The sequence below is a fragment of the Thermobia domestica genome, chromosome 1, assembly GCF_964235325.1.
Source record: "Thermobia domestica chromosome 1, izTheDome1.hap1.1, whole genome shotgun sequence".
Classification (NCBI taxonomy): Eukaryota; Metazoa; Arthropoda; class Insecta; order Zygentoma; family Lepismatidae; genus Thermobia; species Thermobia domestica.
Window position 1 is genome coordinate 198,217,541 of NC_137454.1, and position 72,089 is coordinate 198,289,629.

Below are 72,089 nucleotides of genomic sequence, written 5' to 3' on the forward strand. Positions count from 1 at the left end.
TACATTGTGCTGTCAAGGCAAAAAATGAAAACATCCCAGGTCCGAACCTTATCTATATTGAATGTTTGATTGTTATCAGTCGGATTGTTCAAGAGTTATTAAGTTTTATTTATTTTCATATATTTACCCTCCCCTCCTCTTCCGCAAGTTCTTATATCAAAATGAAATAACAAAAAGCTTCCCAGGTTCGAATTTCATCTAAGTTCAAAATGTGATTGAGAATGATCGGGTAGTTCAAGAGTTATTCACCACCAAACATTGTCACTTTTATTTTTATATTTATAGCTGTTATGTATCTTCCCCCTCCTCTCCATCCTCTACGTTATTCCGTCAAAGTGAAATGGTAAAATCCATCCCTCGCGTTAATCGAGACGGGGACATATAGCCTCATTGCTGACGTCCCCATTAATCCACCTACTCATACCCTTTAGTGTACCCCTTAGTGTGTTTAAGTTAGTTTAAGTTAGTTTTTTTTGTCTTCAGTTGCAAATTTCTAAGTTATTTTTCTTTGTTTCAAAATTCTCGCATTTCTTGTATGATAATACAAGTTAATAATCTTTGACTTGTTTTATATTAATAATCTGAGTTGTTCTTAAACCTTTGGTTTCCAATTTTGTTTTGTCTCTACACCAAACTACAGATATGACAAATTTAATTCTCATACTTTACATTTGATTTCAAAGCGGTCGCCATGAACTGCTTAAAAGCACTTTTTCCGTCACGAAACACCCAGCGGAGGGCGTACGATGTCTACAGCAATGAGAGGAAACTCCGCCTTGTTACGTGACGTCACATGAAGCACGTTCCGTTCAAACATCTAAGCAAAGCTATCATTTTGCTTCTGGTGTGAAAATGGCTCACTACGAAGCTTCTGTTAAAAGCAGCGTAATTGCTTTAATTGAGCATGCGGGCATGAACTATAGCGAGGCAGGCGCGAGATAAGGCGTTAACCGTGCTACAGCACGGAGGTGGTGGAGGAGATATGAGGAAACAGAAGATGTAAGACGTAAAAGAGGAAGTGGGCGACAAAGAGTTTCCTCTGCCAAAGAAGACCAGAGTGTAATTGCCCAATGCCGTGAGCACCCTTTCATGTCTGCCCGACAGTTACGAGAGGAAACCAATTTCCCAGGCGATGTTGCGACTGTCCGTCGTAGACTCAAATCCTTTGGTTTGAGATCATACAGGGCAGCTGTTAAGGAGCGACTAACAGAAGACCACATGGTTGACCGTCTGGCGTTTGCACAGTTAAATATTGCACGTGTGTGGGACGAGGTCGTTTTCACAGACGAAAAAATATTTTCCAGTGCAAACTTCGGGCCGAAGCGTGTTTACCGCCCCCCTGGAAAAAGGTATGCCTCTGAATACGTTTCCCGTTCTGGTCGAATGGAACATGTAACTGTCCACTGTTGGGCAGAATATGTAAGGCTGCAAATTTCGGAGGAATCTACAGGATTCCTGGTCGCCTAAACGCCCACAAGTATGTGGAACATCTGGATGAAACGCTTCCGGAAATAAAAGCTCATGTAGGTGACGACATATATTTGCAACATGTCGATACATAATTCAAATGTGGTTCAGACATGGTTGCAGAGGCAACCTGATGTCGAAATAGTTGACTGGGTTCCTCATGGAGCAAATCTGAACCCTATTGAAAATATGTGGGCCTCTGTTGCAAGAACATTGCGGGAAACCTGGTCGAACAATCCTCCACGAACATCTAATGATCTTTGGGAGCGTGTTGAAGATGCGTGGTCGATCTGTTGCACCCAACGCTATATCTCTTGCCTGGTGGATTCAATGTCACGGTGTATGGTAGCTGTAATCGAGTCCCAAGGTGACTATGCACACTATTAATAAATGCTCGCCCACAACACCATCAGCCCTCTCGAGGGCTACCTAATTCGACCCACTTATTAACAAAATTTTATGAAATACATTACGCGACACCAGTGAATGTAAGTGTCTCAGTATGTTCTGCATTAATAAAGAGGCTAACGTGCGAGACTTGGTGGCCGAGTGGTATTATGCTTGCTATGTAAACCAAAACCGCCTGTAACAGTGGTTCGAATCTAGTGAAGAAGACCCCTACTTTTTATCACCAGGGATATTTGCAATACGCCTTCTGCTATGTCCGCCTTCGTACGGTCTATTATGACACATAATGTGGACCGCACTAAGTTTTTATTTAGTAAACAATTTATAAATATATGAACAAATACCTAGGTATATTAGAGTAACAATGGAATATAGTACTTTCGTCCGACTGACGTCGCTCTGCAAATGTTCATTGTATTACACCGGAAGATGAATTAAATAAAGACTGGAAAATTTGATATAAAAATTGATACGTAATAAGGTAAAGACAAAATATGTAATTATAATCTCATATTTGAAACTAATTTCGACTACAATTAATTCTCTACCTGCTTTCATAAATAATCCAAACCAAACTTCGAGGTTTGGAATGCACAAACTAAGTGTAGCTAAGATAAAAAAGTAACAAGAAGAGCAGAGATTCGAACCCACGACCACCAGCGTAAGAATTCCTTTTACTAACCCTTCATCTATCAAACCATGACGTGAACATGACTTTTGTAAGTTATAAATTTGTATCCAAGAAACACCATTAAGCATGTGCAACTACTGCTTTGCTCTTTTTCTCTTCAAAAGCGTAACATGTTTAGGACGATTCGTTTCGTTTTCCATTAGAGTTTCGAAAGAGATTATTTGTGTTTGAGTGTAGGATCTTTAGTTTCCTTTAACCGACACTTCTAGCAAATACAACTTAATTCACACAGCAGTTAAAAAAAAACTCGTACTGCCTTAGAAAGTATTCCTAAAAGCAGAAGCTGCATCAAGCATCCTGAACAGTGACGTAACTAACAGCAGTGCGTTGAGGGAGCCCAGTGTAAAACGGGGCCCATTGAAAATTCGTAATTCCACTATTTTTCCTCGATGTCTAAAATGAGACTACTTTAGCCTTACATGAAAAAGAAGCTGTGGAGGGGACTGCGAAGTCTACTGAAAAGATTTATCACGTCCTTGCAGCAACAACTTTAAGTTTTCGAACAGTAATGAAGAACAAGATTGATTGAAATTTTAACTTAGAATGAAATAACTAAAAATCTAATCTTATATAACTCTCATTGATAGTAGCGTTCCGTATTTGTTTAGACGCCTATTCTTTTATAACTTTACCTATGATGCCTGGGGTCCTTGGTTCGATCCCAGCTCACGCCGAATGAACTTTATTATGGACAAAAACCGTGTGCATGAATGTCCTTGGGTTTCTCCCACTTTTTTCATTAAACAATTTCATTTATTTTTCACCATTACTCTCTCCATTAGCATAGTCGGCATAACGTGGGACGTAAAAATTTTTCTTTTATAACTGTATATCGCTTTTTCTGTGACGAGAGCAACATCTAAGCGAGTATTCAGTAAATTAAACCACTAAAACCTATATTCATTGCACAATAGAGCAGATGAAGTTTATCCCTTTGGCAATCTTCAGTATGGACAGCAAAAAAAGCCAATACATTGATATTGAAACAGTAGTTAACGAATTCCTCTGCGAAAAAGATCACCCGTACTGTTGTGTTTCAGATGATAATTTATAATTATACTTAGTTGGTTGAAATTTCTCCATAGTTGTGGGGGCGAGATACTGAAATAATCCCTACCAATAGGTGAAGGCGACATGTAAAAGTAGTCAAATACGAACGAAATTAGTGTCGAATTCATATGCAAAGATGAAAAGTGACACTGTGGATGCTGCGTAAGTCCAAAATAAGCGTTGGTTGGCTTCGAGTTGACAATGGGAGGGTGACAGGAATAAAGAATCGAAAATATCCTATATTTGTGTCGAATGGATAGTTTTCGGGATCACTGATATAAAAGGTGATATTTCAGATGTGTATATGTCCAAGGTTGGCCATATTGAAATGGGGTCATAGGGAGAACCAGTAAATACTTCAGAACAGTTCCTTTTTGGTGCGTTTCAAGACACTGAGAGTGAAAAGTGATAATGCACAAATCACATTCTGAATTATCGGAGATATGACTTCTGGGGAAGTGTCGTTGCTCCAGGGAGGCATTACTAACTGATCACTCCCTAAAATCGTCACTGTTTTGCAGGGCCGTAGACAGAAATTTATTTCAGCGATCGAAAGCTTGACAGGAATTTATTTCAGCGATTGAGGGCATATTTTACTAAAATGTCTATCATCCAGGGGCGGATCCAGAATGATTGTTTGGGAAGGGCGGTCGTTCGAAGTCAAATCAAGGTAAGAGCGGATTGCAAAAGAAAAAAAAGAAAGAAAAGAAAAAAGCAAATTTAGAAAAGGAGAAGTAGCTCTTCTGCAGAATTAACTTTCTTAAGAAAGTAAGGCCTATCTACTTTAGGTTTTAATTTACGTTTATAATACAAAGATGAAAAATACTTAGGATATGTTTTATTTTTAAAATAAAAAGTATAAAAAAGATCCCTATTCTGGGGGATGCGATCACCCCAAACACACTCCCCTGGATCCGCCCCTGCTATCACCATCTATAAAATTAGATATATATACAAACAAAAAAGTAGTGATTTCGTGGGGGCAAAAGATCTGGATTGCAAAGGCCTGCATCCTGTGTATGTCCCTGCTGCTCTGAATTGTCAAAAGCTCCTCTTCAAAGGTAAGACATAAAATGTAAATAATAAACGTGTAACATAGAATACAATATAAATAGAAAATATGTTATAATTAAGAAATAGAAAATAATTATAAAATAAATTTGAAGGACAATTAAAAAAAATCAATAATACTTGAAAGTAAAATATACTTTTAAAACAATTTTGCATTTATGCAGGGCTACAAACAAGTTAGGAGTGCCATGTAAATTTAGTAACAAATATAATATTGGAAAATTATTTCGAATTAAACTAGCTGTGACTACATTACTTCAAACTTGAACTTGTGGAATATACAGTATGAGCGTAGCTCAAATCAAATAATCAATAAGAATGGTCTTGATTGGAAGCTCGGACCATCCACGTAAAAGTAACTTAAATTAACCATTCACCTAACAGACAATGACGCACAGGGCTTGGCACTACTTTATCAGATGGTTCTATCAAATGTAACTTAATTAAAACAATAGTAACAAATTTTAAACCTTTAAAAAGTGTCCTGAAGAAGAGGAAGTTCATTTTGCACATTGTAACTAAGTTACAAGAGGTTTACGTCCTAACTGAACGGCGCATCTACCGAGTCAACTTTTGGAATATCCCCTTAAGGTAGCTTTCAACGCAGCTAAGGGAAACGTATGTGAACGAGTAATAGAATTCTCCGTAGCAGAATGGATAAAGTCGTGGTTCGATGACCACAAGGTTCGTGGTTCGAAACCCGTCGCCGAAACCAGATTTTTTAAAATCTTAATTCCTCAGTTCTGAAGATCTTTCTCTCCTTTCGTAATCATCTGATGCTCTAAAAAGAGTTCTCCACATTCATTCGACAACTGCCTAATGTGGTCCTCGCAGTTCGAAAACTTCCATTCTTATCTTTCACAAAATCAGAATTTTCGTCATAATACGAATGCTGTCCGATCATTTTTCCCCAATTCTAAATCTGTGTATACAAATCATCCCTCTCTGTCTCCATACTTGAATTCCTCTCTCTCTATCTCTCTCTCAATGTCACCCAGGAAGTCATATGGCTTGAGATCAAACCTTCGACTCTTGAAACCAAATGTAAGCTCTTTAGCAATGTGCTATCGTAGCTCTATAGGTTTGTTGTTAAAACCAGTCTGTTTTAGACTTTATTCGGGGGGGGGGGGGGGGGAGATATTCTCCGGCGACATAAGATTTTCACTTTTTATTAGTGTATTACTATACATTTGATCAAAAAATACGTATTTATGAAGCTCAAGAGAGGGGGAATTACACCCTCCTGTCCTGCCCAAATGAAGCCCCTGAAACATTTGCTTGCACTTACTGAAAAGAAATTCAATGAATCATTGAATAAAACTCGTTTCTGTCCGTAGATATTTTAGAGCTCTTGGCAATTTCCATAGATTTCTTAGGGAGCATCTTACTAGCTTGCAGTCTTTAAAGAAAGAAAAGAATGAAACTAAAGATATTTATGAAGCTCTGGGAAGATTGTGTGACTTTCCTTTAATTTAGGCTCTTAAAAATATTTCAGAACAAACGAATGGAAAAGACTGTTTTAAAGCTATAACGTTGTAAACTTGATTCCTGTTTCTTTTTCAGCTGAATGGAAAGAGTGTACTACGTCACACACACTGCTTTAGACAAGGAGAGGTGAAGGACGGGGAGGAGTAGGAATAAATACTAGAAGCAACTAATCGATTGATACATGTATTGCGGGAATGCATAAGAAAACTGGGCAAGTGTTTGTTATTCATTTGGACTTAGAATTTTTGTAACAAATTTTATGCCGCGGACTGTACCTACTTTTTTTTTTGTCGTACCCTGTTGTGTTTCGTAATTGCCGATTTCTGTACAGTAATTAATTTTAAATACCAAGATATATAAGACCTCGAAGCAACTGATGCAGTTTTGTGAAGCGTGGACGTAATTGAACAAGATTATTCTAGTAAGAGTGTTTCTCCATTTATTACATTGATTGAGGAAAGCAACAAGCAGATTGCTGAAGTCATTTCAACATTGAACTTCATGAAAATATTGTTAATATGTTCTATATGTTTATCTCCAACAACACATTTGATTTTTCAGTATTCAAAAGTTTAGTTGAAATTGAAATAATTCACTAAAATACTACACAGTATTTTAGGAGTCACGCAATCCTGAATTTCGTAGCATATAACTCAGGAATTACATGGGATGATAACCCCTCTTCCTTGTATTATAAAGTTTGGCAACGTTAAGAAGTAAATCATACAATTGTTAGAAATGTTTCCAGTATTAAAAAACAGAAAGCAAAGTGAATAAATTTTCGTTCAGAACGAGACTTATACCAATAATCATCAGTATCACAGAACAGCCAGTGTGGCCGCTCTTACAAGGGACCTTCTGGTGTCACACGAAATGTGGAACGAGACTATGTTCAATCGATTTGTGTTAGTGAACAAGACAATTCATAAGATCCCTCGATCGCAACCGTTCCGTACTTACGAGGGGGGAGTAGGGGCACTGGCAACACAACACGTTGTGGATAGAGACGAAATATAGAAAGGGTTTGTTGAAAATATGCATAAAAGCGCAGTTAAACATATACTATAATGTGACATTATATTTGACAATACTCTGACAAGTGAGGGGAGAGGCGTAGCACGTAGCGAGGGAGCGGCTAAGCGCAAGTAAAAATGGCCATATAATTGAGGAAAACAGAGAAGCAAGGCGTCAGGGGAATGGTACAGGAATAATACATGGTCAAGTAATCAATCGCATACTATAGACAGCCTGTAGACGGCACCGTGAAGCAGAAATGGAAGAAAGAGCTGTGGAGAGGAGTATCTGTAGGGTCCCGGACCCCTTCTCGTAAAATCCGATGTGTATAGGTTTATTGTATACATGTAGGCATTCCTTTTACAACCATCTATCGTGGGCAGTCCATTATGTTCCACTACATTTCTTTGTACCCTATATTTTTACTCATACTTCTCTATCATTCTTATTCATGTTCAACGTATACTTCCAACCAGACACATAGCAAGTCATAACTTTATGGTGGGAGGGAAGATCCTAGCAATGTTGAGGGGATACACAGACAGTATCACGTGCGAGAAACATGAAAATGAATGTCTATAGTGACCGACGTCTTGCTTCTCCGGTTTCCTCAATTATATACCATTTTTACTTGCGCTTACCCACTCCCTTCTCTGTCGTTAGGTGCAACACTGCCCATACTTGTCAAGAGTATTGTCAAATGTAATGTCACATTGTAGTATATGTTTAACCCTTTAATTGGCAAGCATTGATAGCATTACCATTAACATATTTAGTTTGCTTTTATGGTTGAACCATGTTTTCCTGATCATAATTCGTAATTTTAAAAGTAATTTTGTACTTTGGTTACAATATACAGGGTGTTTATTTCAAAGCAACATTGCCATAAAATAGGTCTTATGTGTAGCTATTGAGCAACATTGCCCTATTATGGTAAAATATCGTAAGAATACTCTAAGGAATTACCAACAGTTTCGTTGAAATATTATCCCACATAGCAAGAAACAAAACAAAACAAAACAAAACAAAACAAAACAAAACAAAAAAAAAAAAAAAGCGGAATGTAGGACAAAGCTTCTACAATACTAAATTTGACTGTCCCCTGTTGAAGATTAGGGGTATCTAAAGAAGCGACCTGCAAATCATGTATGAATATTGTATGAAAGCAATAATGCCAACTAAATGATTACTGAAGTTATAATTCGTGCGGATAACGCAATAGAATGCGATGTTGCTTGAGAGCATCACTGCCCAATAAAGGGTTAACTACGCTTCTATGCATATTTTCATCGAATTTTCTCCATACTTCGTCTCATCCGCACCGTGTTGTGTTGCCAGTGCCCCTACTCTCCCCTATAAGTACGGAACAGTTGCGATCGAGAGTTTTTCCCGCCGACAGATTTTCTCGTTCACTAGCACAAATCGATTGACCATAGTCTCGTTCCACATTTCGTGTAACACCGGAAGAAGGTCCCTTGTTAGAATAATAAAACCACTCATGGAAAGCTTTAGAAAAATGGTACACTTCCGGTCACAAAAGCTTAGATTACCTTCTAGGTTCAAAGTCCAAGAAACGACCATAGATCTTTTACATTCTCTTAGGTTTGACTCATTTTCCTTGCATTTTTATCACAATCAAGATTGGAATTTCAACGATAGTATTTCTGTATGAATACCATAGCGTGTAATGTGTGTTCCTGTCATCACGGCATGGCGCGTCCTCAGGTTGCGGATCGAGAAGACCTCTAGATATAGAGGTTAGCTGCGAATATACAGAGGTTGTTCAGCCTACGTTTGGCCGATTTCGTTCCTTCCCCCTCCCGGGCAGAATGGGCTCACCCGACCTGGCTCGTGGCTTCCTGGGAACGGAGTTGTTTTTCCGCGGTGTTTCAAAGCAACACCGACAAATTATGGGAGGTGCTTCCTGATACCAAGATAAGACAAAAAGCATAGACAGCCTGGGTGTACAAATGCTTCCTTTCAGAGTTATAGGCTACTGAAAACATGAAAAAATGAACTTTAAAAGTCCATAACTCCAAAACTATGGGATCTACCGTAGTCGGGTTAAGACTTCACTTAGGAACTAATATGTGCGCTATCTAAATATTCATCTTTCAGAATTATAGGTACTCACGCAACAATTTTATAGAGGTAGTTGGCGAGTACTTCAAATTATATGTCCTTAGGAAAACTCCCTCTATAAACATTGATGCGTGAGTACCTCAGGATTCTGAAACATGTATTTTTGTATAGCGCACATATTAGTTCCTAAGTGAAGTCTTGACCCGACTACGGTAGGTCCCATAGTATTGGACCTATAGACATCTAAAGATTATTTTTTTCATGTTTTCGGCAGCCTATAACTCCGAAAGGAAGCATTTGTGCACCCAGGTTGGTCTATACTTTTTGTCTTACCTTGGTGTCAGGAATCACCTGCCAAACGTTGTCGGTGTTGTTTTGAAACACCCTGTATAATCAATATTGAAAAAGTGCAGTAAAAAGAAAGTGTTATACTGAAACCAACAAATATGACAATTTATTTCCTAAATATTTGTAATGAGGAAGTATATATGTATATGTAAGATACTTGACGCATAGTATTACAATCCCAAAGAACTGAGAGTATAGTATAGATATAGTAACCTTATAGTATAGTATAGATATTACTGCATGAAGTGACATATATATGGCATGATCCATTCCCTACACACTTTTAGGAAAGTTTACCTTACTGTATAGTGTTCCATATATGGCACGTACTTATTTCTCGTTGGAATTAAGTGGAAAATCTAAAATTCAAGTTTTAATTCATAGGATTTTCAATACTCATTATTTTTTTTTCGCTGAAAGAAAAAAATCATGCGGAAAGGGGTTAACTGGAAGACCAATCGGAAAACGACCATTAGGAAGACCTAGGCGCAGGTGGGAAGACAAGATAGATATCATAGAAATAGAAATACAAAGTAGAAACTGGATCCAGTTGGCTAAGGATCAAATCCAGGACAATTGTACCAAATTCAGTCATTTTTGTCATTCATCGGCCCGTTGGTACCACGCCGGCATTTTCAGCCTCTTCTGTGAAAAAGTTGGTACAATTTTACTCAATTCAGCCCCAGTTTAAATAATATTTGTCACATTTTCAAAAGTGTCAGTAAGACTTTTCCTATATCTCATGTTACTCATAGTGTGTGTTGGACTCTTGAAAAATGTTTATTATCCTCATTCGGTTGTGAAATAAGCGAAAGGTGCAATAATTTATATTTTAATATTTTATTATAACTTACTGTTTGCACACGAACTCGGAGATGATTGATTTGTTCCTCGTTTCATATATTTTTTCATATATGGCATACAGGGTCAGTCCTTAAAGTACCGTAGTAGGACTGAGTCAATTAATAATAAGATATTGACAGAAATAACACTTACGCTTAATATTCTTCGAAATATGATCCTCCTACATCCATACACCGCTGCCAGCGGGATTTCCAGTTTTCATACGCTTCCTGGAAGGCGGAAATTGGCATGCTGTTCAGCTGCCTCGTCACGGCCTGTTGTAATGCTTCCACCGAGCCGTGATGATGCCCTTTCAGGGTGATTTTGAGGCGGGGGAAGAGGAGAAAGTCTGGTGGGGCAAGGTCGGGACTGTAGGGTGGCTGAGGCAAGGTTGCAATGTTATGTTGGGCCAGATACGCCACCACTCGGAAGGCTATGTGGCTCGGCGCTTGTCATGATGCAGTCGCCAGGAGTTGGCGATGGCTGAGCGGACGCGGACGGTGCGTTTCCTCAGCCGTTCCAGGACCTGGAGATAAAAAACTGCATTGACAGTCTGTCCGTGTGGAACAAATTTCCTGTGGATCTCTCCTTGTGAGTCGAAAAAGCAAATGAGCACGCTTTTCACTTTTGATTTCGTCATGCGCGCCTTTTTGGGGCGTGGGGAATTTCGGGTGTGCCCTTCCGCGCTTTGACGTTTGGTCGCAGGGTCATACTCAAACGTCCACGTCTCGTCCCCAGTCACCACATTGCCTAACAAGTTTGGATTTTCATTCACTTCTTTGAGAAGGTCCTGGCAGATCCGTTTGCGAACGTCCTTTTGCTCGCCTGTCAGCACTCGCGGCACCAACTTTGCACAAATTTTCCTCATTTGCAATTGTTCGTGCACAATTTCGTGCACTTGGGTTTTAGCAATGCCAAGTTCATCGGCAATCATGTGAACAGTTAATCTTCGGTCACTGTCCAGCAAATTCTTCACTCTTGCAACATTTTCCTTCGTTTTGGAACTCGAAGGTCGTCCTGACCGTGCAGCGTCTTCAACTTTTTCTCTCCCCTCCCTAAACAACTTGTGCCACTCAAACACACTCGATCTTCCAATGGCGTTATCATCGTACGCCTCTTGATCATTTCATGAGTCTCTTTCCCGGTTTTACCGAGCTTCACGCAAAATTTGATGGCGTAACGCTGTTCCAAAAGATTGGCCATGACGCAGCGTGACGAGGGTCACTCACAGAGGTTACGATGACGAGCGATCCTGGCTGGCAGCCTGCTATGGCTATGGCAGCCGACTGGCGCTGCTTCCTGTCTTTCCTTAGAGCCACCTCAACCAACAACAAGTGGAGTAACCGCCGTCAGTCTGTAAAAAGAAAAGAAAAAAAATCAGTCCTACTACTTTAAGGACTGACCCTGTAATGTCGTTTTGGTTTATTGGTAACTTTGAAACAGAGGCGCGTTTGGTTTCCATACAATACATACCGTGATAAGTATTTTCCCTTTTTGATTTGCGGCCTCGGTTATATTTCCTACGTACGAGAAAAGTTTCATCTACTTCCACGGTTGTTCGGGGTCCTTCTATTTGGATGTTTTTAAAAAGAGGGGGAGTGATTTGGACTTTTGTAAAGGGGGGGGGGTGTTCTAGAACTTTACCTCTTTTAGTCTCGTGTTATAGAGCCATGTATTACACTGGTATAAACTAATGAATTCAGCCCATTTTGTTTCAATTTGGTACTTTTTTCAGCCCTCTCCAGAGCTAGGAATGTGGCAACACTGCTAAGGATAGAAGTCAGTGGAGAGCTTTTGTGAACGCAGCATTGAACCTCCGGGTTCCAAAGGCCATAGAGTTATTTAGTTAGTTAGTATGAATACCGTAATTTGGTTGACTGTACGGTGTACGATAGAAACATGGTTACTATACAGGAAAATACTATGATTGTAAATCGGAGATTTGATACATGCTGTATTTCAAATCTAGAACGATTTAATAAAAATAGATCAAAATAGTGGTAATATCATAACTACAAATAGACTATGACGACTAACCACATGTTATGCGTGTTTTGTTGTTTCACTGTCAATTCGAGTGTTCTCACACCACCTTGTCTAATGAGCTTCCTTAGAACCAAAACCAAAGAGTACTTTATCAAAAGCTTATCGAAATCAGCACGGTCCAAGCAATATTATTTTAAAATATTCTGCTCTTCCTTGGAAATATGTGACTCATCCTATCCATCTATTGCATAGGAGAAATCGATCTTCGTTTCCAAAAGAGTTGAAGATCTCAAGAAACAGAGGTAAAATAACATTTAATGTGAAGTTTGCATTGTACTTGAGATTCATTGTTACGAGGAGACATATTAGCAACTGTTGCTGCTGTTACATGTCGCTTACAGGTGCAGTTAGGTAGTCCGAAATTAAACGCATCTGTGTGATATCTAACAACAACAGTGTTATTATATGTTTCCTGTTATGGAAAAAAGGATGGACTTTTGCAAATTTCTATTTATACCACCAAAACAATTTTTATGAGGATTTGCCTGGAAAGAATATTTTTTCGTTGTCTATAGTTGGACATCGTTATTAGCAGTATTGAGAAATGTTGATATCACTTACATAAATATATGCTGTATAAAATAAGCTCACTTTACAAATTTTGTTTTTAAAATTTCTTACATTCTCAGTATTGCCACAAAATACGTGTTTTAAAACAAATACGCTATTGACTCACTAGTATTGAACATGGAACACGTAGATTTCGTGTTTAGGGTAACCCGAAATACGAAATACTTTTACCTCAGAGGAAGAACGTAATTTATAGGAAATATTCAGTGAAATATAATTTATAGGAAAGCTTTTATTATTTTGTTTTAATTCCAGCATCTACAGTAGCACAGATGACTTACATTTGCCACAATATTGCCGAGCTGTTGTGGTTGAGGAAGATGCAAAGCTATTTTTAACTTTTTCACCCAAGTATGATACTTTGGAAATTATTATAAAAGAATTGTCCGAATGAGAATATGGCAGGAAACGAGAGAACCTTAAGAAAACCTACGGACGTGACGTTCAGCACAACTTCATTTCGTCAATCCTGACGTTTTGTGTATCGCTGTGCGTAGTGTTTCCCAATTTAGCTTGCCAGAAATAGGTTTAATGAGTAAGATGACAGTGTATTGGATACTTCACTAAGCATATAACAATAAAAGATAAAAGATTTATTCAAGCGCTAAAGAATAGAAGAAATACTATATAAATTCATTTGTATTTATCAAATTATCTGTATTTATTCAAGATCTCACTTTTAGATACCTAAAATGAGGTGTTACTTATTACAGATCTCATTTGCGATTTACACTTTGCTTTTCTTTAGGACTCTTTTCTTGGATCCCTTTAATGAGCTTTCACTGTTAATCACTTTGACTTCAGATCTTCGCTTTTTAATAGAGTTTTGCTCTATGGACGTATTGTGTGCTTTGAGTTTTCTTTTCTTATCTTGCATGCTAGAGGAAGAACTTCCCCTCGAGCGTTTGGGTCTTGGAGATGATTCTGTAGTGCCATCATTGCTATCTTCACTCGTCTCCGGTTCATTGCCATCGTCAGAGGATTGCAAGTAATGAGGTCTCTTTGAATGAAGCTGTTCCTTCGTGTTTGATGGCTGAGAGTTCCTCTCTTCTAGAGGAATGTCCATAAAATACGGCAAACGAGAAGACAGATCTGCAGAAACAGTTGACTTAGAATTATTTTATATTTTTTTCAGAACAAAGAAAAAATAAAATTTTCTGCTATTATTATTATTATTATTATTATTATTATTATTATTATTATTATTATTATTATTATTATTATTATTATTATTATGTACTCAAAAAATTTGTCTAATTTGAACGTGGTGAGACTACGTGCTCCTTACATCTTTCGAGGTAAAGTAAAAAAAGAAGCAAATCTGTTTATGATAGTGTCCTCTTGAAGACTGCTGGTTGTAGTCACGACAGTTGAACAAGGATATCAGGGTCATCATGTTAAAATAGGAACCCCAAATATTATTGTAGAGCCTGCTTATTTTATGGCTTTAAACTGGGAAACAAACGCTACTGAAACGGGAAGATAGAGATGAGTCTCCGTTTACAGTGAACAGATTAATTTGATATGAACTAGAGAAGACAGTATTCAGTAGTTGTTTTTCAGATGATATAACTACCGTTGCGGAATGTGAATCAAAAATTAACATAATATCAAAGAAGATAAACAAAAACTGAAAATAATTTGAGATTAAAACAAATATGAAAATGATTAAAGCAATTATTGAGGCTGTGACAAGAAGATGAAGTCCGAGGTAAAGAAAGTAGAACAGGTGGCTAGTTTTCTATACTTTAGTAGTTAATATTATTTAAAACAGGTATGAAATCTAAACGATAAATAAAAAGAAATGTGCTAGATGGTGAAATAGCTTCAAGATGATTGTGGTGATGTGAAGATATGTGTGAAACTATCTATTTCTATTATTATCTCTCTGTACAACTACATATAAGCCGTACAGCTAATGTTGCTCGTAACCTTCATATACAACGCTTTTTTAGTATTGATTTGTCCTCTAGTAATAAATAGGGTTGCCAACTGGCCGTTTTTCACCGGCCTGTCCGGAAATATTGCTGTTATTCTGATTAAAGCCGGTGACCAGTATAAACTTCTTACCAACCCCTTTACGACCGGTTTTTCAAATTTGTATCTAGTTCGAAGCAATTTCACCTAGTTCGAAGTTCACCATCTATCGACAATTAATATATTTTGTTCATCTGTTTACGGCTGCAGAAGAGAACAGACGTGTCTTGGATTAGCTCTGAGTGATCAGTGTTTCCATCCTAATGGGAATTACAATTCAGCAGTGGTGTGCTGCTATAGGCAGATTTAGGGCAGCATTCGAAATGAATGTTTCGAAGGAATAACTTGTAACAACGGAGAAATATAGAAGTGGGAAGGCGATCTGCCTAACAATTGTGCTGATAGCGTTGTTGATAGGTAACATTGAAACAAATCCAGGGCCAATGGGCAAAGCTCTGGAACAAAAAAATATAGAAGACATCCTTCAAAACTTAAATAGCATGGAACTGAACGTGAACAGGATTGAATTAATCGATACAAAAATAGACAATTTACAGTCGAAGTTTGATGACCTTACAAAGGAAGTGAAAGATCTAGAAGCAAAAGTGGCTCACTTGCAGGGCGAGAACAGGGATTTGCGACAGAAAATTGATGAACTTGAAATGAAGTGCAACTATAACGAAAATCAAAGCATGAGTAACAATCTTATCTTCCGAAATGTGTAAGTCAAAAGTGAAGGCATACGAGCATCATGGAAAGATTGTGAGGCGGCTATGAAAGATATTATAGAAAAAAAGTTGGGGATTAACATAGAACATGATGACATAGAACGTGCACATTTCTTAGGTAGGAGGTACAACCAGTCGGATATAGTCGTGAAATTTCTGTGATACAAAAAGAAGGCAGAAATTTTGGTGGCGAAATCCAAGTTGCAGAGATCCCGTGTGTACATCCATGAACAGAAAAAGTGCTTGCAGAAAGACGACTATTGTATGAAAACCTACAAGAGGCAAGGACGGAAGGACGGTACGCAGTGTAAGTGTTTAATAAATTGAAGGGAATATCTATCGTGCTGACACAACAAGTAACACAGTGTTTAAAATTTTCCGCGAAAGTCGTAGCAGTGATGAAAATAAGTCAATTTAGTGCTAGTGCTTGTAATACTTCTGCAGTGTGTAACAGAAACAAAGATAAAGACGAGAATATGGATAGAGAAAAAGTGCGTGTGGTTAGCAACACTGAAGATAGCTTGCAAGAGAAAGCCAAGGGTGGCAAACACGGAAGGTGGATGACCCCTCGGGCACAAAGGGAAGGCAGCGTAATGCAGGGCAGAGAAATAACAGGACCCTCGCACTAGGGATGCAGCTCAAGCGCTAAAATAAATGGCCGGGAAAACCGCATCCAGCGTTGCCAGGTCTACAGATTTATCTGTAGATCTACAGATTTTTCGTAGCAATACGGAAAATAAGAATTTTTGGTATAATCTACAGATTTTCTTTTGGGTTCATGAGAACATCGTTCAGCTCAATACATGTGTTAAAATTCCAATGCTGAAATGAGGTACAAGCTGAAAGACAACTTTTTTTTTTTTTTTAATGTCAATGAACTTTTATTGAGGCGTCGGTTGCAAGAAAAAAATGCCTGGACTTTGGGTTACAAAACTGTTTTCCGCTCTGCCTTTCTCTTTCCTTCCCTCTCCCGCTTTGTCACTACTGGCTCATCCTCAAGACATTCTCAGGTTTCTGGGCACCCTATCCTTGTTTTGTAGAATGAGTTGTAAAAGAGAAAAGGCTCATTGATAGAAAAAAAATCAACCGTACAAAGAGCCTTGCCGACATACGTATATGGTCTAGCATGTTGACCTTGGAGATTGGGGTTGGTTCGTGAAACGCAGAAGCTTATAAGTTACTGAAATGGCAAATAAGTCACACCATTGTTCATCGGCGAAAAATCTAGAAAAATATACTCATTTTTCTCTCTTTTATTTTTCCGTGTTCCTTTTTAAGTACATTTGGTACCGGACCGGATGGACATTTACTACCCCTTCAACAGTCAATATCCAGTAACGCTATTTGAAAAAGATTTTCTCCAGTATATGAAAGAGGCGCCACAGACCTAACTCAAGAAACATCCCGACGAAAGGGGAATTTTTATAACAGCAAGTGTTTCTCTGTGTTTATGTGTGTCCTAGGTCTCTTAAAAAAAAGAAAAAGAAAAAAAGAAAGAAAGAAAGGAAGAATCCATTGTTTCTTTTATCTTGATTGTTGAATCTGCCGCTGTGGTAAAATTCTTAACTTGCCGAACTTGACAAATAAAGCGAGTGAGGGATGAAAAAAAAAAAGTATATCCTAAACTTCCTCTATTTCCTTTCCCAGTAACTGGTATCTTTCGAATCAGAAATCATTTTCACTTTTAGTTTACATGTGACTTGTGTTACAGGATGCTGTGTTCATCTCGACGCTCCGTGTGTGTGTAATCGTGTGAAAGTGTTGTGCTGCGGGTTCGAATTTCTCAGCATGAGTTCTTCGGAAAGTATTGGTGAAAGTACAAGTACTACGCAACCATTAAGAAAGAAAGCACGATACAGCCAAAAATACAATGAGGGGTGGGAGAACGATCCATGTTTCAAAGGGTGGTTGAAACGAAGCAGCAAGGGGCCATTCTTTGCTTATTGCCGCGCATGTGACTGCCATTTATCATTAACGTCTGGAAAAGCGGATTTAAGAAAGCATGTTAATGTAAAAAAACACATTAAAAATTCAAATTCAATGGCTAAGCAGCGCACTATCTTCGAAATGACACCAAACGTGTCAAAATCGAAAATAGACGATAATGTGAAATCTGCAGAGATACGTATTGCAAGTTTCATTTGTGAACACGATTTACCACTAAAAGCGGTGGAACATATCCCTAAACTTATACAGGCGGTATGTCCGGATTCTGAAATCGCGAAAAAGATAGAATGCGGTAGAACTAAAGCAACCGCAATTTTAAAAAATGTAACTGGGCATGAAAGCTTTAAGAACTTAATTGAGACTCTAAAGGAAAACAAATTTTCTCTCATTGTAGACGAATCTACAGATAAGGGATGTGTAAAACATTTGTGTATGGTGGCACGAGTAGCTGTGAATAGTGAAATTATAGATGCGTTTCTTGGTCTTCTCCCAGTTAAGGATGCAACAAGTGACGCTTTGTATGCGAGTATTGTGAGTTTTTTTGAACGATTTAACATACCCTACCGGGAAAATATGATAGGCTTTGCTGCTGACGGTGCCAATTCAATGCTAGGGGCAAATCATTCATTATCTACTTTGTTAAAACAGGATATCCCTCATCTGTTTGTAATGAAGTGCATCTGTCACTCGTTTGCATTGTGTGCATCGTATGCGTGTCTCAAACTCCCGCGAGGCATTGAAGATCTTGCGAGAGATGTATATAATTTTTTTCAATGTAGCCCGAAACGTTTAGGGCAACTTGCAGAATTTCAGGCTTTCGTTAACGTAAAGCCACACAAATTGCTACATGTGAGTCAAACACGCTGGCTTTCCCTATCTGCAGTTGTTCATAGGCTTCTGGAGCAATATGAGGCATTGCGGTTATATTTTACGAATGCTGTTCTCAGTGAACGGCTTCTAGCATGTGAAAATATTTTGGCTAAGTTGAACGACCCTGTGACAAAATTATACTTACTCTTTTTAGAGTTCATCTTGCCGTTATTTAATAAGCTTAATTTACAAATGCAGTCAGAATCGCCACAAATACATGTACTCTACTCGGAGGTTGAATCGACACTAAAAACTATTCTAGATTGTTACATTCAGAATGATCATTTGTCGATTACGCCTCTGAAAGACATTCAATACAAAAATCCAAATAAATTCAAACCACTGGATGAAGTATACTTGGGTGCAAAAGTGGAAATGACTATTTCAAAAAGTGACCAGATAAATCCGGCCCACATCAAAGATTTCAAATTAAGATGTTTGGAATTTCTGATTGAAAGTGCAAACCAAATTTACAGACGTTTTCCATTCAAAGACGATACAATGAAAAACCTTGCAGCACTTAACCCAACAGCTGTAAAAAACAAATCATTTGCCTCAATTGCATCTCTCGCGTCCGCCTTTCCCTCTCTTATAGATGAATGCCAATTACAGGAATTAGACACTGAGTGGCGAATATTAAGAAACACTAATCTTGATGTAATAACTGATGCATCTCCAAAGGACTTTTGGCTGTCAGTAGGAAATTTAAAAAAGGGAGATGGATCACAAATGTTTCCCAAAGTTTCAAGTTTTATGATGCAACTTTTGTGCCTGCCACATTCGTCGGCTAGTGTAGAAAGGGTTTTCTCGCAAATTAATAGAATGAAGACGAAGCAAAGAAATCGGCTAGGTACGGACACTATGGTGGGATTGTTGCATTCTAAGAGACTTATGAAGAAATACTCGTGCTACGATTTCCCTATTTCGAAAACCTTGGTGCAGAAGGTAAATAACAAAATGTACAACGATGAATTATCCGACGATAATTAAAATGTCCCTTTTTCTTATTTGTATAAATTGTACAGCCTATATGTGTGTGTGTGTATATATAACTATATATTCGTATCCATATTGTATCGTTGTATGTCACGAACAGCCATATAAACTTAAATTCTCAAAAACTATATAAAAGGATTGATTTGTGTTAGTGAGTTTTGTGATGCTTTTCAATGCTACAAAAGGAACCTTTTCACTTGTTTCTATTGAATATTGTCTATTAAATAGGCCTACTGTGATGAAGAACTACTAGGAAACTGAGGTAAGTACAAAAATCATTACAGATATTCAGAAGTGCAGATAGTTTATATATACGGGCGTCTGGCGGGGGGAGACGTGCCCCCCCCCCCAATATTTTGAAGTAGAAAATATTCAATATTCTATTTTAATTTAGTTTATTTACTAACGACAATAACATATAAATAAAAATAATTATATTTATTTGGAATTTAATATTCAGGCTGTGAAAGAATTATAACAGTTCTTGATATGTCTCAGGGGGTCCGTAAAGGTAAGCAGAAAGGTAACAAATGGAATTGAAGATAATAAATAGATTGGGCTAGGTACTACAATTTAAATCACTTTCTTTGATGCCCCCCCCCCATTTTACATGCCAAAGACGCCAGTGTGCAGATATATATACAGCAAATCCCATCCCCTCTCACGTGTTACTGATGGCAATAATTTACGTTTTTTCTTCTGAACCTTGCATATACAATTCGTCTGAACTCGAAGTCTTGCACGAAATTCGAATGTATCGTATAGGAATCATAGTGAACATCCTCCACAATTTTTTCTTCCCTTCTAGACTGAATATCAAAAAACTATGAAAGACGCGTTTCATTATTTCAAGTGAAAAGTTCAAATGCCGAATTTCACATATCCAACTTTAAATAACTCCGAAACATGAGTATATTATTGTAATAATTGCTACTCCTATTCCTCCTTTCCACGTCGAATTAAAAAAAAAAAAAAAAAAAAAACTTTTTTAGTGGTATCTTACGTCACAAATCCTATGGTGCATTTAATCTATCAAGCAGTCAGTCAGGACTATTTCTTATTATATATGCATATACAGGCGCGGATTCAAGGGGGGCTATGGGGGCCATAGTCCCCCTTGACGCAAGATGACCAGAACTTTTACTTTCAAAAACGGGACGCATACGAATCGGCGACCAGGGGGGGGGTATTTATCTGACTTCCACATTGCATTTTGGGACTCAGCAGTGTTTTCAATTTACAAAATATACAAGTAAGAATAATAACACACCGTTTCCAACTTAAGTACAACCCAACAATACTTTTAACTACTTGAACACTCAGAATTTCAACTCAATTTCCACTTGAAGCACGGAACACTCAATTCCCATTTGAACATTCAAAAGTTCCAGACACGGCTGAACCTTCCCAATGAGTGCTGGTACGAAAGTGCTGGTACGAATGGGAATTTGCATTGACCATTTATATTTTGAATAATAATTACTTGACACCTGGGTCATTTTTGCTTAAAAACGGGACATTTAGGCATCCCGTTTGAGAATCAGATAAAAACGGATATTATATTATCATACATAAATTATTTATCAAAGTTGCAGGGCCGCCCACAGGGGGGATGTATGGCGCAAGTGCGCCATTGAGAAATATTTTGGGGGGGATTTTACTCTACTTTCGAACTAGCAATTTTACTGTCGGAATAGCATTAAAACACGATTTTGAGAAGCTAATTTTCAAAAAATTTCCGGGGTGAACCCCCGTACCCCCTGCTTCGATACTCGATGAATGAAGTACCGCCCAAGTAGCCGTATGAAAGGAAAGGTTGCTTCGTTTTAAGAAAGAAGGGCCGCCCACAGGAGGGATGAATGGCGCAAGTTGTGCCATCGAGAAAAAAATTGGGGAAGAATTTTACTCTAATGTCGAGTAAGTAATTTTGCTGTCGTCAGAATAACATTGGAACACGATGCGATTTTTTTTTTTACATCTCGAGAATGAATCCCCCTACCCCCTGTTTAGAAACTCTATGAATGAAGTACCGCGCAAGTTGCTATATGAAAGGATGGGCTGGTCGGTTTATCGCTTTGTGTAGGTAATTTACCCATTTTCTGCTGGGAGCATTTATTTATTTCTTATTTATACCATGTACGACACTTAATAAGTAATGCTGTTCAATTGCTACATGATGTATAATAAATGAATTAATGATAATATTTTGTATATTTTTCTGTTTGTGCGATTACACTTTCCAGGGCCTGTGGTAAACTGAAAACCAGCTCAAAAGTGGCATCACTTTTTTTTGGGGGGGGAGTGCGCCACCAGCTTTGGGGGGGATGGGCACCCCTGCAAAGTTGTATTACGTTTATCAATATTTTAGTTAGAAAAATGCTCACTACTGAAGAGGGGGCTAGGGGGGAGGCAAGTTTTTCAGTAGGGGTCAGGTCCCTTATAGCTTTGCCTCTACAGATTTTTCTCCAGATTTTTTTGTGTAAAATACGGATTTTTACAGATATTTTACACCACGTCTACAGATATTTTGCCTTCCTGACCTGGCAACGCTGACCGCATCCTCAAGTGTTCACCGACAAGAGATGAATCACATAGGTCTGGATACAATGTCCATCAGAGCTGTTCTGATAGAATCAGAGACCCATCAAAATCAAAACATCAAAACCAAACATATTCTTTGTACTTTCAAAATGTCAATTGCCTGCGAACTAAAAAGCAGTTGTTTTCATAATGTTGTTTATCTAACTCTTATGACTTTATTAGCTTGGCAGAAACTTCTTTAACGATAAATTATTCTGACTCAGAATTCTTTGACGATAGGTATGTGATCTGGAGGCAAGATAGAAATACTGAACTAAAAAAAAGGGGGCGGGGGCGTATTGTTTGCTGCGCTTAAAAAAATATATATATAATTTTCAATAAGTAAGTAGCTGGGAAACTAACTTTGAAAGTGTAATTGTTAAACTGGTTTTGAACTCAACGTGTATACGAGTACTCGAGTCTGTATACACGAGTACTCGTATTTGTACTGTTTACATAGAGCCTGATTCACCACTTCATATATATGAACAGTTTTTTTGAATTTGTAGAATCAAATTGTCCTATGGATTGCACAATTCTTTGTATAGGGGATCTGAATCTACGACAAATAACTAGTTCAAATTTCGTTTTAATGACGTCACCAGCTAAATGTAAAAGTCTTGATAATTTTATGTCCCTCTTTGATTTGATTTCAATTAATAATATTCCTACTACCAATGGCCGAACCTTAGATCCTGTTCTCACAAATCTCTCAAAAGTAACAGTTCAAAGAGAATGCGATCCACTGGTAATAGAAGGTAGACATCATCCTGCCCTTCTTATTCAGTTTACAGCATTGTATTCAACCAAACTTAAAACAGTGCCTAACACAGTAGGTTATAATTTTAGAAAGCAGATTTTGAAAAACTGCGCTGAAACCTATTAGCTATGGATTGGGGGATTTTGCAGAATTTTAAGAATGTCAATCAAGCTGTGGATCTATTTTATGAAGTATTGTATCAAATATTTGATGATTGCATTCCTCGTAAAAGAGTAACAAATAAAATCTACCCAATGTGGTTTACCTTGAATGACTGAAACGTATCATCGTAAAAAAATAATAATAATAATAATAATAATAAAAACTCGTCTCAATGTAGGCAACACTAACAAGGGAAGAGCGGGAGATTATATATTGAAGTGGAAGATGGCTTTTACACCAATCGAAAGCACTAATGACGCCTATTACGAAACTGTAATAAAAATTTTCCGAATGCATATACTGTTTCAGTTATATGAGTAGTAATTGCAGCACCTGAGGAAACTTTTTGGCCCCTGGGTCCCTGCCTCAGGACCCATGGTCCCTGGCCGGGGTCAATGACCTAGGGGTACATAGGACCACCCCCCTTAAATTTTGGAAATTGCCAAATCTAAAAATTTGGTATGGTAGCCTAGGACCACAGTATGTACCTCTATCCGTATTGGGTGTCTATGTCGTTCCCTTTCATGGGTAAAAAATTGCCAAAAAATCAAATTTCGGGGGTTTTTGACCTAATTTATCCCCTTTGATGAGGTGTTATTACCCTATATGGTTATATGGGCGTATACAGGGATCCATTCCCTTTCATAAGACATGGGTATATTAATGCACCCCTTGAAAAATTTGGGAGGGGTACCTTGGCCCACCCCTTAAATTTTGGAAATTGACCAATTTAAACATTGGGTATTATAGTACAGGACCCTAATATGTATTATGATAAATTTGGGTGGTCCACCTTGTTCCCTTCTAGGGGTACAAAATTGCCAAAATATAAACGTGAGCAATACGTAGTACCACGTGTTTGATTTTTGGTCGATTGTATCCCCTTTGATGAGGTGTTATTATCCTATATAGTTATATGGTCATGTATAGGGGTCCATTACCTTTCATAAGATATGGGTATATTTGTGCACTCCTTTAAAAATTTGGGAGGGGTACATTGGCCCACCCCTTAAATTTTGGAAATTGCTCATTTTATATATTTGGTATTATAGTACTGGACCCTAACATGTATTATAATAAATTTGGGTGGTCCACCTCGTTCCCTTCTAGGGGTACAAAATTGCCAAAATATAAACGTAAGCAATACGTTGTACCACGTGTTTGTTCTTTTGGCCCAATTTATCCTCTTGGATGAGGTTCTATTACCTTATATGGTTATATGGTTATGTATAGGGGTCTATTCCCTATCATAAGACATAGGTACATTTGTGCACTCCTTTAAAAATTTGGGAGGGGTACTTTGGCCCACCCCTTAAATTTTAGAAATTGCTCATTTTATATATTTGGTATTATAGTACTGGACCCTAACATGTATTATGATAAATTTGTGTGGTCCACCTCGTTCCCTTTTAGGGGTACAAAATTGCCAAAATATAAACGTAAGCAATACGTTGTACCACGTGTTTGGTTTTGACCTAAGTTATCCCCTTGGATGAGGTCCTATTACCTTATATGGTTATATGGTTATGTATAGGGGTCTATTCCCTATCATAAGACATAGGTACATTTGTGCACTCCTTTAAATATTTGTGAGGGGTACCTTGGCCCACCCCTTAAATTTTAGAAATTGCTCATTTTATATATTTGGTATTATAGTACTGAACCCTAACATGTATTATGATAAATTTGGGTGGTCCACCTCGTTCCCTTTTAGGGGTACAAAATTGTCAAAATATAAACGTAAGCAATACGTTGTACCACGTGTTTGTTATGGCTCAATTTATCCCCTTGGATGAGGTCCTATTACCTTATATGATTATATGGTTATGTATATTGGTCCATTCTCTATTATAAGACATGGGTATATTGATGCACCCTTTAAAAATTTGGGAGGGGTACCTTGGCCCACCTCTTTATTTTGGAAATTGCCCAATTTAAACATTTGGTATAATAGTATAAGACCCTAATATATATATATATATATATATATATATATATATATATATATATATATATATATATATATATATATATATATATATTACTATAAATTTGGGTGGTCCATCTCGTTCCCTTTCATGGGTACGAAATTGCCAAATTTTAGTACAACCGCGTGTTTCGTTTTTGACCTAATTTATTCACTTGGATGAGGTCCTATTACCTAATATGATTATATGGTCATGTATAGGGGTCCATTTTCTATCATAAGACATAAGTACATTGATGCACCCCGGGAGGGGTATCACAGCCAATCCCTTAAATTTTGGAAATTTTTCAATTTAAGCATTCGCTACCATAGTACATGACCTCAATATGTATCATGATAAATTTGGGTGGTCCACCTTGTTCCCTTTCATGAGTAAAAAAAAATGCCAAAATATAAACATAAGCAATATGTTGTATCACGTGTTTGGTTTTTGGCCCAATTTATCCCGTTTGATGCGGTCTTATACCGTATATGGTCATATGGTCATGTATATAGGTTCATTTCCTATCATAAGACATGAGTACATTGATGCACCCTTTAAAATTTTGGGAGGGGTATCTTGACTCATCCACTCAGTTTTAGAAATTGTTTAATATAAGCATTTGGTATCTTCGTACAGGTCTTCAATATGTACCACTATAAATTTGGATGGTCCACATCGTTCGCTTTCATGGGTAAAGAACTACCAAAAATCAAATTTCGGAGGTTATTGACCCTTTGATAAGTATTTAGCACGTTATATGGTTTATTACCTTTATATGTTTATGTTCTCTTTTAAATTTGGGAATTATAAAATAACATAATTTGGTAAACGTTTTCTAGGACCCATTGGTGTTCCTCTTATGGCCAAATATTCAAAATTTAAAGGTTATTGACCGGCTTTATTATTGAATAAGTACAGGATTTATTACTTTTTCATAAGACACAGGTGTATTTGTGTACCAATCTTAAATTTTGGGAGGGGTACATTTCTTATTGTCATATCAATAATTGGTAATTGTTCATTGGGTAAATCATTATGATCACGTGATCAGTTATTGACCCATGAAGGGATTAGGAGTCCAGGACATTGGTACATTTAAACTTTGTAGGATAATTTGAGAATGCGTCATTGGTATTGATTATTACAGCCAAATATAAACGTAAGCAATACGATGTACCACGTGATTGACCTTGATGAGGTAGTGTACAGGGATACATAGCTAACCTTATTGAATCTTATGACTCATAGTCTTAAGGGAATACATGCTACAACACTGGCAAAGTTATTGTTGATGCAATTTGATTGGTTGATCACTATCTTTCGTGCAATCTGATTGGCTGATCACTATCTTTCGTGCAATCTGATTGGTTGCTGATTTTCAAATCTTTGCTGCATTCAGTTTTAAGTTTTGTTTAACATTTAAAAATCTTGGTTTCGTTCAACATTTTGCACTCACTGATAAATATGATCAAAACCGTTTATTTGTTAATCGAATAGTTAAAAACCGGATAAAGTTTGACGGTTAACCGTGAAACGTGAAATTTTTTTAGTTTGAAAAGTTTTTGTTTGAAAACTTTTTTCAAATTTGTGTTTGAATTTTTTTGTTTCAGAATTTTGTTTGAAATTTTTTTGTTGCAAAATTTTGTTTGAAAATTTTTGTTTGAAAATTTTTAATTTTTTTGTTGCAAAATTTTGTTTGAAAATTTTTTGTTTAAAATTTTTTCGTTTGAAATTTTTCGTTTCCAAATTTTTTGTTTAAATTTTTTTGTTTCGAATTTTGTTTCAAAATTTGGTTTGAAATTTTTTGTTTGAAAATTTTTGTTTCGAAAGTTTTGTTTGAAATTTTGTTTCAAAGTTTGGTTTGACATTTTTAAAAGTTTGTGCACTCATTAGTAAAGAACCGGAACTGTTTAGAACTAAAACCTCTGGCAACATTGTGGTGCAGTATTACACGTCAGAACATGATAATGCAACGTCATCAGTTTTGCATCATATATAAGTATCGTTCGAGTTAGTATTCATGATAACATCATCATGGCTACTTGTCTGCAGTTTCTAAACACACGTGATGTGATGAAATCATTTACCAAGATTACTGATTTACAACAGAATGTACCTTATAGAATCTTAGCTAGCCAAATGGTCCCTACAAAGTTTGGATTACGAATCGTAGTGAAGCTTGAAAATGATAAGAATATAATTTTACCAGCAAGATATTTACCCATGGAAGCATCAAAACAAGAAGAACTGCTGCGTTTCTTAAATACTGGATCTGTATCTTTATGTTATAAAGGATTCTTGGGTCGAAGTCATCAATTTGAATTTAGTACACAGCCAGATTCGTCAGCAATTGTGATGAAATCATGAATTCAAACGTCAGCACATTCCTTTGACGTCAGACATAGTTGTATGAATTTGGTTGGTCAGCATGACGTCAGCAACTGTGATGAAACAATGAATTCAAACGTCAGCACATTCCTTTCCAATGACGTCAGCCGTAGTTCTATAAATCAACCAATACACTGTCATCCCACGAAATCATTTGAGCAAGTGCTTTTCAGGAGGAAAGATGTGTACTTCTAACGATCAAGAATTCATCTTCGCAAGTTATTATCCAATAAATATATTTCAAACAAAACATGTGATGATTGGTATCAGTGCTAGAACATTTGAACCAGTAATTCGATTGGGCAAAGCAGAACAATTTGATGTACAACTGACCTGTGAAGAATGGCAAATATTATGTTCACGAATCGACCAAATGAACGATTATTTTCATGATGAGCTAAATGTGACCATAGTCAAATCATTAGGCTCAAATCATGAAGTGGTGCTGCGTACAGTCCTCGAAGAGAAGATGGTGCTGTTACGTAAAAAGAGTACATTCCATGTCTCTCGCAACATGGTGTATCTAACACAAACGGAATGGAACAAATTCATCAGCGTATTTCAGTGTGTTAAACATGCAGTGGAAGTGTGCAACAAAACAAGTATATTTCTAAAAAAGTACTATTTTGAAAAATGTGTTCTGCATATTGTACAACATGTATCTAGATATTGTGATGGTTGTCAACATCGTTCGTGGGTGCATACCTGTATTGATAAACAGTTTATTTGTGATCAAATGGACATTGAGTTTCCACCAATTGATATCGCAATAGACCTTAAAAGACTTCAATTGGAATTAAAATTATACGCTAAAGACAAACTAGTGCAAGAAGTTCAAAATACATTGTATCGACAATATCCAGAACCACTATCTGGTATGGATGTATGTGGAGTGTAATAAAATTATCCATTTCAATGAATTGTTTTTTCATTTCAAGTACAACCCCATATTCTGATGTGTACTATTGCACCACAATGTTGCCAGAGGTTTTAGTTCTAAACAGTTCCGGTTCTTTACTAATGAGTGCACAAACTTTTAAAAATGTCAAACCAAACTTTGAAACAAAATTTCAAACAAAACTTTCGAAACAAAAATTTTCAAACAAGAAAATTTCAAACCAAATTTTGAAAAACAAAATTCGAAACAAAAAAAATTAAACAAAAAAATTTGAACAAAAAATTTTCAAACAAAATTTTGCAACAAAAAAAATAAAAATTTTCAAACAAAATTTTGCAACAAAAAAATTAAAAATTTTCAAACAAAAAAAAATTTCAAACAAAAAATTTTGAAACAAATTTCAAACAAAATTCTGAAACAAAAAATTCAAACAAATTTGAAACAAGAGTTTTCAAACAAAAACTTTTCAAACTAAAAAAAATTTCACGTTTCACGGTTAACCGTCAAACTTTATCCGGTTTTTAACTATTCGATTAACAAATAAACGGTTTTGATCATATTTATCAGTGAGTGCAAAATGTTGAACGAAACCAAGATTTTTAAATGTTAAACAAAACTTAAAACTGAATGCAGCAAAGATTTGAAAATCAGCAACCAATCAGATTGCACGAAAGATAGTGATCTCTCAATCAGATTGCACGAAAGATAGTGATCAACCAATCAAATTGCATCAACAATAACTTTGCCAGTGTTGTAGCATGTATTCCCTTAAGACTATGAGTCATAAGATTCAATAAGGTTAGCTATGTATCCCTGTACACTACCTCATCAAGGTCAATCACGTGGTACATCGTATTGCTTACGTTTATATTTGGCTGTAATAATCAATACCAATGACGCATTCTCAAATTATCCTACAAAGTTTAAATGTACCAATGTCCTGGACTCCTAATCCCATCATAGGTCAATAACTGAAGGGTAAGGGGAAAAAACAAGGAATGTCCATGTGTGTACTTTATGGGGTTCTTTGTCCTATCTGTTGGTGTCTCTTGGTACTATTTGACTGTATATACCATGCATCCGTAGATGTAGAAATGTCCAAGGAAAAGGTCAAAAGATTTTACTAACCCTATTCATTTTATATGCAGTTTTCAATATTAAAACGCTGTTTTCTCGAAAATGCAGTTTTGTGACATTCCTTCTTTTTTCCCCTTACCCTTCAACTGATCACGTGATCATAATGATTTACCCAATGAACAATTACCAATTATTGATATGACAATAAGAAATGTACCCCTCCCAAAATTTAAGATTGGTACACAAATACACCTGTGTCTTATGAAAAAGTAATAAATCCTGTAGTTATTCAATAATAAAGCCGGTCAATAACCTTTAAATTTTGAATATTTGGCCATAAGAGGAACACCAATGGGTCCTAGAAAACGTTTACCAAATTATGTTATTTTATAATTCCCAAATTTAAAAGAGAACGTAAACATATAAAGGTAATAAACCATATAACGTGCTAAATACTTATCAAAGGGTCAATAACCTCCGAAATTTGATTTTTGGTAGTTCTTTACCCATGAAAGCGAACGATGTGGACCATCCAAATTTATAGTGGTACATATTGAAGACCTGTACGAAGATACCAAATGCTTATATTAAACAATTTCTAAAACTGAGTGGATGAGTCAAGATACCCCTCCCAAAATTTTAAAGGGTGCATCAATGTACTCATGTCTTATGATAGGAAATGAACCTATATACATGACCATATGACCATATACGGTATAAGATCGCATCAAACGGGATAAATTGGGCCAAAAACCAAACACGTGATACAACATATTGCTTATGTTTATATTTTGGCATTTTTTTTTTTACTCATGAAAGGGAACAAGGTGGACCACCCAAATTTATCATGATACATATTGAGGTCATGTACTATGGTAGCGAATGCTTAAATTGAAAAATTTCCAAAATTTAAGGGATTGGCTGTGATACCCCTCCCGGGGTGCATCAATGTACTTATGTCTTATGATAGAAAATGGACCCCTATACATGACCATATAATCATATTAGGTAATAGGACCTCATCCAAGTGAATAAATTAGGTCAAAAACGAAACACGTGGTTGTACTAAAATTTGGCAATTTCGTACCCATGAAAGGGAACGAGATGGACCACCCAAATTTATAGTAATATATATATATATATATATTAGGGTCTTATACTATTGTACCAAATGTTTAAATTGGGCAATTTCCAAAATAAAGAGGTGGGCCAAGGTACCCCTCCCAAATTTTTAAAGGGTGCATCAATATACCCATGTCTTATAATAGAGAATGGACCAATATACATAACCATATAATCATATAAGGTAATAGGACCTCATCCAAGGGGATAAATTGAGCCAAAACAAACACGTGGTACAACGTATTGCTTACGTTTATATTTTGACAATTTTGTACCCCTAAAAGGGAATAAGGTGGACCACCCAAATTTATCATAATACATGTTAGGGTTCAGTACTATAATACCAAATATATAAAATGAGCAATTTCTAAAATTTAAGGGGTGGGCCAAGGTACCCCTCCCAAATTTTTAAAGGGTGCATCAATATACCCATGTCTTATAATAGAGAATGGACCAATATACATAACCATATAATCATATAAGGTAATAGGACCTCATCCAAGGGGATAAATTGAGCCAAAACAAACACGTGGTACAACGTATTGCTTACGTTTATATTTTGACAATTTTGTACCCCTAAAAGGGAACGAGGTGGACCACCCAAATTTATCATAATACATGTTAGGGTTCAGTACTATAATACCAAATATATAAAATGAGCAATTTCTAAAATTTAAGGGGTGGGCCAAGGTACCCCTCACAAATATTTAAAGGAGTGCACAAATGTACCTATGTCTTATGATAGGGAATAGACCCCTATACATAACCATATAACTATATAAGGTAATAGGACCTCATCCAAGGGGATAACTTAGGTCAAAACCAAACACGTGGTACAACGTATTGCTTACGTTTATATTTTGGCAATTTTGTACCCCTAAAAAGGAACGAGGTTGACCACACAAATTTATCATAATACATGTTAGGGTCCAGTACTATAATACCAAATATATAAAATGAGCAATTTCTAAAATTTAAGGGGTGGGCCAAAGTACCCCTCCCAAATTTTTAAAGGAGTGCACAAATGTACCTATGTCTTATGATAGGGAATAGACCCCTATACATAACCATATAACCATATAAGGTAATAGAACCTCATCCAAGAGGATAAATTGGGCCAAAAGAACAAACACGTGGTACAACGTATTGCTTACGTTTATATTTTGGCAATTTTGTACCCCTAGAAGGGAACGAGGTGGACCACCCAAATTTATTATAATACATGTTAGGGTCCAGTACTATAATACCAAATATATAAAATGAGCAATTTCCAAAATTTAAGGGGTGGGCCAATGTACCCCTCCCAAATTTTTAAAGGAGTGCACAAATATACCCATATCTTATGAAAGGTAATGGACCCCTATACATGACCATATAACTATATAGGATAATAACACCTCATCAAAGGGGATAAAATCGACCAAAAACCAAACACGTGGTACTACGTATTGCTCACGTTTATATTTTGGCAATTTTGTACCCCTAGAAGGGAACAAGGTGGACCACCGAAATTTATCATAATACATATTAGCAGTAGCGTAGCCAGGATGTGTGTTTGGGGGGGGGCCAAGTGCTGTTATAGGCACATATAGAAAAATTACAAACAAAAAAATATATAAGCATAAAAATATATAAAACATTGCAAACATCAAAGTACCAAAGTACATTGTCGGACCTCTTTGGGGGGGGCCCGGCCCCTCCGGCCCCCCCCTTCCCTACGCCACTGCATATTAGGGTCCTGTACTATAATACCCAATGTTTAAATTGGTCAATTTCCAAAATTTAAGGGGTGGGCCAAGGTACCCCTCCCAAATTTTTCAAGGGGTGCATTAATATACCCATGTCTTATGAAAGGGAATGGATCCCTGTATACGCCCATATAACCATATAGGGTAATAACACCTCATCAAAGGGGATAAATTAGGTCAAAAACCCCCGAAATTTGATTTTTTGGCAATTTTTTACCCATGTAAGGGAACGACATAGACACCCAATACGGATAGAGGTACATACTGTGGTCCTAGGCTACCATACCAAATTTTTAGATTTGGCAATTTCCAAAAATTTAAGGGTGGTGGTCCTATGTACCCCTGCCAAAATTTAGAGGGTGGGCCATGGTACCCCTGCCAAAATTTAGAGGGGATGTCCTATGTACCCCTAGGTCATTGACCCCGGCCAGGGACCATGGGTCCTGAGGCAGGGACCCAGGGGCCAAAATGTTTCCTCAGGTGCTGCAATTACTACTATATGAATATACAGGGTGTCCAGAAAATCCGTTTCCACTCCTAGAAATTGCAAACAGTGAACCAGATGCCAAAACAGGAAAACACGTGTTTGATAATTTTAAAAGTACAAGGTATCAAAACAAAAATTGTTGTCCCAGGGCCACCCGCAGGGTCCCAGGCGGGGTCCAACTCAAAAATTGCAAATGGTAAGGGGGTCTAGAAGCATATCGTTGGAAACCTTTTGAAAAATGGAAGAAGATGGAACAAGCCTCGACTCTATAGAATTATCCTGTGCAAAATGGCGACCGGTCAAAGGGTCAGCAAAAACGTCATTGTAAAGTCTATGGCAACCTTAAAAAACACGAAATGGTGAGACAGATGTCAAAACAGAAAAACACATGTGTTATCATTTCAAAAGTACAGTGATTGAAAGTAAAAATATTTGTCCCATGGTCCTCCACAGGGTCCCAGATAGGGTCGTACTCAAAATTTTCAAATGGCAAGGGAGGTCAAGTAGCATATTGTTGGAAACCTGTTGGGCAATTAAAGAAGACGGAACAAGTCTTGACTCTCTAAAATTATCTTGTGCAAAATGGTGGCCGGTCAAAATGTACATCTTCATTTCGATTCTCCAAGCACATTCGCTTTCCATTTAGCAATTGGTACTTGTCATTGTGACACGATTGCACGTATTCCCTGTTTCTGGTGCAAGAAATTTTTTGTTTGAATCATTTTATACTTGATAATCCAGACAACGAGCATAAGTACCACTATTGTACATTATATATTAGCTAGTCAGTTCTATACTCAAATAAGTCAAATGTTATTTCTTTTCTTTTCTTTATTTCTTAATTTTATTTTATTTTATTTATTTATTTATTTATTTAGATATTACTGGGCTCAAAGAGCAGAATCTCACAGTAGGAGCATATCCTTTCCGTTGAGTACAAGAATTAAAGTGAAAATAAACTAAAACTCGGCTACAGAAAGAAGAACTAAAAAGCAAGATGTTTGCAGTGTTATCGTAGAGCGTCCAGACTTGTTCCATCTGCTTTCATTTAACAACAGCTTTCAAACGATATCCTTCTTGAGTCCCTTGCCATTTGAACATTTTGAGTAAGACCCCGTCTGGGACCCTATGAAGGACCTGGGACAAATATTTTTACTTTCAATCATTATACTTTTGAAATGATTACACATGTGTTTTCTTGTTTTGACATCTGTCTCACCGTTTCAGTTTTTTTAAGGTGGCCGTAGACTTTACAATGACGTTTTTGCTGACATTTTGACTGGTGGCCATTTTGCTCAGGATAATTCTAGAGAGTCGAGACTTGTTCCGTCTTCTTTCGTTTTGTTTCCCAGCAGGTTTCCAACGATATGCTACTTGACCCCATCACAATTTGCAATTTTTGAGTTGGACTCTTCCTGGGACCTTGCGGGCGGTCCTGGAACAACACTTTTTGCTTTGATACGTTGTACTTCTAAAACAATCAAACATGTGTTTTCTTGTTTTGGAATCTGGTTCACTGTTTGCGATTTCTAAGGATGGAAACGAATTTTCTGGACACTCTGTATATTCATATAACTCAAATAGTATATGCCTTCGGAAAATTTTTATTTCAATTTCGTAATAGGCGTTATTAGTGCTTTCGATTGGTGTAAAAGCCATCTTCCACTTCGATATATAATCTCCCTCTCTTCCCTTGTTAGTACCATGACGAGCAATTCCGTCAACTGCGTAGGGAAATTAAAGCAGAAATAACTGTTGCTTATAAAGAGTTTTTAAGCAGCACAGAAGATAAATTTTAAAAAAATGATTCGAAATTATTATGGTCGTTCATTATAATAAATCCCATCATTTGTCTTCTAATCGCATATAGCACAATGGTGACGACCTTAATGATGATAGGAACATAGCTAAAGCATTCGGGCAACATTTTAGTTCAGTCTATGGCTCCTTAAAAGCGGACTATGACGTATCGAGCGTGTCTCTAAATAATTGTTCCTGTGCTCTTCTCGATATATTTTCACTTCCTCTCATATCCAAAAGTAAATAAATAAATAAAAATAAAAGAAGCAATAAAGAAGTTGAAATCGAAAACAGCAAGTGGCCCAGATAGGATCCCAACGTACATTGTGAAAGGCTGTTCAGATATATGTTTACAACCTCTGAATATTATATTTATCTATAAAAACATCCTTTCCTTTCCTGATCATCCTTTACTGAAAAATGGAAGGAGTCAGTTGTGTGTCCTATACCCAAAACAAAAATAGCTAGTTACATTGTACAGTTCTGACCAATTTCTATTTTATCTGCGTTTGCCAAAATGTATGAATATATATTGCATAAGCGAATATTAGATCATGTTAAACCTGCATTGTCTGTCAGTCAACATGGATTTCTGAAGGGTAGATCTACTGTATCAAATCTAGCACTAATAGCAGACTACATTTCGAAGGAACTTGACAAGCAAGGACAAGTAGATGTCATATTTACTGATTTTTCTAAAGCGTTTGACGTCATTGACCATGACATTCTTTTAAACAAACTAGCATCCTTTAACTTCTCGAACTCAACTCTGCAATACTTTGCTTCCTATCTTCAAAATCGTAAAGAAATTGTACTATATCGAAATCACAAATCTCGAATCTTTCACGCAACATTTGGAGTCCATCAAGGCTCGAATCTTGGACCTCTACTTTTCATTTTGGTGATAAATGGTCTCCCTGAGTGCTTTCAATTTTCTAGAAATGTACTCTTTGCTGATGACCTTAAAATATTCAACAGAATTAAAACAATTCACGACTGTTTAGAACTTCAGAGTGACTTAGAAAATCTTGAAATTTGGTGTAAAAACAATAAATTTAAATTAAACGTTCGTAAATACAGTTATTTAACATTCACTAAGAAAGAAAAATATATTCAATATGATTATTCAATATTAGGGGAAAACTGAAGAAACTTGATTTTATAAGGGATTTGGGAGTTATTTTTGATTCAAAATTATCCTTTATTCAACATATTGAAACTGTTTGCAAAGAAGCGTACAAGAATCTTGGATAAATTTATCGAGTCAGTAAAGATTTCCAAAATAAATTTGTAAAGCTTCTTACACTTAAGAAAACAAAATTATACTCGAAATTTGAAAGCTACATTAACCTTGTTGAAAATTTTAAATTTGAAAGTTTAGAACTCAGGAGAAGAAATATTGATTTATTATTGTTACACTTTTTCATGGCAAAATAGACTGTTCTGATCTTAACGAACAAATATGTATGCAAATACCATCCACTAAATTGCGCACTGCTTCGAAAAATACATTTTTTTGTATGTCAGCGAAAACAAATGTCTTAAGCATATCTTGCAACCTACAACAAGTTAGTTAAAGAAAATTTCAACCTTGACGTACTGGCAGTGGACGTAAATAGTTTTAAGAAGTCTATTAATTCTGTAAGCCGAATGTAATTATTACCAATAGTTCTATTAATCTATGTATTCTATATAATGTATGTACTATCTAACACTGTAATTAGGCCTGTGCCTGTTGTGTTATATATCAATAAATTAAATAGTTTTAAAAAGATGACAGGGACTGTATCAGGGAAACATCTTAAATTTACTTGTAAGGAATTTTATATACCTATTTATTGAGAGTAAAGAAGGACTTGTTGAAACAGTTTCCTGTGGTTGAAGTATAAGTTTAAAGAATAAATTTCATTTTCCAAATCCAAAATTGTCACGCACAGATTAATATAGTTTTGTTCATAGGTTTCGATAATTTTAAAGAAGGCAGTTACTGATAAATACAATAAAATGATCAATGCTGATTTCAGTTTCTCATTTATAGCACAATGTATCTATTAAGCTTATTAGTGAATGTACTAAGGATATGCAGAATACAGGTGCTAATGCACTTTTGTTCGCGATAGTACATTTCCTTCCTATGGATGGGTCCAAGCAGAGATACTTTACACTTAGTTCTATATCATAGGGAATTTTGAGGGGGTGCCGCGTTTTTTTTTTTTTTATTTTTTTATTTTTTCCAGAGTTGGCACTCATAAGTTAGTAACTGTTTTGGAATTCATTCTTGCTTGTCTTCATGGCTCTTTTCCGATACATGAAATTTTTCTAACTCACTGTACGTCTCTCCACCATTTCTTTACTACAAATGCCTGGTAAACTTCAGGGGTAACATCTGAAAATATCTCGCCAGAAGTCGACTATTAAGTAACATTTTACATCAAACAATCTAGAGTCCTCGCTGCTAAAATAATAATTTTACTTACTTAGGCTCTGAAACATAACATATGTTTCGTGCATTTTCCGGAACCGTTCCTTGACATTGGTAGATAAACTGTTCAAAACATTTTCTGTGAGGAATGGCCGTAGACAATCATAATTTTCCTCCATCCTTCTTATTGGTTTCTGAAACATGAAACCAAGAAAATGAGAAACTCTTGAACAAGAAATTTTATGCATATGACAATGGAAAAACTGCGATATAAGAAACAGCGATTAGTAGGTCTACAGCAGTTCTATTAAACGAACATAAATCTCAATCGGTAATAATGAGGCCGACTGCCATTGAAATTACGAAACGCGAGCCCGTTGAAAATGGTAATTTTCTTCTACTGAGCTCTGATTCTTTGTTCTACCTGCGGTTCCAAGCGCGGCTTAACAGGTGCACATGATAAATTACAAAGGTGCAGTGCTAGTAAGTTTATTATTATTCCATTCATCTACACCAGACATGGGAAATAAGCCATTTTCATACTTAATTACGCATTTAAAAAACAAATAAGTAAATAAATAAATAAAATCTTACCTAATACTGTAGTAGTTTGAAAATTGGAGGAACATAAGGAACTTATTGCGTGCTTATTGTGTGTTTTCGACACCTGACATTTTTTCCTGCAATGACTTTCTGATATTTGGAGACATGCTCCTTCCATTAGTGACTTTCAGAACAGAGGTAAGATGAATGTATATTAACGTAGATCTCGCAGGATACTTGTTCATTTTTATAAGTGAGAGTGTTATGCAGAACTGCGCTTATGTTACTCGAAGAATCACGAAAGTGATAGACGGCACCCATCTCTTGAACATAAACAATCATTACAATATCGTAAATAATTAAATTATGTACTCTTTGTTATTTTCTTGGGGTGAACCGAAGGCTGCAGAAAAATATGTCAAGAGCCGCGTGTGGCCCACAGGCAACGAGTTTAACATGTCTGCTCTATGTAGGGCTTTTTGACACCTTGTACGTTTGCATTTGAATGTGTAGTCATGTCATTATAAAATAAATAAGTTATTACAAAATAAATACTATTTAAAAAGTAGTTAACAAGAAACAAAGACAACATGATAAGTCATTAGTTACCGTTAAGTTCATTTTTCTAGTTGCTGCCTTAACCTAAATTTTTGGGTAATTCAAATTCTGGTCACACTGTAATTTCTGTGGATAGCAACACTGAAAATTCTTCCGATTCGTATTTTTGGGTGTAAAATAACATTATCTATTATTGTGGTAAGTTACATTTCATTATCTCCTTTCACTTATGAAAAACGGACAAAAGAAAAATTGTTAGCTTTTAAAAATATTTAGTAGTCTACCCCCTTAACGACAAAAAAAGAAACTTTAGTCGTTTGGTGAATGCTGCTTTGTTAAATTCAACAAAATTAACAACCATAAATTAAGCAGCTCGGGAGAACATAATGATAAATGCCACTTCCAGCGAAATTGAGTAATTAGGTGGAATGGATTGTGGTCAAACCACAGAAGAGTATGTGGGTATTTTAGTTTCGGAGTGTACCTACAGATGGGAAGGGAAGCTTGTTTGTTATACTGGCTGCATGTTATTGCATAGAATTACATTTGAATAGTTTACCTTCTTTTACACTTTACTTGAAAGATAGAAAAAATATAGTCTATCATTATGCTCGCCTGAGCTGCTCAATAGTAGTAGTATAATTAAAAGTGAAAATTCTTGGTTGAAATCAATAGTTTTGAATAGCATAAAATGTGTGTCCCAAAGTTGTTGCATATACGAAAAATCAACTCAACCAGAATGCAACTTTGGGCCGACAATTTTTGGTTACTCGGGTTGTATCCGAAGGACAGCTGGCATCAATATTAGTAAACTTCCGGGCAGGCCCGTATCCACTGGGGGGGCTAGGGGGCGTTCCCCCAAAAAACTTTGGCTGGCCCCCTAAAAGTTTCACGGTAGCCTTGCAAATGAACTATAATATGGTGATGAAGTATAATATGATTGGGTTGGCCCCCCCCTAAATTTTGGGGCTGGCTACGGGCCTGCTTCCGGGTTGACAATTTTTAGTTATTAGTTGAATTTTAGTTTCCGGGATCATATGATCATAAAACCAAAAGTGATTTCTGGAAGTAGAACTATCAAACACTTGATATGATTCATCGTTTAGAATCGGCTGATGCAAATCCAAAGTTATTCAGAAAGTAAGATACGACTATAAAGCAAACAGGAGTTTCCAGAAGTGGACAATGCTGGTGTTTCCGATTTATTTCCTTGTTATGAAGCAACAACATAATCGTTCGTTCATGCCTGTTGCCTATTTGCTTTCTTAATTTTATTTTTTCTTGTAAAAATCAATACGTGATCATACGCGATCTACAGAACTCATTTGATATTGAGCAAATTTTGAATGGAGATAGATCTTGATTTTCTTAAAATCCAGATGAAGAAATTCCTTGTAGAAACTTCATGTTTCCAAATTATTTGCCATTATAGTTGGGATTTGTACTTGGTGAAATTTTCGCAAAAATTAAATAAAAATAAAAGAATAAGTAATTGGTATTTAAAATAGGAATTAGGGGCGAAATACGTGGAACAAACTTATGAAACTGAAATTGGGTTTAATCGTTATATAAATGCATTCCACCTTATGCAGAGTCGTTTTGACACATGATTAGCGTCATTCTAAAGGCTTGACTACTGCAGGAAACATATGTTAGTCGATCTCTTTAGTATGGCACTAAACACACTTCAGAACGACTCTGAATAAGCCTAATTGTGTGTATTATGTAAATACTAAAATCAGTAAATGGCTTTTCCCCTGCTATCGCGAAACCCTTATTGAATCGATTGAAGTTCAACGTCGTTATCAGGGAAGATAATATAAAATATGAACATTTGGGGCCTTATGCAGAGTCGTTCTGACGCTTGATTAGTGCCATACTAAAGAGTTCGACTAACATATGTTTCCTCCAGTAGTCAGGCTTTTATTATGACCTTAATTCTACGTCAAAACGACTCTGCATAAGGCGGATACATATCAGCCATATTATAACTAAGGCCCGGATTTTTATGTTATTACAAATTTTTTCCTTTGTATGTACGCTGGTGAAAATATGAAATGTTCGCAAATTACGAAGTAAGGAGCCATATAAACCAAAATCACGTTACATATTTTTACACATTTTGAAGTCTGTTACATATTTTCCGTTTACTATACATATTTTTACATAAATTCAGTTTCCTTCCTCCTTTTTCGCTAATTTTCTTTAAATAATACGCAAATAAAGATATGCCTATACATGGAACAATAACTAAAAAAGTACTTTATTTATTTTTCTGTATTTTTTTCTCTCACTTTGTTCAACCGATTTGCATTGCGGGAAAGCTGCGTTAAAACAAATCGTACACTCAACAATATGCAAAGAAACGTCGTCAGTTATCGCTTCCAATTCTGAAGAAAAGAAAAAGATTTGTATTTTATATATAAGGAAAGAAAAAAATATAAGGATTTTTGTGCTTATCGCCTTTGCAAGCAGACGCCACTCGGATGTGTGCCGACAAAACAAACTAAAACGTACACAGTTGGCTAGCTTTCTCACCTTTTTTTGTATGTGCAACATCTACTAGTGGTGCTTTTTTTAATAATGTGTTTACAAAGACTATTTGTTCCTTGTTAAAGCTTGAACGTATCTATCAAAAGTTAGTGAAGTTTTCAAACGCACAGTTATAAATTTGAAAGTTCCAAAGGTAAGCGTTCTTTCTCTTAAATATATTTTTTTTCTCTTTTGATATTCAATAATGTGATTTTCATTTCTCCACGAGACAATTTTATTTGTTCTTAGTGAAAATTTTAACGTACGAGTGACAAGTTAGTGACAAAGTTTTTCCATTGCGTAGAATTATTTAGTGGTTCATTGTTCGTCCCAAAAGTAAGTGCCTTTTGTTTAAATAAATATTTTTTTATGTTTATATGTTCAATAATGTGATTTTTTACTTTCTTGATACACATTTTCATTTGTTTCTCCTGAAAATTTGTACGTATCTGTAGGAAGTTATTTACACTTGTTAAGCTTTTATCACATAAATATGTTACAGTATATTTATGAGCTAAGAAAATAGCACGGGCACAAAATAAACACGAAAAAATATTTTCACATATTTTCATATTTTTAACATATTTCTTACATATTTCATTGATTTTTGTTACATATTTATGTACATATTTCGGTACTTTATACTACATAAAAATCCGGGCCTTAATTATAACCACTCCTTGGGGTACATCCCATAACAGTTTGCGTCAAGGCAACGGAAAATCTCGTTGGATTATAGGTATTATAGATAGAGTTCTTATGCTGCTTGTAGACGATCCAAGAAAGCTTGAACAAGACCACTGAATACCTCAAATTTACACGTTCATAGGAGTATTGTTCAAGACACTTAAACAAGTGTCTCGAATAGACTTGAAACAACTTTTACACGATCATAGAGGTATTGAATCATGTTTTATAACTTGTTGATAGATGGCAGTCCAAAAGAAGTGACTCTGTAACTCTGAAAACAAATGAAAGAGAAACTGCGTACTGATTCAGTTCAGACCTGTGCATGAATAGCCATAGGCCTAATATTAGCATATATTTCCTAAATTCTGCAGGCATTATTAATTTAATAGATTATATTAAATAATTTAGAAAACAGGTCAATTGATTTTGCAGCAAACGCATTGAATTTTCACTAAGTAGTTTGCCCCTTTTACATTAAATGTGAGTTAGGTTAGCTGATGTTAAAAGAGTAAAGAGCTGCTTACGTATAAAATCTTTCCCTACACTAAGCTTTTTTAAAAATCTGATTCTTCAAATGGCGTGCTGATGACAGAATCACACTCAACAAGAACATATCGAACTGTTTCCTAAAATTGTGTGTATCACGAGGCAATTATTGCCTTTTGATGTTATTTATGCTACGGCATCGAAGACTGTTTATAGAAAAGGCTCAAGACACAGAAAACCAAATGATGAAATGATATTATTTTTCAGGTACTGGACTTACCGCCCATATTTGTATCAGACTTTCTTTACAAACCTATTCCATATTTGGTACTGGTTAAGAATAAACCGTCAAACGAATAGTTATTTCACTGTTAAAATGTGAGAGTGCGTATGAAGGAAAATTGTCTGAGATACCGTAATATTTTCCAGTGTCGGAGCATGCCTGTATAATGTAAGAAACCAGTATTTTATGTTTAGAAGTTTAATGTTACAAGTATGAAATCATTTTAGTGTTTTCACTTTTAATATGTGGCGTATGTCAGGATGCACATTTATACCTTACGGGAAAGCACTCCTAAAATTAATCTGCACGCATGAAACCAACCTCTAAATTAAGAAATAACTTCTGAAATACTACGTAAGGATTTCGTGATAAAATAATTAGATTACAATAGGATAACGTAATAATTTCCAGAGTACTACAGTTTGCGAGCATATTCTCAATCTGTACGCAATTATTTAATATCATCATAATACTACAAAGCATCTTATTAAATCAAGAAAAGCCAGTTATATACTTTTTTATTTAATGGACTCTTCTTTCTTAATCTACACCCGGTATTCTTGTATATTAAATTCTCAAATTAATACTTATACTTCTCATTGCCTCAAAATTTAACAATAGTTATGAGGATGCAAGCACTATAACTATATAAAACGTGTATATTATCAACAAAAAATACTAACATATCTTCCGGAGCAGATATTAGCTTTTGTTTATAATTATAATGCACACTTGGAATATCAGATAGTTATGAAAAAGATGAATGAAAAGATATTTATTCAACAACTGCCGCTCTGTCTCACGACACCATCATACTTGTTTGGTATTTTCCTGCATTCAACTCGAGCGCTGATTGTCTATTGAATGCTCTTGAATTGGATTGTTTAGGCTAGTTTTAGACGGAAGCATTTATCGTAGCTAAAATCGTATCATCGATATCCTACCGTGTAAAGTGGGCTCATTCCATGTGAAATGAACCAATGCCATTTGCCCTTATGTCATGGATTTTCTTCATATTTTTTCTTTGGGAAGATACCCATGAGAAATGACCACAGGAATATTTGCAGATTTTTATCTCCTAAACGGACCTCAAGAAAAATAAATGAAAATCTGGCATTTTCCGAGACTTCTGCCGCGGAAAAATCGACACGTAATATTAAAAATTCTGTAACTTCCTTATTTTTCGGCCAATTGAAGTGTTTCTGGTGTCAAATTAAAGCTAATAGTCTCTACTGTTCAGAACTACTGTTGAATCAGAAAAAGTGGTTCATAGAAAAGAGATACAAACTCTGAAACACAATTTGTATGATTTATATGTGATTTTTGTAAAAAATCATATCTGCTAAATCACTGAAAACACAACCTCCACATTTTTACCTCAGATTCACCTAAATATGTATGTTCAATAGTGCAAAAATGAAAAGGGTGTTTTTTGTGGTTTGTCAGTAAGAAATTATAATGCAGGGACACGACTTATGGCACGTTATTAACATTTAACATTAACATGTTATTAACTATATAAATGTTGCATTTTGTTGGAATGTTTACTACATTGGTTACATTTGGCTTGGTTGAGATGAACGCGTAGCGTGCAAAAATTAATATATTGAAACATTATTTTATGAATACGGAAGGATATCATAAATATTGAAGGAAGTCAATTGCAATGACATTCTCGCTCACTCACTCCCCATCACACATACCCACGTTACTATTACTAGTGGGTCTAATGACCAGGTGCCTCACGTGAATTTCAAAAATTGCGCCGTATAGAGTGGATGGCCGCCATTTTGAAAAAGTTTGCCGCCATTTTGAAACTGTACATTGGATCACTTGATTGTTAGATACACCAAATTTTATATGTCTTTTGCTTCTATTCTCAAAATTTCAAGTCAAAGTATTGAAAATTACGACCTGGAGTGTAGATGGCCGCCATTTTAAAAATCGACCGCCATTTTGAAAGTTGACATTGCTCCACTTTAATGGTACGCACAGTAAATTGTATATGTCTCATGCTTCTATTCATAAAATTTCAAGTCGAAAACCCGAAAACCGCCCTATAGCGTGGATGGCCACCATTTTGAAAATCTGGCCGCCATTTTGAAATTTTACTTCTGTTCTATTCTATAAAGCAAATTTCAAGCGTCTCACGGTTCTTACCTCAAAATTTCGTGATATTTTGTAATATTTTCCTTGCTTTTTTTTGCTAAATACACAGTGGTATTGAAATAAGACACTGTGTCTTGGATACTCCATGATTCAGGGACAAGGATTAATATTTGGACTTTCTCATCAACACTGCTGGCAGAAAACTTTGCACAAAGTCTCTCCATCAGACTTTCACAATCCTTGCATTTTTTGTCTTCATCCACCTCATTCTTACAGGACTGGGGCCCTTCAGTACCAAAAGCGTTTGCTGCTAACCCTGTGAAACTGGCAGCAAGACGACTAGTCTTATGTGTTAAGTATGTGCCTCTTCTGTCCACTTTTCTTTTGGTAGCTTTCAGTGGTGAACAGTTAAGTAATTCACAAGCTTTATTAAGTTTTTCTGAGACAGATTCATCTGGTTCGTAAGCGTCATCAGAATCAAAGTTGATTTCACTGTCCGATTTGCTGCTGTTTGCTATCACTGCTTTCCTGCAAGATATACACAATTTTGTGCCAGGAATTAGTTCAATATCTGTAAATCTTCTGGAAAATGCCAGCGAAACAGATTTTAAACTTTTCACTACCCTTTTCTTATGGTTTTTGAAAAGGATCAATGCATGTTCTCTGTCTGTCTTCATAAAGAGATACATACTGCTTTAAATGGAAATCACAAATAAATTTCAAGTCAGAACATTTGGCTCTAAGTCTGCAAAGTTCCACATCACTTGCTTTCATATCACACACGGAAGTTACTTTCCTGTCTGGAACTTCCTCACATTCCTCATACTGCCTGCAAACCGAACACTGGTCACCTGGTTCCATTTGTAACATTGTTAGAGTAACTTCAAAATACCAAATAACAGTCACTCAGTAACATTATATATATATATATATATATATATATATATATATATATATATATATATATATATATATATATATATATATATATATATATATATATAAACTAATTGCCGAACGTCAGTGAGGCTCCTACTTGGACTCGATCTGCGTTTGGATTTTCCTGTCTCTGTCTGTTTGTATGTCTGTCTGTACCACGCTACAGGGCGCAATTTTCGGTATTTTAATACGAAATTTTTAGGATAGGACTACGAGATACCCTAAACTTGCTGTATAGATTTTGGCGGTGATCAAAAGTAAAATTTCAAAATGGCAGCCATCCACTCTTTACGGCGCAATTTCCAGTCTTTTAACACGAAATTTTGAGGTAAGAACCGTGAGACGCTCGAAATTTGCTTTATAGAATAGAACAGAAGTAAAATTTCAAAATGGCGGCCAGATTTTCAAAATGGTGGCCATCCACGCTATAGGGCGGTTTTCGGGTTTTCGACTTGAAATTTTATGAATAGAAGCATGAGACATATACAATTTACTGTACGTACCATTAAAGTGGAGCAATGTCAACTTTCAAAATGGCGGTCGATTTTTAAAATGGCGGCCATCTACACTCCAGGTCGTAATTTTCAGTACTTTGATTTGAAATTTTGAGAATAGAAGCAAAAGACATATAAAATTTGGTGTATCTAACAATCAAGTGATCCAATGTACAGTTTCAAAATGGCGGCAAACTTTTTCAAAATGGCGGCCATCCACTCTATACGGCGCAATTTTTGAAATTCGCGTGAGGCACCTGGTCATTAGACCCACTAGTAATAGTAACGTGGGTATGTGTGATGGGGAGTGAGTGAGCGAGAATGTCATTGCAATTGACTTCCTTCAATATTTATGATATCCTTCCGTATTCATAAAATAATGTTTCAATATATTAATTTTTGCACGCTACGCGTTCATCTCAACCAAGCCAAATGTAACCAATGTAGTAAACATTCCAACAAAATGCAACATTTATATAGTTAATAACATGTTAATGTTAAATGTTAATAACGTGCCATAAGTCGTGTCCCTGCATTATAATTTCTTACTGACAAACCACAAAAAACACCCTTTTCATTTTTGCACTATTGAACATACATATTTAGGTGAATCTGAGGTAAAAATGTGGAGGTTGTGTTTTCAGTGATTTAGCAGATATGATTTTTTACAAAAATCACATATAAATCATACAAATTGTGTTTCAGAGTTTGTATCTCTTTTCTATGAACCACTTTTTCTGATTCAACAGTAGTTCTGAACAGTAGAGACTATTAGCTTTAATTTGACACCAGAAACACTTCAATTGGCCGAAAAATAAGGGAGTTACAGAATTTTTAACATTACATGTCGATTTTTCCGCGGCAAAAGTCTCGGAAAATGCCAGATTTTCATTTATTTTTCCTGAGGTCCGTTTAAGAGATAAAAATCTGCAAATATTCCTGTGGTCATTTCTCATAGCTATCTACCCACAGACAAAATATGAAGAAAATCCATGATGTAAGGGCAACCATAAAATCTGATATTGGTTCATTTGACATGGAATGAGCCAGTAGCAAATGCTATAGCATTTCCCATGCCATGGCATATCCTATGGCATTTCTGGTCGATAGAACCTGCTCTATTTCGTAGCATTTTCCCCAGCATTTCTGCTCCGATTGCAGCGCCGTGTGTTAAAAGAAAGCGAAAGATTTTGTGACAAATATCCATGCTCTTTGTTTTGTGTGGGAAATTGAATTATAGTAAAGAAAAATGAGTTGGAGTAGGGATACTATTATTATGTTGATTAAAAGATATGAGGAACATCCGTGTTTGTACAAAGTTAAAAGCGTGCAGGTTCACTATACGGATCCACACAGAAATTCATTTAAAAAAATACTTTCTCGTTTCATTTATTGTACCTTCAGCAATCATTTTTGAGGTGTGCACTTACATTCTCCGGTGAAGGTTCACTTTAACAGGTCTTCTTCAAGACAGCTGGCAACGTGTAGTTTTACTATACGGATCCATAGTATAAGTAGTAGTAGTATGAGGAGGAGGAGTAAGTAGCAGTAAGTGTATTAGTAGTAGTAGGAGTAAGTAGTAGTAGTAGAAGCAAGTAGTAGTAGTGGGAGGAGTAAGTAGTAGTAAGAGTAGAAGTAGGAGTACTTAGTAATAGTAACAGTAGGAGTAGGTATAGTAAGAGAAGTAGCAGTAGTAGGAGGAGGAGTAGGAACGGGCAGTAGTAGTATTTGGAATAGGAGTAGTAGTAGTAGCAGCAGTAGTGGGAACGGGTTAGAAGCTCCGAAGGGGTTGGTTAGGTTCTGTTCTCGATACAAAATGTGGAAATTACAGACTTTCCAAAATTTTATGACAGCTTATTGAAGATTACTTGCATTTCAGGTTCGGCTTTAATTTCTATATTTCCACGTAAATACGCATCTCAGATGTAAGTGCACACCATATTTCCATTACTTATACACTGCTCTATTAAAATATTAAAAAATTCTTCTGTGAATTTTAAAATCTATGGATCTATATAGCATGACTGCACCGTTAAAAGTCCTTTGTATCATAATAGCATATGCAAAAAGGGCTTTAGAAGAAATAATGACTGAAGTATCTGTTTTTAGATTTGGAGCCATAATTGTATTCTTCTGCAGTGATTTGTTTGCTACGTCACGACAAAATGCTTATCAAAATGCTACCGTCTAAAAGCACAATATACTTTTGATGCCATAGAATATTATACGAGATTTTTGGCAGCACATCTGCTACGATAAATGCTTTCGTCTAAAACTAGCCTTATACTGATTGTAGACGATCCAAGAAAGCTTGAACAAGACTCTTATTCAAGACCATTCACGACTATTTGATGAAAAAGACGTCAGTACTGACGTAATTTTTCTCTTGAATTCAATAGTTTCGTTCAAGAAATTTTGTTTCGGTCCTGTTCTAAACAATCCAATTCAAGAGCATTCAATAGCCAATCAACGTTCGAGTTTGAGTGCAGGAAAATACAAAACAAGTATGATGGCGTCGTGAGACAGAGCTGCAGTTGAATAAATATCTTTTCGTTACTCTTTTCTATAATTATCTGATATTCCAAGTGTGTATTATAATACTGCTTGTAGACGATCCAAGAAAGCTTGAACAAGACTCTTGTTCAAGACCATTCAAGACTATTTGATGAAAAAGACGTCAGCACTGACGTCATTTTTTCTTGAATTCAATAGTTTCGTTCAAGATATTTTGTTTCGGTCCTGTTCTAAACAATCCAATTCAAGAGCATTCAATAGCCAATCAACGTTCGAGTTTGAGTGCAGGAAAATACAAAACAAGTATGATGGCGTCGTGAGACAGAGCTGCAGTTGAATAAATATCTTTTCGTTACTCTTTTCCATAATTATCTGATATTCCAAGTGTGTATTATAATACTGCTTGTAGACGATCCAAGAAAGCTTGAACAAGACTCTTGTTCAAGACCATTCAAGACTATTTGATGAAAAAGACGTCAGCACTGACGTCATTTTTTCTTGAATTCAATAGTTTCGTTCAAGATATTTTGTTTCGGTCCTGTTCTAAACAATCCAATTCAAGAGCATTCAATAGCCAATCAACGTTCGAGTTTGAGTGCAGGAAAATACAAAACAAGTATGATGGCGTCGTGAGACAGAGCTGCAGTTGAATAAATATCTTTTCGTTACTCTTTTCCATAATTATCTGATATTCTAAGTGTGTATTATAATAAACAAAGCTAATATTTGCGTCAGAAGATATTGTTAGTATTTTTTGTTGACAATATTCACGATTTAATTTGTTATAATGCTTGCATGCCCATAACTTTTGTAAAATTTTGAGGCAATGAGAAGTATAAGTATTAATTTGAGAATTTAATATACAAGAATACTGGGCGTAGATTAAGAAAGAAGAGTCCATTAAATAGAAAAGATATATAACTGACTTTTCTTGATTTAACAAGACATCTTGCACTGTTATTAATCTCTGATAATATCAAATAATTGCGTACAGATTGATAATATGCTCGCAAACTGAAGTATCCTGGAAATGATTACATGTTATCCTGGGGAACGGTCAGAATGGCAGGAGGACAAAATGGCAGGGGACATAATGACAGGAATTAATGGCAGGAGGACAAAATGGCAGAGGACGAAATGGCAGGCGGAGGAAATGGCAGGAGACAAAATGGCAGACGGACGAAATGGCAAAGGACGAAATGGCAGGAGGACATAAAGGCAGAAAGTATAATTTGAATTCTCGGGTTTTAAACTATTTTGTTTCTTACTTGGTAAATGAAGATTTCAGCATAAATTTTCGATTTATTCATTATGTTCCAAATTCGAACTGCTAATAATATTTCAATTCTGAGAATTCTGATGTCGTAAGAATTAAGAGAGTGCCACCAAGATTTCCGCCGGAAGTTTGGAATTCTCATGAGGCAACTCTGTCTAACAATCCTCGCACATATAACTTATGTGAGGGGTGGAATCTTAAGTTTTTCCATTTGGTTGGACACAACCACCCAACGGTATGGAAACTCATACAAAGCCTACAGAAAGAAAATTCCACCGGTCATTCTACCATTTCCTAGTCCGAAAAATAACAATACCCCGTCAAAAAACTAAATAGGTTTATGTTGATCTGCAGCATAGATTGAGGAACCTATGTGTGGATTATTAGACAAAAGATCTCTTGAGGAATTCTTGCGAGGAATTGTTCACAACTTGAAATTAACGACAATGTAAATTGTTAGTCATTCTTATGATTGCAAATTGTTTTTGTAGTCTATTTTACGGTATATTTTATTATATAAAATTAACGACGGTGTTAATAATTAGCAATTCTTTTCTTAACACTGCAGAATGTTTATATAGCATATTCTAGGATATGTGTTTATAGGATGTTTACGACACTGTAAGTAACGATATTCATTCTTACGACTGCAAAGTATATTTATAGTCTATATTACGATATATTTTGTTATATAAAATTAAAGCCGATGAAATTATTAGTCATTCGTACAACTGCAGAATGTTTTTATATTGTTCTAGTATATGTGTTATAAGATGTTAACGACCAGGTATCAGGCCGGTAGCCAGCCCAAAAATGTAGGGGGAACCCGGCTGAAGTTAGAGGGGGTCCGATCCAACCTTATTATAGTTCATCAATATCGTGAACTATTTAGGGGGGCTGCAAAAATTTAGGGGAGCCCGGCCCCTAGATCCCTCTGGATACGGGCCAGTCTGGTATGTAATTAGTTATTCATAAGACTGCAAAGTATGTTTATAGTCTATATTATGATATATTTTGTTATATAAAATTAAGGACTATGGTTTAATCATTCTTACGAGCGCAAAGGGTTTCAACTGGTGCTGTCGAAATCGTTTTTTCAAAAACCGAAAACCGCTTTTACGGTTTCGATGTTGGAAACCGCTTTTGCTGTTTGCGTTTTGAAAACCGCATGATTAAATTTGACATGATTGTAGCTTTCCGGAACAAACCCACAGAAAAATTGCCAAAAGTGAATATTTTTAATTTTTTAGGGGTGTAAACGGGGATGAAGAGATTCCCATGTTATTTAAACGGACGTTTTCCTGGGATACAAAATTTTATCTTTTAGATAGTTGAAATAGGAAAAGAAACGATAGAATTATGGGTTTAAGAGATGCGAGGCCGTAGGCCGAGCAAAGACAGTGGGGGGAAGGAAGCCCCCGGATGGGCAGATTCAGAAAATACGAAGAGCAAGTTCACGAAATTCATTGTTGATGCAAAGGTCGATAGATAAGAAATGCGAGGCCGTAGGCCGAGCAGACCTGGGAGTCTGGAGGCGGAGCCCCCAGCTAGCCACAGGCTAGCTTTGTTAGACCCTATATAAAAATTAATGACGATGTTAGTAATTGGTCGTTCTGACGACTGCAGTGTTTTTTATAGTCTGTTCTACGATATCCGTTATTATTGAGAATTAAGAAAGATGTACGTAATTAGTCATTCTTACAACTAGAAGCTGTTTTTATAATTTAAAGGATATGTTATAGGAAATTAGAAAAAAACTTTGTCATCCCTGTAACTGTAGAGGAATTTTGTAGGTCTGTTCTGTAATATGTATTAGTATTGAAGAATAAATAGTAACCATTCTTTTAGTTTTGTACTTAACTTGTTTGCTTTCAATCTATATTTTCTTGTAGTTAGAATTGTTACAAGACCAAGATATCAATTGGAAAATGGTTATAAAGAAATAAATTTAAGAAAAAAGTTAAGATTTTAAGTTAAGTTTGGATATCTGATATTTACCCTCTTTTACGCTCTTGGTTCAATTTAGCTGTATTTATATGCTTTGGACATTCGAGGAAGAAATGACTAAATGGAGAACCGATTACCTATTAACAAACACAATAGGTGAACCCTAAAAATACGAGCCCTAGGAGTTATAATTTTTGCCAAATTAACTTCCTGCCATTCTGACCTTCTGCCATTTCGTCCGCTGCCATTTTGTCCTGGTGCCATTTCGTCCGCTGCCATTTTGTCCTCCTGCCTTTATTTCCTGCCATTATGTCCCCTGCCATTTTGTCCTCCTGCCATTCTGTCCTAAATTCGTTATCCTACTGTAATCTAATTATTTTATCACGAAATCCTTACGTAGTATTTAAGAAGTTATTTCTTAAGGTAGAGGTTGCTTTCACGTGTGCAGATTAATTTTACTAGTGCTTTCCCATAAGGTACAAATGTGCATCCTAACATATGCTACATACAAGACTGTGCAATAATAATAATAAATAAATAAAATCGAGATGCTATTTAACAGTGTCGGGGCAGGAGCATTGAAGGGAGTCCACGGGATAGTAGTTCGTACGGAGCAGGCGCGTCATCGACGGAGGTTATAGTACAAGAATAAGAATCATGTATAAATTAGAATAGTGCAACAAACCCTTGACATCGTATTCACTCATTTGAACTGAATAGTTCTTGTAATGATTTGCTACTGATAACATTAAACTTCTAAACATAAAATACTGGTTTCCTACATTATGCAGGCATATTTCGACAGTGGGAATTATTACGGTATCTCAGATAATTCTCCTTCATACACACTCACACATTTCAACATTAAAATTACTATTCGTTTGACAGGTTATTCTTAACCAGTACCAAAACAGGGATAGATTTGTGAAGAAAGTCTGATGCAGATATGGGCGGTAAGTCCTGTAGCTGAAAAATATTATAATTGCTTCGTTTGGTTTTCTGTGATTTCAGCCTTTTCTTTAAACAGTCTTCGATGCCAAAGCATAAATAATATCAAAAGTCAGTCATTGCCTCGTGATACACACAATTTTAGGAAACAGGTCGATTTTTTCTTTCTGAATGTGGTTCTGTCATAAGCACGCCATTTGAAGAATTAGATTTTTTTAAAGCTTAGTATAGGGAACGATTTTGTACCTAAACAACACTTTACTTTTTTAACGTTACCTAACCTAACTCGCATTTAATGTAAAAGGGACAAACTACTTAGTGAAAATTCGATGGGATTGCTGCAAAATCAATTGACCTGTTTTCTAAATTATTTAATATAATCTATTAAATTACAAATGCCTGCAGAAAGTTACGAAAAATATGCTAGTATTATAGCTATTCATGCGCAGGTCCGAACTGAATCAGTACGGTTTCTCTTTCATTTGTTTTCATAGTTACAGTCTCTTGTTTTGGACTGCCATCTATTAACAAGAATATAAAATAGATTCAATACCTCTATGATCGTGTAAAAGTTGTTTCAAGTCCGTTCGAGACTCTTGTTCAAGTGTCTCGAACAATACTCCTTTGAACGTGTAAATTTGAGGTATTCAATGGTCTTGTTGAAGCTTTCTTGGATCGTCTACAAACAGCATTTAGAACAGGACCAAAACGAAATTTCTTGAACGAAACTATTGAATTCAAGACAAAAATGACGTCAGTGCTGAATAGTCTTGAATGGTCTTGAACAAGAGTCTTGGTCAAGCTTTCTTGGATCGTCTGCAAGCAGTACAAATCATTTTTGTATGTTCTGCGCTGTGTTACTCTCTGCAAGCTTTGCGCAAACTGGTGCGCAGTAAGACCCCTTGAAGTTGAAAATGATTTCTTCCGGCTGATTATGGTCAGCATTTTGAAAAATGTTTCGGTTGTTTACAAACTAATAGGTGATCCTAAATGATTTTTGGGCGCTGGTTACAGAAATGACATCCATTTATGCCTATCACGTCAGGTTTTCTTATAATTTGCAATCTTTATTTCGAACACTACCATCATTTCAATATACGTATATAGTATTATATGTATTATATGTATAATTTCGGAAGGCACGAATAATACTGCAGAACAATTCAATAAAACAATTTAAATAAATAAACTAGATTACTTTGGTTACACTAAACAATGCTATACACACATAATACTATCATAAACCTTTTTTCCTACGGTATAATGTTGAATACACTTACTTGCGCTGGTTCTCAAGTTCATTGAGAAGCCACTTATTACTTTTTAAATGCACGCCTTTTTGTTTTCCTACAACTTCTGTCGTATCTGTCACGATCCCTCTTCATCATCCAACAATAGTCGGCCAACATTGTGATATTCCATCTGCTCTCCATTCAGAAATATTTTTGTTAAATCTTTCCACTTGCTCTTCACTGACCTCACCAAGATTGGCAGGAAAAAAGTCGAGATGAGAATGTAGAAAATGTATGTTGAGGTTCGTGCTACACCCAAGTGCGTGAATATGGGTCAACATATCTTCTACAATTGTTACATAGTCAGGGTGTTTCTTGTTTCTGAGAAAGTTACCTACAACATTTTTGAAACTTAACCAGGCGTTCTTTTCCAATTCGGTCATTGAAGTTTCAAATGTGTCATCTACTAACAGCTTTCTAATTTGGGCCCTATGAAAATACCTTCCGAAAGTTTTGCTGCACTCAGTGATGGAAAAGTTTTAGCTATATATTGAAGGCACTGCCCATTCTTGTCCACAGCTTTAACAAATTGCTTCGTAAGTCCCAGTTTCAGATGAAGTGGTGGAAGTAGCACTTTATTGCGATCAATTAGTGGAGTGTGCATTACACTTTTCTTACCTGCAGACAAATCACAGCGCTGAGGCCACTCTCTCACATTGCAGTGCTTGGCTCTGTCCCTGCTATCCGATTCACATAAAAAGCATGGGTATTTTGTATATCCTGGCTGCGTTCCTATTAGAAGACCTATGACTTTCAATTTCCCGCAAATAGACCAACCGTGTTCTTCGTATTTTAACTTAGAAAGTATTAATTTCAAGGTATTGTACGTTTCTTTCCACGTAACAGAGTATGCTAAAGGAATGGATCCAAGTTTGTTTCCATTATGCAGAAGAACTCCTTTTAGGCTGGATTTCGAAGCATCTATAAAGAGTGTCCAATTGGATGCGTTATAAGAAGCACCCAATGCATCCACAACAGCTGGAATGTTGTTGAAGAACACTAAACTGGCTTCGTCAGAGAAATAAGGAAGAAATTCTCTCTCTCTCTCGGTGTTTATACCATGAGTAATGTGTCCCACTGGTCAAAAGGTTTTTCGAACGAAGTCTAGACCCAAGAACTTCTTCACTCTCCTTTGGTAGATTTAAATCTCGAACAAGATCATTAAGTTCTGATGTGGAAACGGCTGCGGAATCTTGCTATCATCCTCGCACGGAACATCTGCTTCACTAGTACTAGATGATGATAAAACATCCATAGATGCTGGTGTATTGGGAATCGGTAGATTTTCGCCATGAGGAACGGGCCGAATTGCTGAAGCTATGTTATCCGGATACAGAATACCCTTCTTGTTCTTTACGTTATACGAGTATCCTTTAACATGTATTGCACAGAAATAACAGTCATCATGATGGTTTCGAGGTTCCCTCCACACCATAGGTATTCCGAACTGCATTCCTTTCTTTTTACCGTTTGCCCAGGATCTCAGTGTCTCTACACATATTCTGCACACATTATGAGGTGCCCATGATTTATCTTGATCGCCTAATTTGATACCAAAATAAATCAAGTACACTTTCTTTATGAAACATGTAATAGGGAGTCTGTGTTTGAACACAGTGTAACTGCCACACACATAACAGAAAATATCAGTGTCATTCCAACACTTACGCGATGTCATTTTCTAACAATTGAGTCACTGCACTAACCAAAAAGACTCAACACTACAGGAATAAGTACCAGCACATTAAAATATTTTTAAATAGCTAACTTGAGCCACCGCAAGTTATCCAAGGAGACCAGCATTGCTGAAATAAGTATATTAAAACATACTGTATTTGTTAACTAGTTTAAGTACATTAACTAGAACAACACAACACTGGCAAAATAAGCACAATAAGAACTTCTTTTCAAATTAGCTAGCTTCAGTCAATGCCCATCAACCAGAAACACCAAACACTGCTCAAATGAATACTTTTTATTTTTTCAGCTCATCAAAGTACAACAGAGCACTCGCAAAATAACTACACGTACAGCGATAACTCATATAAAACAATACATATTCAATACTACTATGGATATGTATAAGTAAATAGGCGTATAAACACCAAAGTTAAAGTAGTTTAACAACATCATGTCAACACAATACAAAATAAGTGTTTATATTATTTTTATTCACATTCAGTTGCAAAATGAAAGATTTGTATCGTAAAAGCACGTTTACATGGCGCCATCTATTGACAACATCTGAAACAACACTTTCTTCTCTTAAATTAAGGAAAATAATATACTGTAGTTTTGTGCAAAAACTGTACGTGATAGAAACAGTCTTCATTTTCGGAATGAACATGTCAAAATTATCAAGAAACAGCTATTACCTTCGAGACAACCGAACCCAAGCTGACCAGTGTTATTGGGTGACGTGACACGGAACAGCTGCTTGCCAGACAGTAGTGTTTTATCCAAGGATGTTATAAAATAGAAGATACGTCTGCCCAAATGTATCTTCATCCTATTAACTTAATGAAGCCAAAAACAACCGAGCATCGGCACGTCTGATAGACTACTCTCGTTTCCGGCATGGTGTGATTGGTTACTTTCATTTCCGTCATGAATGCTGTCTCAAAACATTGTGATTTTATTGGACAGAGTGGTGGTGGCTGAAGTGTGACGCATGGCCTCAAGATTTTGTTGTATAGGCAGATCCTCTATTTTATAACACTTTTGGTTTTATCAAGATATGTTGAGGAAAATTCCCTCCCACAATGTTGCAGTATCCCTTTATTTTATCTTAATTTAAAATGGAACAGAACTATACTTCATTTGATACAACTTGCCCTTTCTGACAGTTGCTTCCCTCTGTTTTTTCCTTCCTCTACGTGATCATAACTATTAGGCAAGAAGAATTGTTTCTATGGTAATAGCACGTTCAGCCAATTATAGTGGCTCATTTCTCTCGCTGTGCAATAGTAAACATCCTACCTTTTCCTCACGTTGCCAATTTGAATATAAACAAATGCACATTGGTTTAGTCAAATGCTAACTTGAGTAGTGGACCCGCTGGTTATTGAGAACATTCCTTTTAGTACTCTTTTGTGTCATTTAATATTATAAAATTCCGATTTACTTGCAGTGAATAATTTCGTGTTTCAAAACGCAACGCAAAAGCTGGCGACACAGCATTGAGCACCACGTGCGCGCAGCGAGCTGTCAGATAGGTCAAGTAGTGTCAATTGCAGTATAAAATGTAATGTATATGGTCTTCCCCTAGAACTGTAGATCCTTCCTTTCGAAATCGTGGAAACCAGATAAAGCACTGCCAGTCGGTGGCCTGGATCATAGACAGGCCTTATTGTAAGTGTATTGTGTTTGCATAAAATGAGGAAGGTCGGAGATCTATCGGAGAGAGGCCAGGCTGTAATGGCCAGATGGCTTGAACAAAAAGCGTATTGGAAACAGAGCTACTAGTCAAGTGTTCAAAGTCTACAGTAATGAGTGTCTTCCAAAATTGGTCAAAGGACAGTGAAACCTCGACAAATCACGCGGAAGAAGGGCGACCGCGTCTCATTTTATATGAGGCGGCAAACTGTGGTACAATTAGCAAAAACTTCACTAAGGATAAAGTCCGCGTGTGTCTCAGAATACAGTTCACAGTACATTATTGGATATGGGCTCCACCACAGTGAACTCCACATCATCGTCACTTACGATTGCAATGAGCACGTAACTGTCGTCATTGAACCATGGAGCAATAGCATTATGTTGCATGATCCGATAAACCACGACATCTCCTGCACCAGTCAATGGAGAAGTCAGAATTCCTATTCTTCCAGGTCAACAGCTGCTCCACACATTCATAACAGGACTACTGGTGATGTCTCTATTTGCTGTAGTAAATCTTTGTATGGCGGGTCCGATACTTATTGTAGACAACCATGGACTTTATGGCGATCATTGTGGATTATTTACACTCATTTGTGTTGCCCTTCTTCACAACTGTCAATAGCAGTGTTCAATAAGATAGTGCTTCTTCCCACAAGGCTAAAGGTGTGCTAAAGTGGTTCCAGACGCACAATGGTGAAATTCTAATCGACGATGTTTTCCAAATGCACAGAATCTTTAACCTTATCGGAAATGTTGGAGATGTCAGTGAATGTCAGATCCGTGCTGATTACCCTCATTAGCAGAATTTACGGGAAGTGAGTGACCTGTATATACAGATATAGTGCGCCCTGTCTGCATCCACTTACCGACGTGTCATTTCTGCCATTGCTCTCTTCTGCACGTCAAAAGTGGACCTACAGGATATTATGTAAATCAGTATACTTTGGTGTGAGATCTGAAGGAAATACTTCCGGAACTCTCACACTAAAAAATATAAAACTAAACATTACTATGAGGGAGGTCATTCCACTTATTTACATAGACCTTTTTTCCCCTTCAAATCGTATTTTATTTTTGAGTTGTACGTTCGATGGTTCTGCTCTTTAACCTAGTCGAGAGGATAAGAAATAAATTGCGTTAACGAAGTGAACATGACACACATTCCCTGACCGGAATTCGAATCTGCGACATGTAGGTCTTGCCGTCGCCTGTTTAATAATTTAGATTGCTCGATTATACCTATTGACATTCCATTTGAAACTTTTGTTAGCGTGATAGGAGGTCTTACGCCTTACGGATACGCATCAACGCACGAGAAATTTGCGTTCTGTTTCCGATAATCGGTATGGAACTTACGCTTTGATTAATCCGCTTTTGCGTTGTGATCAGCAAATTTTCTGAAGACTGATACTGAATGAGGCCTTAATGCATCTTCACTGGCGTGTGCAAAACTTAAGGACGAAAACAACTTTCGCATACTGTGTCACTCCCAAATAGCATATGTCGGTGAAACTTGAACCATACATACTGTAGAAAGTAATGGTACATTATGATACAGGGAACAATAGACACACATATTTAGAACAAAAATTGCACATTCATACGAAACAATAACTTACACTGAAGGTACTTCTACTCATGATGGTTTCTCTGACATTACAGAAACGTGAAAAGGTCCTTAGAATGATAAGTGGTCACTATGAACAAGCAAAACATATTCTGCAACGTGCTCCCGTACAGACCACAAAGTTGGTAATGAGTTGTGCTATGAGGTTCCATGCCTCCACCAGCGCTGTTGATAAGTGCTACATGAATCTTAGTGCATCAGGACGAGCTGGAAGACGTCTACTCAAAGCACGCTACAAGCAAGTAATCCATGGGATTCGAGTCGAAGAACGGACAGACCAGTCTATTCACCGAATATTCTCTCGTTTCAAGAGCTCCGTCATCTCCGATATTCGATGTGGTTGGGTATTATCATCCATATTACATCTCTGTAAAGATTCGCTTGGGGAAGAAGTACATTGGCCTATATTTTAGGGTCAATGTGCAATATACAGAGTAGTATGGTACAGATGTTGTTTTTGGACAATAATGCCATTTTACAGGATGATAATTCACGCAACTGGAGCTCTTGCAACGTGGCTTGCGGAATATCAAGATGATGTTGAACACTTCTCTTGAACATCACGGGTCGGAGTAGCTCATTGTTAGAGGACACCTAATCCGAGTGAGGTCCCTGCTTGGATTCTAGGTACCTCCAAGTGGTTAAATACCGCGTGCGTGGGATTTCATGGGGTTCTTACCTTTCCTCCTACTTTCACCTTTCTACCATTATAATTCACCTCATCATTACTGTGATTCTTCGTTGAAGCCAGGAGCATCATTAATAGAGGGCAGAGGGGCAATTGCCTCCTCTGAGAGGTCTATACTTTTTAATCGACTGTATACTAATATAGTAATGAAAAATGTGAAATCCTTATGTTGATAAAGCATTTACCCTACCCCTGGCAATATCTGAAATAATGCTAATGGTTTAGGCGCGTAATGATCAGACGTTAAATTAAAAAAAAAGTAATGAAGCTCCAGTTCTTAACGTTTATACGTTCTCTTAATGCTTTTCTTCACGTTCTCCTCTTGGCGTAGTCTAGAGGTATGCTAAAGCTTTTTGATTCAAATTTGGTGACCTGTGTTCGAAAATGTAACAACTGTCTCAAATTTTGCAATCTATTTCTCCCATACATATGTGACAGATCATAATTTGTTTACAATGCAGTGCTCACGTTTGATTATTTATTTTTTTGCTGACTATGCGGATTAGAAACTTCTAAATATGAATTATTAAAGCAAACTAACATCTCCCACTAAATATACTAGATATATCAACACTACTATTGCTTTCACTGACTTTGAAAACTGAAAAAATCATACCTGATAACGCTATTATTATTATACCCTTTTTCCTTTTCTTTCTTAACATCAACTGAAGTTTAATATCCCCGATGCCAATCTAGATTCCCATCACCTTTATCGCTGAGTTTTGTGTAAAATAATTGTTTTGTAACAAAGCATTTTAACGCAAAAATTGATGAAAATGATGGATGTTAATGTAAGATGGTGGGAGAATCTCAAATATTATTACAATACTCTCGAGTCTTAAACACGTAATTCTAATAACAAATGCAACGCTAACTACCTCATTTATTTGATATAAATATGTATTTTCTTTCTTTGTGCATCTACGCAACTCTTGCCATTCCTCCTATGTTCTTTGATAGTGTATTTTCTACATTAAGCGAATGATATTTTGGTGTCTTGCAAGAGAAGTCCCTGTGGTTTATCTATGAAAAATGATTTTTGACATATGTTGCCATTACCTCTAATTTTTTAAAATAAGGAAGTTTATTTCACCAATCTTAAATATTGTTATCTTTCAAATAAAATCTTATGTATCTCATTATTTTTAACTCTTCCAAACTTTTTTCTATAATGGTTACAAGAAATGTTTCAGCTCTTGAGGGAATTATAAAGGGATGCAAATAACGCGAAAGAGCAAGAAAACATTGAAAAGATTTTAAGATTTTTCATACATACATTTCCATCCAAATGGACAAATTTAATCAAGATGTATGATTTCTTACTTATACACCAGTAATTTTAGGTTTGAACCTTGTGAAAAATAGTCTAAAGCTGAAAATGGGCAGATTTGTTCTATTCGATGTCCTGAACAACATATCGAAAGTCCTCTAATCTCCCGTGGTCGCTTCCTGGAATTCCACGTGATTAAAGTCTGGAGTGCTGGAAAAGCAGAAGTTATCACTGGAATGGCTGTTACTTACAAACGGTTAAACACACAAAGCTAAAATAGGTCTCAAATGACAGATAAATAATAGGGCTTCAATTCAAGCTATATATTGTTTTAATTGAACACCATCCAGGGCCGCACAAAACGATCGAACCCCTCAAAAGCTGAAATGAAACGAACTCACTTTTTCTTTGCTTGGTTATGAACGTTTTGGTATCCCAGATATCGTAAAACTACCCCGATTTAAAAAAAAAAAAAATCAGCAAACTTTCATCTTTTCCATCGGTATCTTTGTAGTGCATGTATGACTAATAGTTACGGAGCTACGTGTGTTTAAGTGACGCGCGCTGCACTATTGCTCGCCATTCACGCGACCGTTATGGCCATATACTTTACGTAATAATATTACAAATAACTGTATGAAGCTGAAAATTGATATATTTGCTCTATTTGATGTCCTGAACAACATATCAAAAGTCCTCTAATGTTCCGTGGTCGCTTCATAAAATTCCAGATGACTGAACTGCTGGAACGCTGGAGAAACACAAGAAATCGTTGTAATCGCTCTTAAATCCAAAGGAATAAGCCTACAGAGTTCAGATAAGGCTCGAATGAAAGATAAAAAATGGGCTTTATTGTGAAGTGTTCATTTCATATCACGTACTATCGAACAAAGAAAGATAACTTTTAAAGTAACAAAAATAACCTTTTTGTTTACCTTTTTTTCTACTCTGGAAGCCTTAGCGTCGCAGGTGTTGCAAAAACTCGATATAAATCCAATAACATATAGGTCTATATTTTATATGTAGGATCAGTAGTTGAGTGTATATAAACATCTAAACAGAGGCAGATCTAGATGGTAAAAGATGGGGGGACAACCAGAACCCAGACATTGATAGGTATATCATGAGTTTACTATAAATTTTTAAAATATATAAATAATAGCCTCAATTATTTTTGTTACTCAAAAAACTGGGGGCCCAGACTTCCCGGCCCAGGGCTAGATCCGCCACTCGATTTAAACAAAACCCGTCGTGTTTTAGCGTAATTCGCGCGACCACTGAATTCCCGATTTCATCTAACGATAGGCTGCATGATCTTCTCCGCCACTTTCTCGTTTCTGCATTTTATACTAAAGGATATATTTACAATCATCATTAGGTAGTTATATTCTTTATTAATTATTGGGTTGCTTTAACGTAATACAACGGGTGTTTAGGAAGCACGGTTGCAGTGATATACAAAGTAAAAATGAACTTTTTAAAGATAAATATTTCCTTACCTTGTTTTATTCGAGGCGAAGTTTGATCTCATCTGCTTCATCTTCATAGTGAACTACTTTACTTGCACATAACTCATAACATCGTCTAGAGATTTTGGTGCATGGTAGTCCAGCCGTTCTGCATTTGTAGTTCTTTCTTTCGGTGGAGCCTCCCTTGCAGTTGCAGGATATGATGTGTAGTAGTAGGTCCTCGGGTGCAGGCTCTAGTGTGGTGGGCTGAGAAATATAGTTACAATTTAAAAGTCTCCATCCTCATTGTGAAGCGCCCAGACCATTTCCTAACCACTGTTGTTTTGGTGGTACACACTGACATGCTGCAGCTGACGTTAGAGGCAGAGTTGCTAAATTGATTGAGGTAGTTACTGTGGTCTTAGCCACAAGTCTGTTGCACTTGTAAATCCTCAGTTGATATAATGATTTAAAATCATGGCCGTTATAAAGTTCAATGAGGAACTTCTCTCCCGCTTCTGATGATACCCTATCACAATCTGCGTCACCCGTATTAAGCATATCCACCGTTTCCAGTAGTTGTGGGTTGTTTTCGAGTATACTCCAAGTCATCTTTTCCCTTTTATGTAAATAGCAGAAGTAGTATCACTTCCACTCATGACATGCACAAAATGATATGTTTTTGACATATCACCGATCTTGTTTTGAATATCTTAAATATTGTGTAACCGGGCAGCATGTGACCCAACGCTAGGCATGAGGAGATTGGTGGTTGCTCCGTTAGGGATCATAACCACAAGCATTACCAGAATGTCACTATCTGAGGCTCCTACAGTCTAACTTTGCGATTACATTCGACCTTTTCTGAACCAGTAGCAACTTTTAAGGCATCAGCATTTCCCTTGGCTTCCTTCACGTGGATTCCTTCCTTCTCAAGACGAATTTTCAATTGTTTCATTAGTTGTATTTTGTTTGAGCTGTTTGACACAAAATCCCCTTGACTACATGTAACCACGTTTGCACCTTCAACTAAAATATTTGAATAGCTATCCTTTCTTGCCCTTCGGATTTGTTCTTGTCTTTTGTGGTAGCAACACGATAACCATCGAAAACTACAGTGGATAATTTGGTGTAGTGAGTTTTCACATAGCAAATATAGAATTCAAAAACTTGTTCGTACGTAGCTAAACTTGGCTAAACAACTTTTCGAAGCAGCATATCTCCGTCCACTATAATTTCATATTCGTGGGACAACATTTCCTTGATATCATCATCACTATGACTGCTCGAATGGAAGAGATAACAGATTCAATACTTGTTTGGTTTTCTTAATTCCGTGTTTCGGAATAGCGCCGGTTTATAAGGGACCAACTCGTACTTCAGATACTTGTTTAGATCCTCCTCTGTTTTCATCACACATGATATCCGTATAAACATTTGATTCGTATCTACCGGACCGGGACATTTTCATCCACCTTAATACATATACCTGTGTACGAAATAGGTTTTACTCGGTCACATCTCTTCAATTTTAAATTTCCAAAATCCTTCCCAATCTTTCTCTCTACAAAGGCTTTCCCCAAAGTTTCAACGCAATCGCAGTTAACTGAAGCATAAGAAATAACTCCAGTGGCGATAGAGATTAAATTGTGGGTATCCACGTCAAATGGACTATGGTCATTGAGCCATAGAACAAACTTCTCAAGATCCTTGTAGTCGCTTTGCTTTCGGGATTCTCGGAGATCGACATGTTGTTCGAATGACGATGAGGACATGCCGCTGAAGTTTTCGAAGGCTTCACACATTAGCAAAGTTCCAGGTAGTGAAAGCACCCACTGAGCATTCTGTTATACCTCGGTCTCTCGTAAGTCCTCCAGAAATTTTAATTGCTCGCATAAATTGCTGTTCCACAACCATATCACTCCATACTCCACTCCAGAATTTGTCACTTCTTATCATGAAATAACCTTGAACAGCGAACTTCTCATATTCTTAGGCAGGGATTTCGGACTCCAAATTTTGCATTTCCTGAATGTACAAATGCGCAAATTTAGCATATTTTAGGTGACCTGCAGCATGTAGATGAGGCAACATACTTTTTACGCTGTTAAGGTGTAGTTCCAAATCTCCAGTTCTTTCAGCTCTAATAAACAGACAAATCAAATTCACCTACCTAACATACTGTATCCAAAGTACTGAAGTGCGGCTGTTAGATGACAAGTCGTTACACGCTTTTTCCACGATAGGCAAAAGTGTTGGGAGAGCGTTGGATTTATAGACGTCATCTTAAGAAACGTAATTTATCATGAATTCTGCGTGTATAGCTTGTACCTTTTGTATATCGGCTGGGCAAACGATGGAAGCATTATCACGTGAGGCTGGACAAAGATCTGTGCAGATGCAGTGCTTCGCTACTAGTAGTCTTATGTAAACAATATTGATGCCATTAGAAAGCTAAAAGTAGCTTCAAAATATTTATGTCGAGTTTTTGCAATACCTGCGATGCTAAGGCTTCCAGAGTAAAAAAAGGTTTACTTTAGTTGTTTTTGTGCGACAGTAAATGATGTAAAATGAACACCTCATAATAAAGCCCATTCTTTTATGCCGAGCCCTATCTCAACTCTGTAGGCCTATTCGTTTGGATTTAAGAGCGATTACAACGATTCCTTGCGTTTCTCCTGCGTTCCAACAGTTCAGCCATCTGGAATTTTATGAAGCGACCACGGAAGATTAGGGAACTTTTGATACGTTGTTAAGGACATCAAATAGAGCAAATGTACCAATTTTCAGCTTCATACAGTTATTTGTAATATTATTACGTAAAGTATATGGCCATAACGGTCGCGCGAATGGCGAGCAATAGTGCAGCGCGCGTCACTTAAACACACGTAGCTCCGTAACTATTAGTCATACATGCACTACAAAGATACCGATGGAAAAGATGAAAGTTTGCTGTAACTTTTTTAATCGGGGTAGTTTTACGATATCTGCGATAGCAAAACGTCCATAACCAAGCAAAGAAAAAGTGAGTTCGTTTCATTTCAACTTTTGAGGGGTTCGATCGTTTCGTGCGGCCCTGGATGGTGTTCAATTAAAACAATATATAGCTTGAACTGAAGCCCTATTATTTATCTGTCATTTGAGACCTATTTTAGCTTTGTGGGTTTAACCGTTTGTAAGTAACAGCCATTCCAGTGATAACTTCTGCTTTTCTAGCACTCCAGATTTTAATCACGTGGAATTCCAGGAAGCGACCACGGGAGATTAGGGGACTTTCGATATGTTGTTCAGGACATCGAATAGAACGAATCTGCCAATTTTCAGCTTTAGACTATTCTTCACACAGTTTGACCCAAATTTTGTCTAAAATGACTGGGCTATTATGGAAGTTCTGGAATCAATATTGTTCTTCAACAAAACACAGATGTACAAAGTACTGTTACCAATAAATGTGGTCTTCTTTCTGTATTCAGTAATTTTTCACCTGAAACTTCCTTCATTTAATCAAACTCTGAAAAATGATTAGTTCAACCATGATAAACTTGGTTTATCATCGAATGAAGGCCTATGAAAGAACTAATTTCTACTTTGTAGACTTGAAAAACTTACCTTATTGTAAGGCAATTAGGTTGGTAACTTCAACCACATTATCTACACAAGAATCCTATATGTACTGTAGAAAATAGTCAATTGGATAAATCCCACTTGATATTGCAACTGAATCCTAGCCATGTGATGGGATATTCATATTTAGAGAAATGAATGACTTCTTCCTTAATAAAATAATTAATCTAGTTCGTTACATGTCGTTTCGCATATACCAGTGACTCTCCAGTTCTTCTCTTGCCATATATAGCTTGGCATTGTCTTGCAGGAATACCACACCGTTGCGATTGACCAAAGCCGGCTCCTTCTACCGCACTCTTTGCAACTCCTGAGAGTAGAGGTCAGAAATGATGGTCTGACTAGGTGGAAGGGGCTCGTAATGCACTACTTACCGACAATTCCACTATACAGAGAGCGTAACTTTCCGTGGATTCAGAATATGACGTGAATTTTTGTTCATCTTGAGAAAAAAGTTAAAAGTAATATTATAAACCTAGAAATGTATGAACGTATTGTAATCACTGTTGCTTCACTATGATTAACTGCTTCATGTTTTTACCGCTAGAGTGAGCCGTTACTAGCTCAGGACCTAAAATTCAACGAAATCACAGCTCCACACTGGTAAAAATTTTATATAGTATAGACAAACTAGTTTATTGATTGATTGAGTTTTACGTCCCGTTCAGCAGCGAGGCTATATGAGACGTGGACCTACTGATTAACGTGGAATCCGAACCACATGAGCTCCCACCGGGAATCGAACCCGGCTCTCCCGCGCCAAAGGTGCGTACGCTAACCGCTTAGCCACGGAGGAGCTCAGAAAAACTAGTTTAGTCAGCATTTGTTTAGACATATAATCAGTGTTCTGTCCAGTACATCATGTTTACCTGCGACCAAAAAATATTATTATTATTATTATTATTATTATTATTATTATTATTATTATTATTATTATTATTATTATTATTATTATTATTAATAATAATAATAATAATAATAATAATAATAATAATAATAATAAGGAAAATTTTGGCATCCAGAGCAAACAAAATTAAAAGCACATTAGGATACATATTTAATTGTATTGTATTAAACCACAAAATACAGGAAACAAACCGGTAAGAAAAATAGTCACACTGGAAGAAAAAAGTCATTTACATAAGAATTTCACTGTCATTTTCCCGTGATCATCACGCTGTCTCCGTGTTTTCTGCCGCGGCAAATACACTGTTATGCCAGAGCTGTTCCTTTGGCTTCCTACCAACTTCAAAACGCCTTTCCTTTCTGGTCAGCCTTTTCATAACAGCAGGGGTTGGGCTAAAATCTTGCAACGGATCCATATTTATATTAACGTGAAGGTAGTTTTTCACAGTAGTGGGAGATAAAGACAGTCTGTTATCTGTTTTCAATATGTTGTAGTCACTTATAAGTCTTTCAACATCGGAAGAAGATGGTTTCGAAGCAACAACTCGGGCTAGACTTGTTGACATAGCATGAAATGACTGATTTCCACAGATTTTCATGGGAAATCTTTTAGCGTCCAGACCTTTCAACAACATGCTGCACGATGATGCCTCTCTATATTGCATTGCGAACTGCAAACGATCTGTATCAAGACAAATAACTTTGTGGCATTCTCTTAGGGCATCATCAGTTACATCCTCTTGCAAAACACGCAAAGGCTCCAAAGCAACAATACTGTCTTCATACAGCAAACGCTAACAAAGTTAATTATGGAATCCAGAACTTCGTAGCGTACTACAGTAAAATCTCTTTTCTCACTGACATATTTGTTATGGCATTTATTGCGACGTGTGTTACGATGAAGTTGAATACCATGTAATGAGTACTATATTCCTCCGTTGACGTTCTCTTGCACACGTTCGTTTAAAAACGTTTTTTCCCACTCGCGTAACAGAGGTCTCTCTTTCATACTCTCCAATTGTGCTACAGTTCTACTTTTATTTGTTTTCTGTTCAAAAGAAACATTTCATCACTCTCGAACTTCTGCTGGCAGTTCTTGAAAACATATAGAGCGTCTGTCACAAGACAGAAGATGAAGGCGATCTACTTCTATCCATTTACGCAGATGACCATTGGCTTCATTACATACATGGCTTTCCGTTTTCAAGTAAAGGCAGCTTGGATACCAATTTTTTAGGAGAGTAGTGAGCATACTGAATGAAAATTTTGTCCACCTGACGTCAAAATATTCTGGGTAGTGCAAAACTTCTAAGTTATTTTCTGAAGCTACCATCGTTAAACTTTTCGTTCGCTGCTCTGAAGAGTGATAGAAAGCACACAGTCCAGATGCTGCTTATATGAGAGATGGAACTTCTTGGACATTCTTGGTGACATCTTTCCATGCTAAATTAATGCGATGGGCAGAACACCAAATTTTCAACAGAGGTAACGTTTCACCTTAAGCAACTCTTTCATCAGTTAACAATTTCCACATTCCTTTGTGTTCTCCTGTATTCATGTTTTCACTATCAGTAGCTAACTATCGAAGTCACTCTGAGAAACATTACTCTTTCTACTGATTTTCGTAACGCTGTGCTTCGGCTAAATTTTTGGCGGTTATTGGTGTATGTTATCTCTGGTAGTACATATTTCTATAACGGGTTCAAAGAATCGTGTAATTTTTATCTACAAAACAACACATTTCATTATATCGGAAAAGTGTAATGTCCTATTGAAACAACATATAAACGTGCAGTTAGTTGCATATTTTAAAACTATATGAATGCAACCGAAAACGTTTGAAAACTAAATATAATTAAAAAGTTCCTTCGCCTCAAAATTGGCAATGGTTTTCTCTGCCATCTAGGAGACACCTATACGAATTAACTCTGGCTTAATGTCATATACTGGAAGTTATATGGAATTAAGTAACCCATTGCATAATGAATGTATTGAATCAGTAAGACATAGTTTGACACACTAAACGCGTTTAAATGCATAATCCGAGAAAAGTAAGGTACTCACATTAACACCACTCCACACTTTAAGAATTACAGTTCCACACTCCCTTCCTACAGTTCCACAAAGTGTGGAGTACACCACTCAATTTTAGGCCCTGTACTAGCTTGTACTCGGAGTATATGGATTATAAACCTTACATGTATGCCATCTGAAGCATGGCTCGTGAACTTTGAGTAGTGGGTGATATTTCGTCAGATATACGTTCAGGTATGTACAAATTAGATTTGTAATTTTCTTTTCTGTTTGACAAAGTTTAATAATGTGTTGAATTGGATTTAAATCCTATTGGGCAAATAATCTAAAGGAGAATTATTGCATTTAAAGGCATTAAGTTTAGGCTAATGTTAACAAGACATAATTCTTTTGATTTTCCTCTTTAAATAGTGATAATTCTCACTTTAGAAACGTAAATTGAGATTATAAATTTATTTAGAATTGACTTACTTCTAAATAGTCATGTTGAAACATGTTGAAGAAAATTTAATGTGAGCTTATTATGTTTAAAGTACATAACTTGAAAGAAAGTAACTTTTACATTTAATATATCCTTGGGCTTTGTTTCGTTATATTAAAATAATATTTAGATCAACTAATATAGTCTGGCAAAAGTTAAAATTTTGAATAGTACATTGTATTAGTACAAGGTTTAGTTTGCTCCAAAATTTACGTTGTTAATGTTAATGAGTTGTTTAATAAGACGTCTGTCATTTTGCATTCGTTATTACGTGGTTAAATTTTGTTATTTGAATATTCTATAATTGAAAGAAAAAAGCCCACATTAAATAGTTATTTGTTCATATAAATGGAGTTCTGTTTGCATGAACCGCCATTTTCCTATGCAAGCATTAAAGTTACTCTGTAAGAAGTAGTGTTGAGAAGTGAGGAACAAGGCGACGTGACGACAATCAATGTTTTTTACGCTTGAGAGTTTCATAGAATGCCCACTTTTCGTCACCAGTGAGGAAGCGATCAAGGATCCGTGTGTTCAGGTTCCTAGTAGCAAAGACAAACAGGCTGCTGTCACTCTTGTTCCTTGTTGGCTGCTGACGATGTGTGGGGTACCCACTTACTTAACTTGTATGACTTCCCCATCCTATGAAGCAGGGGCGGATCCAGGGGGGCGATCGCAACCCCAGAAGAAGAAACTTTCTTATTTTATATATAAATAAAACCCAACCCAGAGTTTGGAGCTTTTAAAAGTAGCTTTAAGTAACAGTATTACAACCCATCGCCTCCGAGAAGTCCGTCCTGTATTCGTTCCTGCCATGAAGGTGCGTCTGACTGTTTCAGCGGAAATATGGAGCCTTTCTGGAAGATCATCACACGTTAGACTACTATTCTGCTCAATGGTTGCTTTCAGGATCTTGTCATCCAACATATGTGCTCATCTGCTGCGCGGTTCACCCATAAGGCTCACATCTCCCTTCCTGCCTGTCGATGCGTTCGTTCATGGCATTCTCTCCAAATGCCTGACATATGCGGCGACTTGATGCTGCAGCTGACAGACTTACTTTAAGGCCATACAACAAACACGCTTACACGCTACTTTGATACCTCCATTTCTCTTCGACACTGGACGGGCTATGATTGCTGTGTGTGTGTGTGTGCAACGTGCCTGTATTACTGGAAGTCGATGGTCAGACTAACTCCTGATTGCTTGGCAGACATGTGCGTCATTTTTGTTTCCTCTTTGTGAGAGCATAATTAATGACACATTAAAAATAGCAATACATTTTTGGTTATCTTGTATAATTTCACAGAAGAGTCTAATGAAATGAAATTAAATCTTTTAGTATTATATCTTATGATTATGCAGTATAGACTTAGAGACGGCGACGATGAGAATGAAGATAGTGGGAAGAAATAGGAGAAAATCCCAAAAACTTAAAGAAAATCCACACATGGTATTTGGCTTCCAAAAAGCTCACTTGCCGCGAGCTGGGATCGAACCAGAAGCCAGATACAGTAGAGATGACCGTATAAAGGTATAATGCAATAGAGATGACCGTATAAAGGTATGGTTTTTCGAGTCAAGTGTATCCAGGTTTGGTAAGGGGATTGATTCATAAAAGTCACGGGGTTCGATCTCTATGTTACCGTTCCCTGTCTTATTCAGTGAAGTTATACAGGTTCCGATTTGATTATGGTGTTTGATTCTTTGAAAGATCTCGAAAATACCCGAGCAATTAGAGCATCGAGATAGGCAGGGGCGATAAATCTTTCCAGAATTGAACCAATTACCTATGGAGTCTGTAACGCCCCATTGTAAATGATTCTACAATTGTATTATTAGTACAAGTTATTACTTACCTCTTGTAATCCTCTTGTATTTGGCAACCCTGCCGAAGCATCATGTTCGCGGGTTCGCGCAAGGGATTCTGGGTACTGAAAGTCGAACATGAAGACATCATGGCATGATTAATTTGGTGCGCGTTGATAAACTATGTCAAATCTCTAATTTACAGCCGCCATCGTCACATTTAATAGTGTGTGTGCTTCACTTTATGCTTCAAGGAGCTGTTTCACAGGTTTTGGCAAGTGTGCCACTATTTAGCATAGTATGAAATTCCGAATGTAGTTGGGATATACTTTTTAGCCCAGGCTGCCACGTGAATCATCTTTGTGTAGGTGTATGTTTTAAGTTGGCTCTGTTCGGTTATTTCTGCATATTCAAATATCTAGTGAATAACATCCTCAGAGTGGACTGCTCATCATGTTTTTCAGTGAACCATATTTTTACTTGCAGTCAGAAATGATATATCTAATGCTCAACTAAATTTTTAGCAGCGGGGCCCCCCAACTCATTCGCAATGTCCGTGAAGCGTATCAGAAGTAAGTACTTTCCTCATCAGTCCTATTCAGAAATATCCGTGCCTTTATGTAATATGGAAGCATCAGGAGTTTATGGTAAATTTGCCAGTGAAAATATGACATTCCGGAAATGGAATCCAGAACATTGCCATCATTGTGATTTATTCGAGTGGCAAGTACGGATACAGGTTTATCACCCGTTCCTGCTAATTTTGCTTGTGCTGTTTAGCCATGTGATTGTACGTAACCTGGTGACTTTTGTGATCCAGTACTCCCGAGTGACTATTTAAGAAGTCGAGAATTCAGCATTCTCCCAAGAAGTTGAAATGGAACTTTGTACATAGGCTTACAGTTTGAAGTGTCTATCCATAAGAGTTGATATCTACACGTTTAACTTTCATCAATACACTATTTGTGTCTCTTACGAAGCGTTCAATTAATATGTTCTCAGTACGATGTTATAATAGTGCTATTTATCATTCAAATCTCCATTGATAATCATAGTAAATACTTTATCTTCATTGTTTGTTAAACTGTCCAGTGAACGTCATGGATTGTCAGCATCAGGATCAGTGTGTTTACTTTTGGCGACGGTGCCCCCCAGCTCTCGCCTGCCCAGATCGGGTTGTGTGCAAGACGAAGAATTCTC

The 72,089-nt window shown here is 36.6% G+C and overlaps 1 protein-coding gene across 1 annotated transcript; it reads right to left on the reverse strand.

The window, feature by feature from the left end:
* Positions 1 to 13,729: 13,729 nt before the first annotated feature.
* On the reverse strand, positions 13,730 to 59,990 carry LOC145692735 (uncharacterized). The gene is made up of 3 exons (XM_081768170.1): positions 59,934 to 59,990; positions 37,066 to 37,204; positions 13,730 to 14,170 (listed from the first exon to the last, which is right to left on the reverse strand). The coding sequence occupies exons 2-3, from the start codon at positions 37,187 to 37,189 to the stop codon at positions 13,806 to 13,808; spliced, it is 489 nt and encodes a 162-aa protein (XP_081624296.1). The 5' UTR covers positions 37,190 to 37,204; positions 59,934 to 59,990; the 3' UTR covers positions 13,730 to 13,805.
* Between the last annotated feature and the right edge of the window lie 12,099 nt (positions 59,991 to 72,089).

Coding starts and splice junctions, on each gene's coding strand:
- LOC145692735 (XM_081768170.1), bottom strand. CDS start 37,189: ATGGAGGAAAATTATGATTGTCTACGGCCATTCCTCACAGAAAATGTT. Junction 14,171..37,065: donor TGTTATGTTTCAGAGCCTAA/GTAAGTAAAATT, acceptor CTGTTTCTGCAG/ATCTGTCTTCTCGTTTGCCG.